The sequence below is a fragment of the Pongo abelii genome, chromosome 6 (assembly GCF_028885655.2).
Source record: "Pongo abelii isolate AG06213 chromosome 6, NHGRI_mPonAbe1-v2.0_pri, whole genome shotgun sequence".
Lineage (NCBI taxonomy): Eukaryota > Metazoa > Chordata > Mammalia > Primates > Hominidae > Pongo > Pongo abelii.
In genome coordinates, this window is record NC_071991.2 from 129,229,962 (window position 1) to 129,302,050 (window position 72,089).

A 72,089-nucleotide genomic window follows, 5' to 3' on the forward strand; every position below is an offset into this window, starting at 1 on the left:
GCACAACCCAAGAGTCCATGGAGAGAAGAATAAATAAATAAATAATGACATCTTCACCAAATGGAATATTTTACAGCACGGGAAATGGAAATTAGTAAACTAAATGTAGCAATATGGGTGAATCTTAGAATATAGTGAGTGGGAAAATGCAAGTTCTAGAAGGCTACACACATCAAACTTCAAAATTAAAACTAAGAAATAGGTGACATAGGCATACATATCTAGGTGATACAACTGAAAAATAAAGGAAAGAAAAGCAAAAGGTTTAGTGTAATGATTACCCTTGGCAGAGGTGGTGAGAGCCATGGTAGAGGGCCAGGATAGCACAGGAACATGCAGACATGCTGTTCATATTGTTCTAGATTTTGAGTTGGATGGTGCTATAGCTTGGATGTTCATCCCAACAAACCTCATGTTGAAATTTGATCCCAGTGTTGGAGGTGGGGCCTAATGGGAGGTGTTTTTGTTATAGGGGTGGATCCCTCATGAGTTGATTAATCTCCTCCTGGGGATGGGGTGAGTGAGCTCTTGCTCTATTAGTTCCCACGAGAGCTGGTTGTTAAAAAGAGCCTGGCACCTGCCCTCTCTCTCTCTCTCTTTTGCTTCCTCTCTTGCCATGTAATCCCTGTGCAAGCCAGCTTCCCTTTTCCTTCCCCTTCCACTATAAGTGGAAGTAGCCTGAGGCCCTCACCAGAAGCAGATGCTGGCTCCATGCTTCTTGTACAGCCTGCAGAACTGCAAGACAGATAAACCTCTTTTCTTTGTAAACTATCCAGTCTCAAACATTCCTTTATAGCAACACAAATGGACTAAAACAGATGGTGAAAAAAAATGAATGAATGCATGAATAAATGAATGAATTAATAAAAAAGTGGGCCATATGTGAAACAATGTTGGCATTGAGTCATAACTAGGATTATGATTAATCCAATGCTGAATACCTAAAATCCAAAATACAAATTTTTTCATTTAAAGAAAATTCTGGTGATGAGTGAATATTTAGCACTGGATCCCCAAGTAGAAGTTCTAGAAACACAATCAGTTTTTTTCTATGGGGGATAGGAATGCCTCTCTATAGCCCACTGTACTTAGAAATACTTTTGCCATACACTTTGCTGAGGAGAGGTGAATTCCAGTCCTGATGTAGGTATGCTGAAGAATGTGTATGTGTATATATACATATAGTATGTATGTCCTTGGAGCTGAATTTATAACTGGCACTGAACTATGATAAATAGTGCTTCTACAAACATTCTTACACATGTCTTTTAGTTTATGTATGTATACATTTACTTTGTCTATATATCTAGTAGTAAAATTGCTGGATCACAGAGTATAGAGTAGTAGTCCCTCCTTATCTGTGGAGGGTATGTTCCAAGACCCCCAGTGGATGCCTGAAACCATGGATAGAGCCAGCCCTATATATACTATATTTTTTCCTATACCTACATACCCGTGGTATAGTTTAATTTATAAATTAGTCACAGTAAGAGATTAACTACAACTAATGAAAAAAAAAACAATTATAACACTATACTGTAATAAAAGTTATCTAAATGTAGTCTTTCTTTCTCAAAATATCTTATTGTATTGTGCCATACTCACCTATTTTCAGACCTTGGCTGACCATGGGTAACTAAAATCGTGGAAAGTGAAACTGTGGAAAGCCAAACCCTTGGGTAAGGAGGGACTACAATGTGTACGTTCAACTTTGATAGATAATGCCAGTTTTCCAAAGTGGTCCTACCAATATATACTCTCACCAGCAAGTTTGAGAGTTCCAGTTTCTCCACATCCTCACCAACACTTAGTATTATCAGTCATTCTAATTTTTACCATTGTAAAAATTAGGTGTGAGGTCATATCTTACTATGGTATTATTTTATGTTTCTTTGAAGATTAATGAGGTTGAGCATTTTTTGTATATTTATTGGCCACTTAGATTTTTTCATGAAGTTTGAGTCTTTTTTATTTTCTATTGGATTATTTGTCTTATCCTTATTGAATTTTGATGTTCCTTTTAAATTATGCATATGAATCTTTTTGGAGAATATACATATATTTTAAGATTGTCTTGGCTATTTTTGGATCTTTGCATTTCCATTTAAATTTTAAAATAAATTTTTATTTTTATCTATTAATAAAAACCACCCAAATGCTTATGAACAGGAGAGTGGATGAATAAATTGAGGTAAAGTCACACAAAGGAATATTACATAGCAGAAAAATGAATGAAACTATGCAATGTAGCAATGTGAATGAATCTTAGCAAAATTTTATTAAGTCAGGGAAGAAAAGATTCAGAATATTACATGCAGCATAAGCCCTTTTTATAATGGTAAAAACAACTAAAATAAAAATGTTTACTTTTAAGGAATACATATAGATGAGTGAACACTATCTATATGTAAAGGAAGTAAGGGAACAACGGACTTGTGGTTGAGGATGGTGGCTGCCTTGGGTGGGGGAAACAGGAGGCTGGGCAGGAGAAGGGCCATGTAACGAGATGAAAGTTTTTGCCAAGGTCCCAGTCTTCAGGTTGGATGGCAGATTCACAGGTGCTTATCAGATAGTGAAAAGTAGATACACACATAAATGAATAAATGACCCATGAGAAGCCATGTTATGCATCAAGAATTCTGAATAACCTGATTCAGTGCCAGTGAAGTCCATTGAGAGGAAAAATCTGACCCTGAAAGATTGAAAGAGGACACTGCTGTCAACCCCCTTGTTGTGGGGCCCCCAGTTTCCCCTCATGACACCTCCTGGGCTGAACAGGGTTGCCAATGTCAAGATGCATATTACATATATTACATATTAGGAAAACTCAATTTCTTTTAATTAGTTTTTAGGAAAATGAATGAAAATATATGTTGTCTTTTTTATCTCCTATACCCCAATGCATCTTGTGTATTCTTGAGTATATGCATGCCAATTTAGAGACCTGTGCCCTAAGTGAATGACATTTTAGGTGGACTTAGTTTTAGACAGACCACCCTGTTGGCATGTGAAAGATGAACTGGAAGGAGCAGTAGTCAAGACAGAAAGAGCCTTTAGGAGGCTGTTGATATACTCTTGCTGAGGTAGGAAGTGGGACTCGACTCTGGAAGCGGGGCTCAGACAGCAGACCAAACTGAGGATTAGCTAAAACAGGGCTGAGGCAGAAGCAGCTTTCCATAAGACACACCCCCAGTGTGCCATGTAGGTTTACCATTGCCATGGCAACACCTAGATTTATTGCCCCTTTCCATGGCAACGACCCAGTGACCCAAATGTTACTACCCCTTCCCTAGAAATTTCTGCATAAACTGCCCCTTAATCTACATGTAATTAAATAGGTATAAATATGACTGCAAAACTGCCCTGAGATGCTACTCTCTGCCTAAGGGGTCACGCTGCTGTGCAGGAGCAGTCAAAACCACCACAACTGTAACACTGCTTCAGTAAAGCTGTTTTCGTCTACTGCAGCTTGCCCTTTAATTCTTTCCTGGGCAAAACCAAGAACCCTCCCTGTCTAAGCCCCATTAGGGGCTCACCTGCTCTGCATTACCACCAGGGTAGACAAGAGCTAAGGGGTGGCCGTGGGAAAGGGAACGAAATAAGGAATTTGGGAGGTATTGAAGAGAAGGAATTTATAGGACTCAATTTCTCTAATAGTAGGACATCCAGGAGCTAAAATAATTATGTATTTACTCTTCTCAGCTTGCGACTGCCATTTCTCTTAGAGTCAGAATCTCTCTTTGCTCCAAACTCTTGGGTCTCTCACCCTCCTACAGAGTGTTGATACTTTCATATAGGTCCCAGGGCAATTACTACTTTACATCTGATCTCACTCACTGATGGACTAATTGGCAGTGCCCTCCCTGCTGACAGCCTTTGGATGTTGAAGGCAAATTAAGCAGCCCTTGATGGGTAGTAATGCTGCTGAAATCTGGAGGCTGGTGGCGTGGGGGTGGGGTTTGCATTTCAGGAAAGTGTGCTACAGCTGCCTCTCAGATCTTTGAGCTTGATCCATTCTGCTTTCTCTGACAGCAGCCCATCAATCACTCACCTTAGATACTTTCACAGGCTGACATAATTGAAAGCTTCAGCTGGATTCTGTAGTGGACTTGGAGGAACCATGGTCCTAGAGGGTAATTTGGCAACAGGCAAGCCCACAGTTCTTAGAATTTCAGGGATAAAGACCACATCTTCGGCCAGGAAGACCAAAGGCTCAAAGGTCCCATGCTCCATCAGGGAACTCAAAGGCTTGCTTTGTTGGGACACCAAGACAATCACGGGCTGCCCCCTCTTTGAGCCTTCATTTACTTATCTGTAACATAGAGGTGCAGACTTGAAACAAGTCTTAAAATGTGGGCACAAATGCTATTGGTAGGAAAGCAAGTTATATTACTGCTGGGGCAATTTGTTACCACCACTTGGGAGTTATGCGACCCTAGATGAGCTATGCACTGCTGGGAGCCCTGGCCTCAAAGAGAGAAGACTATGTAAACAAGTATGTGTGACAATGTCTGTTATACAGCAGACCCTCTCAGAACATCAGTTTTCTTCTTCACTGTTTGGCTGCCAAATGGAACAGATGGGGGCCTGGACTGAATACGGGTGAGCTGCAGGATTACAGCCCAATTGCTGGCTTCTGCATGCCTCTGTGGGCCTCTAGAGTGGTTTCTTTCTGGCTGGACCACTCTTCCCTGGCCTGGCCTGAAGTGGGGAAAGAGGTGGCTAAGAAGGAGATTGAAGGATGTAAAGAAAGTTCTATACCTCTGAAGGCAGAAACTGTGGGCAAGTCACTTACTTCTCAAGCTTTAGTTTTCCCACATATAAAGTGAATTGTTCCTAGCTCATGGGCTGGGTGTGGAGGATGAAATGAGATCGTGTCCGTTAGGCTCCTGGAGCAGAGTATGTGATTCCCAAATGTCAGGTAACCTCCCTATCTACCTCTCCAGCCTTCCCCTTGGAATAGACTCTTGGGACACCCTGAATTTTTTTTTAAGTGGTGATTCTCTGAATGTGGTTCTGGGCACAGGGGCTCTGGGAAAATTCACCAAAACTCAATTCACAGAAAGTACACTCATCAATTTCATCTTGCCAAATGGTGATTTGGCTTCCAATCAATCAAACCTTGGCCAAGTTACTTTTGGCAAGTAAGCCTCCCTCCCAGAGGAATCCTCTAGGTGGATTGGGCTGATTGGAATGCAGGTTTAGTGAGATGCTCAGCTCAGGTGGCATGAAGGGCAGAAGCAGGGAGCAGCTTGCTTTCAGCATGATATTGCTGGACGCTGAGCCCTGTATTTTGTGGCTGATGCCAGAGCTGTCTTGTCCTTTTCCCGCTTCTCTTTTTGCTGCATTTGTGGTCATTAACACAAAGGAGTTCTTCACTGAGAGGAGGGAGGCTGCTGAAGTGGAAATGGAGCCAGGGTGGGGTGGAGCCGGGTGGAGGGCTGGCACACCAAGCCCAAGGAAAGAATCACTGCTTGATATTCTTGATGTTTCTTCCTCTTTGCGCAGACTTCTTGGGACTCTCTCTTCTTCTCCTTTAGCTTCTGTTTTCCTTGCAGAACATAAGATAAGGGGTCAGAAAGCAGGTAGAGTGAGAGGGCAAAGGGAAGGAGGCAGGAGACGATAGGATAGAAGCCCTGGTTCATGAAGACACATGAACCCTGAACTTCCATATGGATGAAGATTCTTTGATTGCAAGCAAAGGAAACAAACTGGTTAATTCTCCTAAAGGAAGCTCCCAGCATGGAAGGGAGAAATGGGATGGGGGACAGGCAAGAACCAAGGCTGCATCCAGGGGCCCAAAAGCAGCTACCACATAGTGGTGGCCAATTAGGATGAGCCTGGTCAAGATGCAGCTGCAGCTGATTGTTTTCAGTCTCTGTGCCTATGCTCAAGATTCAAATTCCAGAAAGGGGCATCCTATGGCATCACTTGCATTAGGCACCCTTTCATTGTCTGGAAAAGGGAGAGGTTCTAGTTACTTATCCCCTAGGCTGTACCCAATGGAGATGTAGTTCCAATGGAGGAAACTGAATTGCTGAAGAGAAGATAGAGGGTAATAAACCAGAAAATAATAAATCATGGCAAACAGGTATACAGTGTTGAGAATGTGCCAGACTCTGAGCTAAGAGCATTACATCTATTAACTCCTTTAATCAGCCTATGTAGGCAATGAGGATATTGTTATCCCATTAGACAGATAAGGAAACTGAGATCCAGAAAAGTTAAATAATTATCCTAGGTCATAGAGCTAGTAAGTAGTGGTGCTAGGTTTTGAGTCAAAGTCTCATTCCTAATGCCTGTGCAATACTGTCCACTTCACTACTGCCCACTTGAAAAGCAAGCTTGGGAAAATCAAGGACCTTAGTGGTCCTAAAGAAGGCTAGTTTGCTCAGGGTTTCCAAGAATAGAAGAAAACTAGAGATAGCTGGTCGTTCCATTTTTCAGGTCTCCCTAACTCCAAGGCCCCTCTACTGACTCCCATCTGAGTGAGCATGTCTGCTCCTGTGCTCAAGGGCAGGTGCCCCTGCTGAGGAGGCTGGGAGATGCTGGGGGAGGTAAACATGAGCTGCACTGAACAAGCAAAGGAAAGGAGAGGCGTTTCACAGATTTAAGATTTAACAAAAAGAGAATTAAATTGACATTTTATTGACTTGCAGTGGGAGTTGTTAAAGACAGATTACTGCAGCAAGGGTTGAGTTTGATTGAAAGGGCGGGAGAGGACTCAGCTTCCAAAAGCATCAAATTTGAAGGCCAGTAATACCCCAAGGGGCAAGGTGAGCACATAAATTTGAACTCATACAAGAATACTTTCCAGCACACGCACTCATATCACACATCACAAATAGCTCCCAGAGGCCAGGCCCAGAGACAACAGGTGAAATGAGGGGGTAAGAGCACAGTGTTCTAGATTTGACTCTTATCAACATACCGTCCCCACCCCAACCCGATGTATGGCCCCACTGGGAGCTTCAAAGATGGAATTTCTCATACTTTAATGGAGAAATAGGGTCTTGAGGAAACACCCTTTTGCTTCCAGGAAGAAAATGATCCCATTTCAAAGCTGTCTCTTCAGGGACTCCCTGCATGCTCAGTGGCTCGCAGAGATGCAGCACTTGCTTGGAGGCCAGCAGCAGTCTGCAAAGGCCTTCTCGGGAGAGCCTAGCCCCGTGCGATTTGTCTTGGTGTAGGGGTGGGTGTGGGCGACACCCAGGGAACCCGGGGAAGGAAGAACAGAGAGACATGTGGAGAGGGGGCAAAGGGCAGGGATGAGACCAGATTACAAGGAGCAGCCTGGCTTAGATTGCCCTTGGAGATAGCACCACTCTGGTCTCTTGTTTCACACAGGTGTTGAAATGAGGGTCTGGATTCTAGGGTGGCTGATGATGAGTCTCGTCTCAGGAAGCTTTTCCTCTGTGGGGGTGAGAGGTGACAAGCGTGCTAGCAGCCCTCGCTCTCGGCGCCTCCTCGGCCTCGGCGTCCACTCTGGCAGCGCTTGAGGAGCCCTTCAGCCCACCACTGCACTATGGAAGCCCCTTTCAGGGCTGGCCGAGGCCGGAGCCGGCTCCCTCTGCTTGTGGGGAGGTGTGGAGGGAGAGGCGCGGGCGGGAACCGGGACTGCGCGCGGCGCTCTCGGGCCAGCGTGAGTTCCGGGTGGGTGCGGGCTCGGCGGGCCCTGCACTCGGAGGGGCCGGCCGGCGTCGCCGGCCCCGGGCAGTGAGGGGGCTTAGCACCCGGGCCAGCAGCTGCGGAGGGTGCGCCGGGTCCCTCAGCAGTGCCGGCCGGCCTGCGCCTCGCTCGAATTATCGCCGGGCCTCAGCTGCCTCCCGCGGGGCAGGGCTCGGGATCTGCAGCCCGCCATGCCCCAGGCTCCCCGCCGCGCCTTGGGCTCCTGCGCGGCCAGAGCCTTCCCGACGAGCACCGCACCGTGCTCCGCGGCGCCCTGTCCCATCGACCGCCCAAGGGCTGAGAAGTGCAGGTGCACGGCACAGGACTGGCAGGCAGCTCCGCCCCAGCCCTGGTGCGGGATCCACCAGGCAAAGCCAGCTGGGCTCCTGAACTGGATGGGGACTTGGAGAACTTTTACGTCTAGCTGGAGGATTGTATATGCACCAATCAGCACTCTGTATCTAGCTAATCTGGTGGGGACTTGGAGAACCTTTATGTCTAGTTAAAGGATTGTAAATACAGCAATCAGCACTCTGTGTCTAGCTCAAGGTTTGTAAACACACCAATCAGTGCTCTGTGTCTAGTTAATCTAGTGGGAACTTGGAGAACTTCTACCTCTAGCTAGAGAGTTGTAAATGCACCAATCAGCACTCTGTGTCTAGCTCAAGGATTGTAAACGTACCAATCAGCAGCCTGTCAAAAACGGACCAATCAGCTCTCTGTAAAACGATCAGCTCTCTGTAAAATGGACCAATCAGCAGGATGTGGGTGGGGCCAGATAAAGGAATAAAAGCACAGAGGCAAGCTGCTTGCAGCTTCTTCCACACGGTGGAAGCTTTGTTTTTTCGTTCTTTGCGATAAATCTTGATGCTGCTCAGTCTTTGGGTCCACAGTGCCTTTATGAGCTGTAACATTCACTGCGAAGGTCTGTAGCTTTACTCCTGAGGCCAGCAAGACCATGAACCCACCGGGAGGAATGAACAACTCCAGACACATTGCCTTAACAGCTGTTAACACTCACTGCGAAGGTCTGCAGCTTCACTCTTGAAGCCAATGAGACCACGAACCCACCAGAAGAAAGAAACTTCGAACACGTCTGAACGTCAGAAGGAACAAACTCCGGACACACCATCTTTAGGAACTGTAACACTCACGGTGAGGGTCCGTGGCTTCATTCTTGAAGTCAGTGAGACCAAGAACCCACCAATTCTGGACATGGGCATTTCTGTGTATCCCTTGTGTGATACACTCCCTTCCCCTCCTGCTACACCTATGAAGGGCTGAGTCAGTGTTGGAACACCCCCTTGCTTCTACTCCTGCAGTGTTGAGAATGTGCTAGACTGTATGCTAAGTGAATTACATCTATTAACTCCTTTAATAGATGTAGCTCCTGCCATTGGTGTCACATCTCTGAGAATCATTCTGATGGCTCCCTTTCCCTCCTTAGCCCCGGCCCCCCAGGCAGCAGCTGCATCCTAATCACAGGCATCCATAGAAGAGCTATGACTCCAAATCTATAACCCTTCCCTCCCAGTTATCCTGTTGTCTTCCTGGGGGAGATCTGGTGCAGATAAGGGCATTAATTATGTCCTTATCTGCATTGTTAAAAGTGACTTCTCAGATTCCTCCCAGACATCTATTATAGTGTACTGTGGGGAGTGGCGGGGAGTGGCATTAAACATCCCTCGCACCTGTTCCTTTTCCTCCCTCTTTCCTACCAAGGGAACAGAGTTCTTCTCTTAGCTCTCAGGGCTTTTGCTGCACAGTGCCCTTTCCACCCCCTCTTGACTCCACTGTCCCAGGTTTTGCATCAACTGAGCACAAAGGAAAAAGGAGCCTCTGGCTTAGCAAAAAAGATTTGAAGGTGACCTTCACTGAGCCCTGAAAGAGACTACAATCTCTCTGCAATCAACAAGGCTGCCTCTTCTGGGTACTAAAATAGCAACTGTGGAGTAAACCTTCCCCCCCTTTCCCTCTTTTTCTCCAGGACAACACAAAGAAACTCTAGGGGTGAACTGGGAAATCACAGTATCTTTTAACAGCCTGAAAGCCTGAAAAGAAAGTTTCTGTGTGTGCATTTGCGGCTCATCAGTACAGAAAAGCTAATTATCTCAGTAGTGTTGCTGCCTCCTTGCATCCAGCAAACTCTGTCCTTGACATTATGATCTTGTTGGTCCTATCAACAACACTGAGTCATGGAGGGCCCAGCAATGGTGCACCCCATTTTAGATAGGAGAGAAACAAGGTCCATGGAAGGAAGGCTACCCAGGGATGGAGTGGTCAGAGTCAGAGATGAATGTCTGCATCCTGAGAGTTTTTTCACTAAATTTCCACAGGGAATGGAATGAGTTCTTTGGGCTTGATTGCTGGACCATGGACAGATTGATATATGGATTGTTATTTTACAGCAATCTTATCAGCCCTTGTTGGACCCTATTCTGTTCCTCTTCTGATGCCAGGCCCAGAGCTGTTGTGCAGTGACTATCATAGCATCCGGCAGGTAGTTGTCAAGGTAGGAACAGATGGAGTGGGGAAGGAGTGATGCCTGTTGCATTTGGGGAGGGGAGGGAAGACTGCAGTTGTCAGGGTTGGAGTTACTAGGGATTTGGAACGTGCATTTATATATGATGGCAAATGGGAAAGAAGAATCTGGCAAATGAGATGACACATATATGTCCTTTTGAAGAAATAAAGTAAGAGGTGAGCCCAGGAAGATAATGGCCTAGCATTGAGGTCATATGGAGGCCCCCTCAACCCAGAAGACCCTCTGCAGCAATAATGAGAACTGATGGGTAGCAGTGTTCAGGATCACGGAACAGAGAACAATGCGTGCATAACTTACCTATGTGGAAAAGCTGATGGAAAGAGACTATGATCAGGTTCTAGGAGCATAAACTGTTAAAATTAGAAGGAGACTTCGAAGTCATCCAGATGAGAAAACTGAACTCAGTGACATGCCCAAATGAACACTGCCACTAAGCAGCAGAATGGAACTAGAATTTAGTTCTAGTTCCCCCTCCCCAGATGCCATGTTCATCACTCCTTCCCCACTCCATCTGTTCCTACCTTGGTAACTAGGTTCCTTCCAATACAGGGCTCTGTTCGTCATCCCCGCTGATTAGGCTCAGGTCATTTGGCCAAATACAGGTTTCTCTGTGGTAAGAAATTAAGGCACCATTGTATTAAGAGCAGCTGAGTTTCCATTCTTCTGCTGCCTGGAGAGTGCACTCTTGAGGCTGGTAAAGCCCTAGCAGTATCCTGAAGACTGTATTTGTGCCAAACCCCTTCCAGTAGATCTAAAATATAGTGGTTCAGAAGGGATAATAGTGAGGTTAAATGGGATAACAGGATAGATCAGTGCGGGAAATGTGGATATCTATCCTTTAAAATTCCTTATAGATACTGACTTCCACCAACAGCCACAATAGAGTAACTGGGATCGGATTTATGCTCTCACTTTAAACAACTAAACCGTCGAAACAAAATGCATGAAACAATAGTTTACAGACATCAGACAGCAGATAGCGCGGGAGTATGAGCTCTAAGAAAAAGAAAACAAAAGAGGCGAGTCCTAGGATTGTACCAGCTTAATCCTGGAGGCAGTTTCTAAGCCACAGTGTGAGGTGAGGGTGAGGGGAGAAAAATGTGTCTTGGTAATCTTGTTCACTTGAGAAGACAGTATCAGAATTTGGGGAGAACAAGGTAACTTGAATTTGCAGGGCAGAGTAGCACAGAGGATGGAATGGACTTGCCCAGAGAGCGATCTCTAGCGATCTGCAGCGATGTCTTCTTGAAGCTTGGGCTGAGTACTGATAAGCACATACATGAAAGGAAACTCTCCACGGCGGGTGAAAACGCAGTAGAAAGCAGTAGACTAAACAATTGCTAGAGCTCACAGAAGGGTGGGAATAATTCATATTCCCACCAGCTAGAGTGGAAAGAGCTCCTAATAAATAAGGCATGGGGTGGAATCCTTAGAAGAGCATTCCTCAGTAGTAGAGCCAAAACAACCCTAGACTGATGATTGTTCTGGACCTGCCCTAATAAACTTTAAAAGCAAGGCTCAAAAATATTCAACGGACTTTGAGTAACTTAACTGTGTATGAGAGCAATATGCAACACATATGTAATTATAAGGCATTGGAAGAAGCAAGAAAATAAGATGAACAACTGAGGGAAAAATCAATTTGTAGAAATAGACTCCAACATTACAAAGATGATGGAATTAGCAGATAAAGATATTAAAAGAATTATAAAAATGATCTGTATATCCAAGAACATATGAACAGGAGAAGGAGAGAAATAGAAGATATAAAAAAAGGACAAGTGAAACTTTTAGAGTGAAAAACACAACAACCAAAATGAAAAAATACACTGGGTGGAATTGACAGTGGATAAGATGCTACAGAAGTAAATATCAGTGAACTTAAAGTAATAGCATAGGCTGGGCACGGTGGCTCACGCCTGTGATCCCAACACTTTGGGAGGCCGAGGTGGGCAGATCACCTGAGGTGGGCAGATCACCTGAGGTCAGGAGTTTGAGACCAGCCTGACCAACATGGTGAAACCCTGTCTCTACCAAAAATACAAAAATTAGCCAGGCGTGGTGGCGTGTGCCTGTAATCCCAGCTACCCAGAAGGGTGAAGCAGGAGAATCGCTGGAACCTGGGAGGCAGAGGTTGTAGTAAGCAGAGATCGCGCCACTGAACTCCAGCCTGGGCAACAGAGCAAGACTCCATCTCAAAAAAAAAAAGAAATACCATAAAAATAATTCAAAATTAGACACAGGAGAAAAAGACTTAAAAAAGAAACAGAATTGTGCGTGACTAGTGGTATAATATTGAGTGGCCTATTGCATGTAATTATAATTACAGAAGGAGAGGAGAAAAGGGTAGGACAGAAAAATATTTCCAGAAATAACTGCCAAAAATTTTCTAAATTTGATGAAAAATTTGAACCTGTAGATCCAACAATATCAACAAAACCAAAGTTGAAAAAGCATAAAAAAAAATTACATCAAGGCACATTGTAATCAAATTGCTAAAAGCCAGAGATAATCAGGAAATTGTAAAAGTAGCCAAAAACATGCTCTGTACAAAGGGGCAAAGATAAAATTATAGCAGACTTCTTGTCATAAACTAAGCAAACCAGAAGATAATGGAGCAACATTTTAAGTTATGATAGCAAAAAAAAAGCAATTCTCCACCTAGAATTCTATCCCTAGCAAAAATATATTTTATTTATTTATATATTTGTTTTCCCCAGATAAGAGCAAAAGACTTAATATTGCTCATTAGTTCTTTTTTTTTTTGAAACAGAGTCTCATTCTCATTAGTGTTAAAAATATCTTTTAAAATTAAGATGAAATGAAACTTCTTCTGACAAACAAAAGGTGAGTGAATATATCACAGCAGACCAGAACTGGAAAAATGAAAGTGAGTTCTTTAGGTAGAAGAAATATGAGAACAGATGAAAATTTAGATCTATGCAGAGGAATGAAGAGTTCTCCAAGTACTAAATATATGGATGGATATTAAAAAAAATTATTTCTCATTTTTAAATGCATGACTTAATAATTGTTTTACATAAAAATAATAGCAATGTAACTTATGGTTTATTGGGTGAAATAAATGTATGACAACAGCAAAAAGAGATAGTAGGAAGAAATAGAAATATACTACTGTAAGATTCTTACACTATATGGGAGAAGATATTATATTGTTGGAAGGCAGACTGGGATAACTTAACAGACCCCAGAGTAATCACTAAAAAAATGAAACAGAGTATAGCTAATATTGGAGATAAAATGGTGTTCTAAAAATACAGTAAGAAAAAAATGGAAAAACAAGAAAAAAAAGAACATACGAGATAAATAGAAAACAAATAATAAGGCCGGGCGCAGTGGCTCACGCCTGTAATCCCATCACTTTGGGAGGCCGAGGTGGGTGGATCACGAGGTCAGGAGATCGAGACCATACTGGCTAACATGGTGAAACCCGGTCTCTACTAAAAATACAAAAAATTAGTCGGGCATGGTGGCGGGAGCCTGTAGTCTCAGCTACTCTCAGGAGGCTGAGGCAGGAGAATGGCATGAACCCGGGAGGCGGAGCTTGCAGTGAGCCGAGATCGCACCACTGCACTCCAGCCTGGGTGACAGTGTGAGACGCCGTCTCAAAAAGAAAAAAAACAAAAAACAAAAAAAGAAAACAAATAACAAGATGGTAGATTTAAATTTAATCATACAAATAATTACATTAAATGTAAATGGTCTAAACATTTAAAATAAAAGAATTGTCAGATTGGATATAAAAAGGCAAAACCCACTACATATTACCTGTAAGAAACCCACTTCAAATACAAAGACAAAGATAGGCTAAAAGTAAAAGTATGGAAAAAATATGCTGTGCTAATGCTAAGACAAAGAAAGCTTATGTGGCTTTATTAATATGAGACAAATCAGACTTCAGGATGAGAAAAATTACCATAGATAAAGAAGAGCATTATATAATGGTAAAATGGGTCAATTCACCAAGAGGACATAAAATTCCTTAATGCACATATACCTAAACATAAAGGTTCAAAATAAACAAAGCAAAACTGATAGAACTGAAAGAAGCAATAGAAAAACCCAGAATTACAGTTGGGGACTTCAATAGTCCTCTCTCAAAAAATTTATAGAACAATTCTACAAAAAAAAAATCTGCAAGTATCTAGAGGTCATAAACACTATTAGCAAACTTGATCTCATTAATATTTATAAAACATTTTATCCAACAAGAGCAGACTGCATATTCTTTTCAAGTGCAAGAAATAATGTGCAAGGCCTTCACACTGAAAAATATAAAACATTGCTGAAAGAGATTAAGAAAGACTTAAATAAATGGAGATATGTGTTATGTTCATGGATCAGAATCCTTAAAACTGATTAATAAGACAAACACCATGATAAAAAACGGGCAAAGATTTAAACAGTCATGTCACCAAAGAAGATATATAAATAGCAAATAAGCACATGAAAAGATGATCAACATTATTACTCACTGGGGAAATGCAAATTAATGCTGAAGTGAGCTACCACTATCACTAACATTTAAAAAACTGATGATTTTGTTTTGATGAAGATGTGCAGCAACGTGAACTGTCATACCTTGCCGCTGAGAATGCAGCAGCACTCAGCACAGTGCAGCAAAGCACTCAGCACAGCCACTTTGGGAAGCAGTTTGGCAGTTTCTTTCTTTCTTTTTTTAAATTTTTTGAGATGGAGTCTCGCTTTGTCACCCAGGCTGGAGTGCAGTGGCACGAACTCAGCTCACTGCAACCTCCGCCTCCGGGTTCAAGCAATTCTCCTGCCTCAGCCTCCCGAGTAGGTGGGATTACAGGTACATGCCTGGCTAACTTTTTTTATTTTTAGTAGAGACGGGGTTTCACCATGTTGGCTAGGCTGGTCTCAAACTCCTGACCTCAAGTGATCCGTTCGCCTCAGCCTCCCAAAGTGCTGTGATAACAGGTGTGAGTCATCGAGCCCAACGGCAGTTTTTAAAAAGTTAAATACGGTTTTACCATTCCACCCAGAAATCCCACTCCTAGGTATTTACCTGAGAGGAATGAAAACCTTAGGTCAGCCCAAAGACATACTCAAATGCTCATAGCAATTGTATTCTTATTGGATCCAAGTTGGAAATAACCCTCATGTCTAATGACAAGTAAATGGATAAACAAACTGTGGCAAATGAACATAATGGAATACTATTCAGCAGTGAAAAGAAATGAGCTACTGGCATAAGCAACATGAAGAATCTCAAAAACGTGATGCCAAGTGAAGGACGCCAGGCACAAAAGACTCCATAGCTAATTATTTCATTTATGTGACCTTCTGAAAAAGCCAAAACTATGGCAGCAGAAAGCACAACAGTGGTTGCCAGAGAGGGAGGAGGAGACGATTGGCTGAAAAGAAGCACAAGGAATAGAAATACTATGTGTCATGACTGTGGTGGTGTTTACATACCCATGTATATTTGTCAAAATGTACTGAGTTATATGCTAAAATTTGATGAAATTGATTGTATGTAAATTACATCTCACTAAAGGTGTAATTTATCTGTAACAGCATCTGAACCAGGAGCCTCCTCTGCTTGGTTTAGATGCTAAGTCTTACGTGGCCTTCTACATATGGTCGCTCCCAGCTCTCCACTTCTCGTGTTGTAGAAAACTATTGATATCTGCAGGGCAGTCCTTGGGGGTGGAGGGCTGAAGTGGAACATGCAGAAGTCTGGAAGGGTTGTGTCTGTCTGCATGAGAAGGATGGTCAAACACTCAAAACCCCTCTATGCCGCTTCTTCTGGAAGGACAGCTAGTGTGTTTAGGAAAAAGAGCAGTTCTGTGTCTCTCCTGAAACTACATATCAAAGGGACCAAGAGGTGGGAAGTATGACAAGGATGCTTGAAGCAACTCTGACAGTGGCATCTGAGCTTTGGGAATACCAGCTATGGTGTCTTCCCTGCTGAAATGTTCACAGGAAGCAGGGTTGGGAGGCCTCTGACATAGCCTGTCGTTATTGTTTTCAGACATCGGCGGTAGGGGGCTTTTGAAAGGCCAAATTTTATATGCAGGGGCCTGTAATTGGAGGCTGCAGTCCTTTGACAGTTTGTTGTAAGGTCCAAATCCCGTAGCTTGTGTTATGGGATTGCATTGTGTCCCCATTGATAAGTGGAAGTCCTAACCCCCAGCACTTGAGACTGGCACCTTATTTGGAAATAGAGCCCTTGCAGATGGGTTCGTTAAGATGAAGTCATGCTAGAGTCAGGTGAGAACACCATACGAAGATTGGAGCTCGGCTTCCACAGGCCAATACTCTGCGAGAAGCTAGGAGAGAGGCCTGGAATAGATAGTGTTTTGACCTCTAGTGTTGGTCAAAGCAGGCTTCAGGAGACTGCCACAGAATGGGTGGCTTCCCTGACCTCCCCATATTCCTAGATATCCTTGTATCTCTTCCTTGGAATCTGAGAAGCCGAGTTCACAAAAGAGCTCACCTTCCCATGAGAATCTAATGCTGCTGCTGATCTGACAGGAGGCGGAGCTTGGGAGGTAATGCTTGCTCACCTGCCCTCCACTTACCTCCTGCTGTACAGCCCGGTTCTTACCTGTCTGCGGCCTGGGGGTGGGGGAACTTTGCTCTAAAGCCTCCAGTTGACAGTAGCCCCAGGCTCCCTTTGCAAGGTTGCTGCCCACCCTTCCCATGCAGGAGCTCTTTGTTTCAGCAGCACTGTTGCTCAGGAAATCATTTGTGGAACAGCCTTTTAGATGGTTGCTTACTGGTCAGGCTTCCCAGATTGCAAGGAGGAGATACAAGGATATCTGGGAACACGGGGAGGTTGGGGAATCCACCCATTCTGTGGCAGTCTCCTGGAGCCTACTTTGACCTACACTAGGACGTACAGAGACTCTGCAAAAGACCCTAGATTTGGCCCCCTCGGGACACATCCTGAGCTTAAGGGATTTTTCTCCATGATATTAATAGTTGCCAAAAGTGGAAGTGTGACCCGCCAGTGACTTTCACTTAGGGTGACACTCATCTTCTGATCCCAGTAAATAAATTAGTATTCATAAAACACTTAGAACTGCATGGGCACCCGGAAAGCACTATGTGAGTATTACCTCCTGACCTGGCTAAGGGATGTCTTCCTTTGGGTTCCAGGTTTTAGACAATTGCTTTTCATTCACACACTGGGCTCTGATCCAATTCTTAAGTTTAGCATCTCCTCTTTAACAAGCATCTGCTACAAATGTTAGCAAAAGAGAAAGAAAGAAAGAAAAAGCTCATTTGGATCTCTTTTCTTAATCAGAAACTGTGACTGTGGCCAGAAGTGAGGGCTTAATGGATTCGCCAATATACCCACTAAAAAGGAGTAAATATATGAAAGAAACTCTGGATAGATGGATGGGTGGATTGATGGATGTGTAGGTGGGTGGATGGGTGGGTGGGTGGATGGATAGAAGAATTTGCCTTGACTCAGGTAAGAAGGTAAAGTGAAGGGTGAATTGCCCACAAGGTATAGGCATGTCTGGGGAGAGGAAATTTTGGAGGATTTAGTTGTATGCTTGTGTGTCCTTTGGCTCTCCTCAAATAGGGACTCCATGATAGATTGAGATTTTATAGGTTTAATATTCCCTCCCAACTTCGTGTACTTTACTTCTGTATAAAAGGAGCTATAAATCTCTCCAGGCAGAACGTGCCTCAGCCCTGCCTTTCTACCTTCTCACTGAGATCTTACTTGGAAATACAGCTGAACACTCAGTGATGAATCATAGCATCTGTGGAACAGTCCAGATAAGGAACAATTTGCATTTTCATGTGATAATTCACTACTCTTGCCATTTTCAAATTACTTTAGAGCTACATTAATTCTATTGCCATATACTGCCACTGTGCACCCAAGTCACCAGGAGATGGGGATTCAAGTGGCAGGTTTGTCTGGCTTTACAGGAGTGGGAAGGGCTCCCCCCCAACCACCCAGTAACACAAGGCATAGGGAAATGGAGCTGCCCCACAGAGAGCCCATCTCCTAGCAGCTCCCCCGGGAAAGGTTGCAACTTCAAAACTATCTTGCATTTTCATTCTCCATGTCTGTATGTCAGCTGCTTAAAAATAAACTAAGCATACATCACTCTTCCTCCATTCCCCCACCTCACACTGCAGAGGAGACCTTTTCAGGTAGCTCTTCCTCCCTCTCTGTTTCAGGAAGTATATGTGTCGGAAGACGTTGCAAGCGACAACACCACATGGCTCCCGTGAAAGGGGTCTTTATGGGAGAAGGGTCTTCTTGGCTGGATGGAGCTCCCCAGCTCTGCAGAGGAATCTACTGTCTAATGCTCATCTTCATTCTTCCCAGTGGCCATAGCTACTTCAAAGAGGCCCAATGTGGCCATGGGGACTAATCTACCATCCAGCCACAGGGCACTCTGGCAGAGGACAATGTCGAATAAAGACAAAATTAATCCCGATCTCTCCAAGTGGGCTTCTCTACTGTAATACCTCCAGACAAAGAAATTTCACGGTGTGATGCTATCCCCCTCCTTCACAATCCAGGAAGTTTTTCATACTCATCAGTAATACTTCTTGCTACAGTGCAAATCCATTTCCTTGCCCAGAAGCAGAGAAGAGTCATTCTTGCACTCTCGAATCTACACATCCCTGCATTCCTTAAACAAATTCTCAGAATGCTATCAAATAAATTAATGAAGAGCCTTTTAAAAATGAGAAGAATTTCTGCTTCTCTCTCCTAATTTGCATCTGTCCATTTTCCGAGGTTCCATTCTATTAAACTTTAATTTCCTCTCCTCTCATCCCCAGTCCTTTAGGAAGTCTTAGGTTGGAATTTTACTTCACACAGTCAGAATCTCTCGGGCTCCAGTGGATTACATTTATGGACAGGCAGGATGTATTTTGTCCCTGAAGCAAGTTTTAGATTGCCCAGCCGACTTCTTAGGGAAAACAGGTCTAAAGCAGAGGGTGCGAATGTGGACGATGGGGAAGCAGCTTTAAGTTCTATTTATTCTGGATATATTACTCTTTCATGCCCAGTTTGCAGCAGTTGTGTGTGTGCTTTTTAAAATGTTGTTTCATTGTGGTAAGAACACTTAACATGAGATCTACCTTCTTCACACATTTTTAAGTGTACAATACAGTGTTGTTGACGATAGGTGCATTGTCGTACAGCAGATCTCTAGAGCTTATTCATTTTGCTCAATTGAAATGTTATGCCTCTTATTAGTAACTCCCCATTTCTTCCTCCCCACCCCCATCAATCTCAGGCCCTGGCAACCATCACTGCATTCTTTGATTCTGTGAATTTGACTATTTTAGATACTTCATGTAAGTGGAGGGACACATCATTTGTGTACTTTCTGCGACTGGCTTATTTCATGTAGCATAATGTCCTTAAGGTTCACCCATATTGCATGCTGCAGTTGCATATTGCAGAGTTTCCTTCTTTTTAAAGGCGAAATAGTATTTCATTCTTGTGAATATCACAGTTTCTTTATCCATTTATCCGTAGATGGACATTTAGGCTGTTTCCACAACTTGATTATTGAGAATAATGCTATAATGAGCATGAGAGTGCTAACATCTCTTTGAAAAATTTTTTTTTTTTTTTTTTTTTTTTTGAGACAGAGTCTCGCTTTGTCACCCAGGCTGGAGTGCAATAACGCAATCTTGCCTCATTGCGACCTCCACCTCCTGGGTTCAAGCAATTCTCCTGCCTCAGCCTCCCAAGTAGCTGGGACTACAGGCATGTGCCACCATATCCAGCTAATTTTTATATTTTTAGTAGAGACTGTGTTTCACCATGTTGGTGAGGCTGGTCTCGAACTCATGACCTCGTGATTGGCGCACCTCGGCCTCCCAAAGTGCTGGGATTACAGGCATGAGCCACCCCACCCGGCTGAGATTTTGATTTTAATTCTTTTTGATAGATAATCAGAAGTGGGATTGCTAAGCCATATGGTTGTTTATTTTTGATTTCGTGAGGAACCCCCGTACTGTTCTTCATAGTGGTTGCACCATTTTGCATTCCCACCAATAGTGTGCAAGGGTTTCAAATTCTCTTACATTTTCACTAGCACTGTGTATTTTTTTATCTTTATTTTCAGACAATAGCCATTCTGATAAATGTGAGGAGATAGATGTCTCGTAGTTTTGATTTGCATTTCCCTGGTCATTGGTAAAGTTGAGTATTTTTCATGTATCTGTTGACCATTTGTATGTTTTTTTTGGAGAAACGTCTATCCAAGTCCTTAGCCTTTTAAAAATTGTTTTGTTAGTTTTTTTGAGTGATTGAGTTGTAGGAGTTCCTAATATATTTTGGAGATTAACCCTGTATCAGAGATATGGTTTGCAAATATTTTTTCCCATTTTGTGGGTTGCCTTTTTACTGTGTTGATTGTTGCATTTCTATACATTAGCAATGAACTATCTGAAAAGGAAATTAGGAAAACAATTCTACCTACAGTAGCTCCAAAAGGAATAAAATACTTAGGTATAAATTTTTTTTGCGACAGAGTCTCACTCTGTCACGCAGGCTGGAGTGCAGTGGTGAGATCTTGGCTCACCACGACCTCTGCCTCCTGGGTTCAAGCAATTCTCCTGTCTCAGCCCCCCGCCCCCCCTAAGTAGCTGGGATTACAGGTGCACACTACCACTCTCAGCTACCTTTTTGTATTTTTAGTGGAGACGGGGTTTCACCGTGTTAGCCAGGCTGGTCTCAAACAGGAGGTCTCAAACATCTGCCCTCCTTGGCCTCCCAAAATGCTGGGATTATAGGCATGAGCCACCACACCCAGCCTTAGGTATAAATTTAATTAAAGAGATGAAAGGCTTGTCTACTGAAAACTCTAAAATAGTGAGAAAGAGGTTAAAGAAGACACAACAAAGAAAGACCTATGTTCATGGATTGAAAGATTTAATATTGTTAAAATGTTTCTACTGCACAAATCAATCTACAGATTCAATGCTAATACCTATAAAAAATTCCAATAAATTTTTTACAGAAATAGAGGCAAAATTCTACAATTCACGTAAAACCACAAAAGACCATGAATAGCCAAACTAATCTTGAGAAAGGAGAACAAAGCTGAAGGCATCATACTTCCTGATTTCAAAATATATTACAAAGCTGCAGTAATAAAAACAGTATTGTACTTGCATAAGGACAGACTTATAGACCAATGGAACAGAGCAGAGAGCCCAGAAATAAATCCATGTATATATGGTCAACTGATTTTCCACAAGGGTGCCAAGGTCATACAAAGGAGAAAGGATAGTCTCTTGAATAAATGGTATTGGGAAAACAGGATATCCATATACAAAGGAATGAAATTGGACCCTTATCTTACACCATACATAAATATCAACTCAAAATGGATTAAAGACTTGAATATGAAACCTGAAACCCTAAAACTCCTAGAACACATACAGGAAAGCTTTGTGACGTAGGTCTTGGCAATGATAATATAGAAATGACACCAAAAGCTCAGGCAACAAAAACAAAATAAGCAGGTGGGACCACATCGAATTTAAAAGCTCTGTAGAGCAAAGAAAGCAGAAGTTGTGTTTTGAATGGTTTTCTTCTTTCTGTGAAATCTCCCAGTTTCTGTACTTGTGAACTGAGGGGCAGGTGGTTGGGGGCTGTGGCAGTCAATCCCACTCTTCTACTTTTATTTTTAAAATGCCATAGGAGAAAAGCATGGGAATAAAGAATGCTTTTAGTTCCTTGGAAAGGGGCACCAGAAAAGAAATGTATTAGATTGAACCATATAAAATTGTCATTTTTTAGGTAAAAAATGGTTGCATAGCACCAATTTCATATGGGTCAACCTAGTACAGTCAAACTTCTTTAATTCAGACTAATTTGTGGAAGCTTGGCCTGAATTAGTGAAAATTTTGAATTATGAAATCTTTTAAAAGAGATACATTGTCATTACATTCAAGTATTGACAGTGACAGGAATCAGGTCAACAAAGAAAGGCTTTCTACAGTCCCATGAGGGAATGAATGGTTAATAAAGACAATTTGTAATGAGCCTACAAATATGTTGGGTAAAGGATGCTTTACACCAACATAGGGTGTATGTACTTGAGAATGCTTAATCAGTTTATTCTTTTGAGTAGCTTTAAATAGTTGCCTTTTGATTTGCATATATGATTAGTTTGCTTGACAAATCCTTCTTTCAAAGAAAGCAACTGTGTGGTTGAAGTTTACTTGTCTGAACTATTCTTATTCCAAAATAGTGGATTCCAAACTAATGATGCTTGACTGCTCTATTCCTGACCTTAAGGTTGGACATTAAGTTAATGAAAATCAGTGGAGAGCAACTCTCACAATTATCCTGGAAGAGGAAAATATACTTGATGGAAATATATGTGACTTGAAAAATGAGGCTGGTTTTCTTCTATGTCTTGTATGCTGATTCTGGAGGCAGTTTCAGAAGCAAAGTTCAAACAATGTTTTGGGTAATAGCAGCAAACTTGGAATAAGCCCATAACATCCCACAGAAATGTTTCAAAGAGCAACCCTGATGTGAATGTACAAATTCCATCCATTATGGTTTAAAACCATTATTTCGGAAAGATATTTATTCATATAAAACATTTAAAAAGTTTCCCTAAATAATAGTAATTTGTCCATTATATTTAAGTTTATTTACAAGTGATTTGATCAATTTTCTGCTTACTTGAAACTCTAGGGAATGCATGGGTGGGAGGAGAGGAGGCAACGTTTGGTGACCAGCAGAAACAGAGATTGATAGACTCTTTGATAGAATTGGAATTAGGCATAATTCTTCAGGAGTGCACCTGGAATGCATGGCAAAGTTTATCCTCACAGGCTTCCCTCCCTGGCTGGTATGTCCTTCTGATCAGAGATGGGGAATCTAGAGCAAAACACTACTCTTCTCTCAATGTAACTTGGTGCCAAATCTCATCCTACTGCTTCCTTTCCCTTCTTCGCTTGCTTTGAAATGTCAAATAGGACTTAAAGGCTGGATAAATCTGATGAGGCTATTACAAGAAATGGACTCAGTTTTCAGTTGTGTGTCTCCACTAAAGTGGATATGAAATAAAAAAGGAACCAGATAAGATAAAAGAGATTATTTAAAAACAACAAACAAACAACAAACTGACCAATGATGGAACTGTTTTCTATCTTCATTGCAGTTACACAAGTCTGTGCATTTGTCAAAATGCATAAACCTATGCATCAAAAAGAGTAGTTGGACTGTACGTAAATTAGAAACAACTAAGTAAACATGAAATAAGGCCAGGCCTTTCCTTGGTAACCTATCAAGCAGGCACCCTGGTGGTGGGTCTTCTGGGTTCCTCTCACAGCTCTGTCATTGCCTGGCACTCATCACCCATCTCTGGCTGCTAAGTTCGTGCCCACCAGGTCTGCAGTTTCTGTACTTGTGAACTGAGGGGCAGGTGGTTGGGGGCTGTGGCAGTCAATCCCACTCTTCTACTTTTATCTTTAAAATACCATAGGAGGAAAGCATGGAAATAAAGAATGCTTTTAGTTCCTTGGAAAGGGGCACCAGAAAAGAAATGTATTAGATTGAACCATATAAAACTGTCATTTTTTAGGTAAAAAATGGTCGAATAGCACCAATTTCATATGGGTCAACCTAGTACAATCAAACTCCTTTAATTCAGACTAATTTATGGAAGCTTGGTCTGAATTTGTGAAAATTTTGAATTATGAAATCTTTTAAAAGAGTTACATTGTCATCACATTCAAGTATTGACAGTGACAGGAAACAGGTCAACAAAGAAAGGCTTTCTACAGTCCTATGAAGGAATGACTGGTTAATAAAGACAATTTGTAATGAGCCTACAAATATGTTGGGTAATTGGGTATTTGTGCCTACAAATATGATGGACGGCCCTCTGCCTTGTCCCTGTCACTGAATGTGATGTCCCTGAAGATGAGGCCGCATGCCCAGCACAGTATCCTACACATGGCAGAAGCTGCACAAAGCTGTTGTGAGATTTGAACCTCAATCTTGCATGCTGCCATTTTAAGTCAGAACACTCTGATTCTGTCCTTGGCAGAGATTCATTTGTTTATTCAGGCAACCCTTAATGAACACCTACTATATGTCAAGAATGGTCCTAGGAATCAGGGATATAAAAACAAGATGCAGCCCCTGCACTGGAGCTGCTCTGGTGGGAGAGCCAGAAGTGTAAACAGAGAATTAAAGCACAATGTAATTAGTGTTAATGGAGGAGTGGGCAGAGCGCTTTGGAGGCACGGAGGAGGAATGACTCCCTCAGCCTCACTCATATCCCCCTAGCTGCTCCAAGATGCTTCATGTCACAGTGGCGCCTGAAGCAAGAGGCTTTGCCCAAGGAGAAAACAATGCTGTGTCAGTTCAGTGTGCCAACACACATATGCCCACACACACAAGCACAGGTACACACACATGCACACACAAGCACACACACATGCACACAAACATGCGCACACACACATGCACAGGTGCACACACAGTTGCACACACACAAACATGCACACACACATGCACAGATGCACACACACACACACACGCCCTTGAAGGCCTCCTTCCCTCCTGTGGAATGGATTACGCCAGCCCTGCCCCATCCTCCTCTCTGGACCACAACTGAAACAGCCCAGGCACTGCTTGATTCAGTAAATGCCCCTGGATAGTTGGTAGTGGTTGTGGGTGAATTCCTGCATCTCACTACGATCCTTCCCAGAGCCTTTTCCTCACAGGCTTCAGGCAGGGTAGGCTGCCTGACAGTCACCATGGCAACAGGACTCTCTTTATGCCTTGTACATGTGTAGGGGGCTTCCTTGCTGGAGTGGGAGCCCCTGACCAGTGCCCCAGCCAAGCCTCAGACTCTGGGTCCACCTTCCTGGTCGTTCCAAGGTCGTTGTCTTCTGCTAGGTATCAACCATGTACGAGGAGCAGGTGGAGCTCTCCTTGTCCAGGCCTGACACCCAGGCTTACTGTGGAATTAATGAGCTGTGGACAGTAGCTGCTCAAAAGGAAGGTGACAGATGAGTTCCTGAACATCCAGGTTGTCAACAGCCAAAGACAAGATGGCCACCTGGGAGAGGAGCTGGGAGCCATTTCTGGACAAATTCAAGTATGTTGATTGCAGGGTAACCAGGATGACACAGACCGAAGTGAGGTGGGAACCAAGAAAGTAGGGATGCACAGGCTGGAGAAGAAAAGTGTCATAGGGAACACATGTGGACTCAATGTACATTGTATAGGAAAGGGGGTAGATGCAGTCTGTGGGGCTGCTTTAGCATCAATGACACCAATGATTGGAAGAGAAAAGGCCACCATAATTTCTTCCTCTTCCTCATGTTTTGGTAAAGTTTCCTAAGCACCTAAGCCTTTCAAAGGTGAAAGGGGCTGCCTTTGAGGAGGTGAGCTCCTTGTCTACAAAGATAATCAAGTGGCAGCCACATGGCCACTGGGTGGGCATCTGAGTATGGGTTGGGGCTTCTAGTGTCTCATCCAAACCTGACTGGCCCCACCGCTGTCCTGTGAGTAGCTGTGACATGTATCCCATGGTGCTCTCACCTGTAAAATGAGGAACTGAGCTAGGCGTGTCTCAGAACCCGTCTGCTTTATAGCCCTGTGTTCAGACCTCATTTTCTAAACCTGATCCTAATGACAGAGGCTTAACTTTATAGGTTGAAGGCACTTCCTATTTTTCTGAGCACTTTCACATCCATTATCTTGATATTTCTTCCCCATTACTCTGTGAAGTAAATAGAACAGATCAGATTTCCGTGGCAGAGGAGTTGAAGGGGATTTTCCCAAGGTTCCTAGTGAGTTAGCAGTGGAGCCAACATGGATGCCAGGTCTTGGGACGGCCAGTCCAGCACATTGTCTGCTTGTGCCTGCTTTTGCCCAGGGCAGGTTTGCTGGCTTTTCCACCACGGGCAGATGATGCCACAGAGAGGGGTTATCAGTACCATGCAACATGCAGTGCAGCAGAAACAACAGCTAAGTAAAGTAAGCAGAGTTTCCAGAAATAAAAAAATATATATTTCTATATCTGATTGTCAGTTGTTCTCAACTTTGGACTTTTCTACTAGGTAAACTTTGAGAAACTAAAATGAAGTTGCTAACAATATGTGATGTGAATACATGAGTTCTGTAAAAGTGACTTGTGCAAATGGATCTGAGTGAGATGTATGTTGAATAATAAAAATGTGTAATAAATCTTAACTGGTCTTCCTTAAAACTCTTAGTGGGAGTGTGGAGATGGGAGGGGTTGGCCAATGGGTCTGCTTAGCATTGCCTCCAAGCTGCAAATTCAACAGGCAGAATGTTCCTTGGGAAATTGAAACATCAAATGCTGAATAAGATCTCACTGCTCTGATTCTTTATTCAGGCCCCTGGGGAATAATGTGTCCCATATGACGACTCAATAAGCTCTAACATCTTCTCCATGTGCTACAGGAAAGCCCCCTTCTCTGTCTTAAAATCACCATGTCTCCTTCTTTTATTAAGTTCAGTGGGAACAATGAATGCAAATTTGAAACCATACAGTATATACGTATATGACGGACCCTTCAGTGGATTACAACTTTCCGTAGGGAAAAGTCTAAAGCATTCAGTATTGGTTTTATCCTTGCCTCCAAGTGAATCGTGATGATAACTAGACTCAGAGCACCTTACTGTTTCTCTCCAGGGGTTGAGATGACCTTTTGTCTTCATCATCAACTCTTAGTGACGTGGGAAGGAGAGAAGGAGAGAAAGGCTTTTCTGTTCCACTTAGGCCTGCTTCTTGCTCACCTGTATGATGTGGAAGGGATGGAGGGTCAAGGGTGGAAGTAAGGGAAACTGATGATGGAAGGATAAGGCTAAAGGTTCATCATGCTGATGTCCCATCTCACCTTTTCAAGAGGCCAGAGGACTTTAGACTGGGTCCTTTTGCTATAAACAGGTCGATCTGTGGTCAAGCTGGACTTAAGGGCAACCTCTGTGGTGCCGATGGTGAGGCACAGGAATCTGGGAACGCTGAGTCACATATGTAAGGTATTCAAGGTACCATGAAGTTCTAGGCATTTCTTAGAAACCCTGACCATGGCATTTGACACTTATTCACATTGGATGTTGGAAATGTTGGGCTGGGTGGCAGATGGTGTGTTGCTGGGGAGAGAGAGGCTGTGCTGGTTTGTTGGGCCATCTTGTTGGCATAAGCAAAGCCCAATATTCTCCGTTTTTGCTCTGCTCATTGAATTTCTGGCTCCTTTTCCTAGATGCTGAAGTTGATCTACATCAGGATAGTCTGGTCTTAACATTGTTGCAGCAGCCCTTGCAGGTGATCTTTCAGGGTCTGCTTGCTCACTTCTAGGGTCTCAGGCTTTGTGGGCTACCTGGGACATTTTGGACAGAGCCAGTGTTGGAAAGTTCCATCCTTATGTGGGGCTGAACTACACTTCCTTCCATTGCCCACTGTTGGTTTTATTTTGTAATCTGGAGCTATATAAGATAGGTCTAATGTCTCCCATGAGCCACCCCCTCACGTACTTGAAGACAGATGCTCCTCTCACCTGATTTCACTTCTCATGACATGGTTTTCAGATCCTTCACTACCCTTGCCATGCTTTCCTGGGTGCACATGAGTCTTTCTTTGCTGTGTTTGCACTATGGTGACACATGTAGACTCAGAACTACACAGGAAGAGGCTTCTTGTCCTTGGAAGGGCTTCTTGTCCTAGGCAGGAGCTCCAAGCCCTGAGAGGAACACGCCCTTTCTTTCAACCCATGCTCCAGGATAGACAGCTCTGCTCTGCCAGCCTTCCTCACATGGAAGAGGAGGAGGCAGAAGCTTCTCAGGGTGTACTCCTGAGAGCAGAGCCCCTGCGAGGGCCAGACATGAGACCGGAAGTCGGGACATTGCTCTTGTGATGACAGACCCAATGCCCACGTGATGGAGACGTCTATCTTCCCAATTCTTGTGGCCTGAATCCTTCCTGAAATTAATGCAGGGCTCCAGAAGGGCATGGAGTCCACCAGTCTCCCCCTCAATTCCCTCTTCCATGCAGGATATTTTAGATGGCTGGCATGACTGTGATGACCTCAGCATCGAGGTGTGATGCTGACTCACTCAGCATCTCTAAGCAGACTGAGCTCATTGCAAGCATGGCCAGATAATGTGGGCTGAAGGAGACTGAAGCCTTTTGCTGGGCATCACAGTGATAGCTTCTTAAATGGTGTTGTTGAAACAATCTCATTCATGACGAGCTGTAAGTACAGCAAAACATCGTTCTTTTTGCAGAACTATTTCAGAGTATGTTGCTGAAGTCGATCACCCGTGAATACTTTAGTTTATGTATCCTATCAACAAAGACATGCTCTTATGTGATTGGAGGACAACCATCAAAGGCAGGAAAGGAACTGATTGAATCCTCAGCCCCCATTTAAGTTGTGCCAGTTGCCCCAGGAAAAATCTTTATGGCAAAAGGATCCAGTCCAAGACCCCACACTGTATTTACTTGTCTCGTCTCTATAGTGTCCTTCCATTTGGAATAGTTCCCCAGTCTTTACTTAATGCTTGGGATCTGGATGCTATTGAAGACTACAGGCCAACTGTTTTGATGCATGCCCCTCACTTTGGCTTTGTAGGACGTTTCCTCATGATTAATTTCAGACCATGCATCTTTGGCAAGAGTTTCACAGAAACTTCTCATCGCATCCTATCAGGCGGCACACGATTCTGTTTTGTCTGGGAATGAGGGATGCTGACTTTGATCACTTGCTTGCGGTCGTGTCTGCCAGGCATCTCCACCATTAAGCTCTCTTTTCCTCTTTGTAAGTAATCATGTGTGGAGATATTTGTAGACCAGCCTTGTTCACTTATCTATTTTTATCGGTATGAGCTCAGGGTTTTATATCTTGTTCAATGGATTGCAACCTATGATCTTCATTATTTATTTATTTTTGCTCTGTTTGCCTCCGAGTTGGCCAGTAGGAGTCCCTCCAGGCTGGCTTCTGTGTGCTTTTCTCATCTTCCCTTCACACTTTGAGCACGTCCTTACTTCTGGCACAACGAGACATTCCAGGCTCATCTCGTACTTTCCTGCACCAGCCTGGAGAGTCCTCGTTCCTTGCAGAGAAGAATACTGTTTAGAAATCCAGATCCAGAAGGTTAGGTGTGCTCACTGGTGTTGGAGTGTCCCTCAGGCCCTCTTGGGGGACAGAGTGAAGAAATATATACATGTATGTTTACATATAGGTATGTGTACATATAAAGTTGCATTCATATTTACATATTTATTTATCTATTTATTAAAAATCCCAAGTTCACATATATACTATAAATTCTAACACCTCAGTATTCACTTTAGGTTTTGTTTTTCCTTTTTATATTTGTGACTCCCCTCTCTGCCAGCAGGAATCCTGGCTCTAGTCATCTTGAACATATTTCCTTAATTGATAAATCTCCCTAAGTGTAACCAATCTTCCATTGCTGCCATCACTCCTTCCTGGCATGGATGCCCTCCTCATGCAATTTTGTCTCTAGCCTGCGCTGGGCTGTCCTCTGCCTTAAGGCAGAAGCCCTCCCAACTCCTTAGGTCTCCACACTCCATGCTCATTGTCTCATGCTGCCCAAGCTCCTCATCCCCGTGGAGCCTCACACACCATGCCGGGTTTAGCCCTGGCCACCCTCTCATGCCTCTGTCACAGCCTCAGCCTCGATATACTGTTGGTCTCCAACACCTCCGTGGGCCACTGCATCTCCCCTCTGCTCTGGCACAGGTGCCTGCTCTTCTAGGTCTCCCTAATGGTTTGTGGATTGAATAGTTTAAGCAGGGAAGGAACAGGAAGGAAGGAAAGAAGGAAGGAAGGAAGGAAGAAGGAAGGGGAAGAGGAAGAGAAAGGAGAAGAAAGAGGAGGAGGAGGAGGAAAAAGAGGAAGAAGGAGGAGGAGGAGGAGAAGGAGGAGGGGGAAGAGGAGGAGGAAAAGAAGAAGAGGAAGAGGAAGAGGAAGAAGAGGAAGAAGAAGAAGGAGAAGAAGAGGAAGAAGAAGAGGAAGAGGAAGAAGAAGAAGAGGAAGAGGAAGAGGAAGAGGGAGAGGAAGAGGAATAATAATAATAATAATAATAATAATAATAATAATAATAATAATAATAATAATAGAGAGTGCTTCTTGGATCCTGAACTGCAGAGGGTGGGTCCTTCCTCCTCTGCTCCACTGAAGAGGTAAGGACTGTCGCCTGGCAAATGGTGGGATGTGCAAAGGCCCCGTTAGCCAGGCAACCTGTATGTTGGCACATTAGGGTAAAATGCAGTGGGGATGGAGGCTGCCTTTGGGTAAAATGTAGATTATCCCATTCTGAGGCACATTAACGAAGTACTAATTGTGCTTTCTGAATGCAATTTGGTGCCAGTTGCAGGAATAACTCTGGCACCTGCTTGGACTTTAGACTTGCAGATTAACTCACATGGAAAGAGTAGAAAAACAGGGAATAATTTGTTCTCTAATAAGCCACTTGGAAGCCAACTCATTTCTACAGTTGGTGTCAGAAAAGTGCAGCTCAGTGATTGGAACAGGAAACTGTGTATCTGGTACGTAGAGTTCTGTGCTGTATCTGCCAGGACTTGCTGAGCAACTCACCTCACTTTGCCTCTACTGGCCTCAAGTTACCTTCGCACTATTAGGGATAAGAATACTTTTATTCAGTTTGGACAAACTGGATCTGAAGAACCCAGTTTTGCATCTGTCACTTATAGTCACATGGACAGCTCTAATAAATACGCCCAGAAGGCAGGAAAGCAGGAAGTGAGTGTCTGCATTTATGAGCAGTTCTCAGGGATGTAATTCTCAAAGTTGGGCCCCTGTACCAGAAACATTGTCATCACCTTGGATGTTGTTGGAGATGTAAATCCACAGGCCCCACCCAAACCTACTGCACCAGAAAGTGGGGGTGGGGTCTAGTAATCTGTGGCTTAACACACCCTCTAGGTGATCTGATGCACGATGAAGTTTGAGAAGCACTGACTGTTCTAGGAAGTGTGGATCTGTCAAGCAGTGTTTACTGAGTATTAAGTTACTTAACAAATGGTTACTGGGGTCAAACTATGTGCCTTACAATGTGCTAGGCACTATGGGTTGAATAATTAATGAGACAGCCCTCACAGAGCTTATTGTTTAATAAGTGATGCATTAAGCAAGCAAACAGGTGTAATGCTGGGAATGAAAAAGCAGGTGCTTGGAGGGCCAACAGTGCAAGGTGCTTGTTTAGGTAGGGCAGTCAGGGAAGGTCACTCAGAGGAAGTGGCATTTATGCCTCAGCCATGCTGTCAGGAAAGCCAGGGAACATTGGCTGGAGGGAGGTGCAATGTAGGGGCGTTTGTGCCAGATAAAGATGGGACTTGAAGCTCAAAACCACAGGAGCCTCTCCCCATCCTTCTTTGCCTTTTCTGAGACAATCCTGGAGGAGGGGCGGTGGCTCCCTGGCACAGGAACTCTGTTTATCATCTAGCCGAGTGGAGATAGCATCATCATCATTTTCCAGGGGCCAGATATTTGCAATATTAAAAAAGAAATCATGTGATTTGCTGACAGCACGTAATGGGTAATTCAACGGGCCTTATTATTCCTATACATCATATCTGGCTTATGACAGGCAGCGAGCTGTCTGGCATAGACGGAGAGCACACATGCCCTCAGGTTGGAATTTTTCCTTCCTGAGTGACAACTGACAGCTAAGATCCTGTTTGGATGGGTGGCCTCGAATCTTCATTAGGGGCCACTTGGTGCTAAGAGATGCAGTTAAGGGGCCCTTTGAAGGTAGGGACTGACTCATGGCTGATCGACCGAAGGTCTCCTACTGAGAGAGCAGCCAGAGATAGCACTCCCACACCTGCTGACTGTTGACCCGGAGCGGGCAGGGCATGAGGTGTGCTTCTCCTCCTACTGGAGTTGGTCAGAGGCTCTATTTTATAGTTTTGAGATGAGGGCATATCTTCATCACTGAGCAATATTTCTCATTCTGTGTGTGTGTGTGCATGTGTGTGCATGTGTGCATTTTTTATCCACTTGGGCAGCATTCTTCACCATTCTTGGACAGGCATTTGCTTCCTCAGAGCAGCATCTGGCAGATAAGAAGACAACTGTGGAATGAATGGATGGATGCATGGATGGATGGGGAACTGTCCTGAAAGTCAAGGAGCGCAGGTCTTCAGAGCAGGAGCAGAGTTCACATCCCAGAGAGGACAGCGCCCTTGGGCACTTGTCTTGTGCTTGGTTGGGACTGCCCCATTATATTTGGAGACCTACACTGGGGGTTTCTCGGCTCTTGGAAGGGTGACCTCAATGGCTAGGTGGCATATGCCTAGCACTGAGCCTAGCACACATTAGGTATCCAAAAAGCTGCTGTTGCATGACTGCATTCAATCATTATTTTTCAGGACAGGGATTATTATTTGTAACATATCAACCTTCCTGGGCTCTCCCTGGCTAGTGTAGACTGGGATGTAGGACAAGGCAAAGCCCAGAGTAGGATTCTCACCTCCTGTTTACACCTCCAAGGAATATCACAGACAGTGTTGTGGAGAAAGAGACCCCAGAAAGAGAAAGGATGCAGGAGCATGAATCTTTCCTGGATTGGCCCAGGGCTTTTCTGTCATTCGCCTGTGCATCTTGTGAACTGTTTTTACTCCTTGGAAAGCAAATATTGCCTTGTCTGTTTGCCTATATCTGGTCTTAGGACACTGCCCAGCTAATCACTTTGAGGCAGTGAGGGGCTGGAACAATTGCCCCTCTTGATCACATGATTGGGAAACTCTGAATATGCCTGCCTTTCCTCTTAGTTCTTCGTCATCCTGAAAGAGGCTAGGAAGGCCCATCTGTATAAGGCGGTAGGTAATTGGCATGAGATGAAATAAGACTGCACAGCATTATTTACAATAGCTGAAAAGCAGAAGCAACCCAAGTGTCCAGTGATGCACTGATGGGGGAATGAGTAAACAAAATGTGGTAAGTACACATGTGGAATTGTTATCCAGACTTTACAAAGAAGGAAACAGTGACACATGCTACAACATGGATGAACCTTGAAGACATGCTAGAAAAAATAAACTAGTCACAAAAGGGCAAACACTGTTATGATTCCACTTATATGAGATATCTAGAACGGGAAAAATAATGAAGACAGAAAGTAGAAAAGAAGTTACCAGGGACCAGGGGGAGGGGAGAATGGGGAGTTGTTGTTTAGTGAGTGTGTCATTTCCATTTGGGAAGATGAAAAAGTTCTGGAGATGGATGGTGGTGATGGTTGCAGAACAATGGGAATGCACTTAATGCCACTGAACTGTATACTTAAAAATGGTTACAATGGTACATTTTATGCTATATCTATTTAATCACAACTTTTGAAAAAGTCTGCAGAGGAGAGACTTGGTGATATAGTTTGGCTGTGTCCCCACCCAAATCTCATCTTGAATTGTAGCTCCCTTAGTCCCCACACGTCGTGGGAAAGACCTGGAGGGAGGTATTTGAATCATGGGGTAGGCCTTTCCTTTCCCATGCTGTTCTTGTGATAGTGAATAAGTCTTACGAGATCCAAAGGTTTTATAAAGGGCAGTTCCCCTGTACATGCTCTCATGCCTGCCTCCATGTAAGACGTGACTTTCCTTCTCCTTTGCCTTCCGCCATGATTCTGAGGCCTCCCCAGCCATGTGGAACTGTGGGTCCATTAAACCTCTTTCATTTATAAATTACCAGTCTCAGGTATGTCTTTATTAGCAGTGTGAGAACAGGCTAATACACTTGGTGTCGCAAGTTGTGCCTTCTGGATGCAGATGCTAGGATGGAGTTTGGTCTGTGAGATGTTGTTAGGGATCAATACCTCTGAAAGGAAGGGGAGGAAGTAGGACTGAGAAGAGGCAGAAGCTGAATTTAGTCTGTCATGCAGGCCCTCAAAAGCCTTGGAAGCTTTGGAGTGTGAATTTCCCATCAGGACAAAATGACCAGGCCTCTGATGCCTGTGCCTCTCTCAGACCCCTGATGTGACTCAGTTGAAGCTGACCTTGAAGGAGCTGTCAGTTGTGGGGTGGGGAGGGGAGGGTCTCTACTGACCACAGAAATGGGGAATCTCAGTGGCACTTTTCTGTCTACCACAGTGGGGAGATAGCAGGTTGAAGAGTCCTATGCAGAATGGTTAAGCTGTTGATGACTTCATTTAACAGGTTGGTGCCTCTGATACCCTGTTGTGGGGTGAAGTCACTTGCACATCCAGTGAGCAAGTCTAGAACCATCTTCTTCCAACTCTCAGCCCATGCCCCTTGCAGCTTTCCTTGCCAGTCAGTGCTCAGATCCCACACTTGGCTCAGTCTCTCAGCTGTGGGGTAATCAAACCACACTACCTCGTGGAATTTCCAGGAAGATAAAGTCAGGTAGTTTAGCTTTATGCAAATACAATACTCTGAATGACTCAAAAGGAAAAACAGGATTATTCCCAGGTCAAATGGGGAACTGGTAATACAGCAGTAATAATAATTCAGAAATCAATGGATTTGAGTGCTAATTCAACAGGTGCTTCACTAGGAGTGTTTGAGCAGATCATGATTTTTATACTTTATGCCCCATGCATCTGATTCGCCACACATTTGCTGAGCACCTATTAAGTGCATAGCACTCTGTGGCATACAGAGAGGGAGATAGGAGGGTACCAGCCCTGGAGTATGTTCCTTCCCCTGCAGAGGCAGAACAAGCTAACAGCTGCACCAGGCAGCATCTGAGCAAGATGAGGGCAAAGGTGCTGGGCCCTGCATCAGCCTGAGCCCTCTGAAAAGCACTGCTTCCCCATGTTCCACTCAAGGGCCATGAACTGTCTATTGAGCAAACTTTTAATGAAAAATAACAGTTTAACCAAAAAGTCAATATCAATTTCTCTGCCCCAAGTCACAAAGATTTTCGATCCTTCAAACTCCATCTGAGCATTCCAGAAGCTCAACCTGCAAGGCCAGCTCTCTCCTCTGCAGACTCATTTCTATCCCACAGCAAGTTGTCACCATCTGTAAACAGGACCTTCCCAGACCCTCCCATAGAATAACAAAAAGGGACTGTGTGTGTTTCCTAGGGTGAAACTGGGTGGCCTAAAACAGCAGAATTGTGTTGTCTCACAATTTTGGAGGCCAGAAGTCTGAAATCATGGTGTTGGCAGGGCCAGGCTCTGGGTTGCTGCTAATCCTTGCTGTTTCAGCAGCTGCATGACTCCAATCGTGCCTTCATCTTCACATGGAGTTCTCCTTGTGTCCCTGTATCTTCACATGACCGTTGATATGGTTTAGCTGTGTCCCCACCCAAATCTCATTTTGAATTCTAGCTTCCATAATCCCCATGTGTTGTGGGAGGGACATGGTGAGAAGTAATTGAATCATGGGGGCAGGGTTTTCCCATGCTGTTCTCGTGATAGTGAATAAGTCTCATGAGATCTGGTGGTTTTATCAAGGAGAGTTCCCCTGCATATGCCCTCTTGCCTGCTGCCATGTAAGACATCGTTTTGCTCCTCCTTGCCTTCTAACATGATTGCGAGGTCTCCCCAGCCATGCAGAACTGTGAGTCAATTACATCTCTTCCCTTTATAAATTACCCAGTCTTGGATATGTCTTTATTAGCAGCATGAGAATGGACTAATAGAATTGTATTAGCACACTCCAGTATGACCTATCTTAATTAGTTACACCTGCAATGACCCTATTTCCAAATAAATTCACATTCGGTTGTACAGGGGATTGGGACTTCAATGTATCTTTTTTAGGTAAGATATGATTCAAACCAAAACAGGAACCCAGAAAATATATTAGCTTTCTTGTAGACACAGGCCAAAAGTAGTTGGGTGTGTCTGACATGGGGGTGTTTTTCTGTGACAGTGTGTGTAAGGTACATCATAGTTCTAAGTTGATGGAACACCAGAATCTGCAGACTTTGCCGACGTTCACATTGAACTACTATTTACATTTTTATTTTCAAGCCAGTTATTTAAGTACAATTGGCCCTTGAACAATACAGGGTTTAGGGGTGCTGAACACCCCCACATAGTTGAATATCCAAGAATAACTTTCACTTCCCTAAAACCTTAACTACTAAAAGTCTACTGTGGACTGGAAACCTTACAAGTGACATAAACAGTTGATTAACACGTTTTGTATGTTATATGTACTTTATACTGTATTTTTACAATAAAGTAAGCTAGAGGAAAGATATTGTGATTAAGAAAACCTTAAGGAAGAGAAAATATATTTACTATTCATCATCATAACATTTGTATCCTTGTTATCTTCACGTAGAGGAATGGGAGGGGTTGGTCTTGCTGTCTTGGGGTGGCAGAGTTGAAAGAAAATTCACGTCTAGGCGGTCTTGTGCAGTTCAAACCCGTGTTGTTCAAGCTCCACTGTAAAAGCATATGCCTTGTTGATGGCCTCAAGCATAGTTGGGACATTCTTGCCTTTCAGACTAGGATGCTAAATGTAGCAAACACTTTGTTGAGGGAAGGCCATAATTAAAGAAACACTGTCCCAAGAACTGAGCTGGGAAAAGGAGCAGATTTAATGGGTTTGTTCCTTTTGACCTGCTGTGCGTATTTGCTGGCATTTTGTTTTTAGTAGCATAAATGCTTACCTACCTCAGCTTGTGATTATGTCTGTATATTAGTCTGTTTTCACGCTGCTGATAAAGACATACCTGAGACCGGGAAATTAACAAAAGAAAGAAGTTTAATGGACTCACAGTTCCACATGGCTGGGGAGGCCTCACAATCATGGCAGATGGCAAAAGGCACCTCTCACGTGGTGGCAGACAAGAGAAGAGAACCTGTGCAGAGGAACTCCCCTTTATAAAACCATCAGATAGCGTGAGACTCATTCGCTGTCACAAGAACAGCACGGGAAAGACCCAGCCCCATGATTCAGTTACCTCCTACTGGGTGCCTCTCATGATACATGGGAATTGTAGGAGTTATAATTCAAGATGAGATTTGGGTGGGGACACAGCCAAACCATATAAGTGTGTGTGTGCATGTTGTGTGTATGTTAGGGTGTTGGTATTATTCATTTCCATTTCTACTTGTTGTTGGTGTGTGAGGTGTGAGGGGGCACATAGGGAAGATACCAGGCACTTGAAAGCTCTCTCCAAAACAATGAATGTCAAAAACTACATGGAGGCTGGCAGGCATTCTGTCCCTCGGTGAAGGACACACTCAATGGTGACCGAGCAGAGTGGTGCTGACTGTACCCCCTGGCCATACCCCTGACCCTGGAGTGAGCAGATCTCTAACCTGGCTGCTGCTTCTTTCTGGGACACTCCTTCCCTGTTCCCAGGAGATGCCCTGGCTCAAGGGCACTTTCCAGAGTGGAACTTTCTGCTGCTTCCTAAAATTCTTCCTGGCCTAGTTGCTAAGCAATGCTGGTGCTCACCAGAGGGGCTGCTCCTGCTCTGGGCATGGGTTCACCATTCCATCTGCAATTTAAATTCCCTGACAGGCAGAGGCAGCCGAGCTGTTCACTGGAGACTGCAAAAACTTATATTGAAATACAGGGAATATCCAATGCCTCGAGCCCTTCATAAATTTTCCTTTGATAGTAACTGGAAAAGAGATGAGAAAAGAGGGAGTGAGAAGGCACCAGAGAGGGGAAAGCATTGCAATTTAGACCCACACACTGGTTTTACCTTTGATCAGTGTTCTCCATTCCCCCTTTGCCCCAATGTGTGCTCACTGTCAATCCTCTCTCCGGACTTTCTGGCTGTCTCCATTCATCTCCCTTATCCCACCTTGTTAGTGAGCTTCTGAGCATCTCTTTTGCTTTTCCCATGGCTGTCTGGACATGAAGGCGCAGGGACAAAGCCACTGACTGGTTAACAGGACCACACAGGTTCCATTGTGGCTAAGTCCCCAAGGGCCCCTCTCCTGGGGCAGCCTGCAGCCCTCCAGGGCCTGGCAATGAGAAGCTCCCTTGGCAATGCTCGGAGATACAGCTGTCTTGACAATGGCTGGACAGCCTGCTGGGGCCCCAGCTGAAATTCTTGGGGGCACCCAGGCTCCTTGGAGCCCAGCAGAGCCCCAGGGGAAGCTGTGCCCTCAGCCCCCTGCAGCTGATTTGTAGTGAAGGAGGCGTGGAGTTGGGCTGCACCATCTCTTCAATTTCCTAGCTCAGATCCACGAGGCATCAGAATCAGGCACTGCCAAGGAGCTTGCAGAATCTGCCTCGCTGGAGATTGGATTCTGAGATTAGTTCTCTCCTTCAATCTTTCACCTCTCCCATTTCACTCTTTGGGTCCTGTCCTTTTAGTCTCAGTGTCCTCCCACTTAAAAAAATCCTCTTTCATTTATTTTTCTCCCTACTCCTCAAACACCACTCTTAAATCATTGGGCATTCCAGGTTCTGCCAAGGAGACGGACTGACAGCTGGGCTCAGGGCCTTGCAGTCTAAGGCAGACAACTGTGACCAAAACTGGCTCATGGAGACACTGGCAATTCCCACTGACACGCCACCCTTGGGCCCCGCCTGGTGGCCTGTGGACAATAGAAACTGGCTTTAAGGAGCCTTCAGCCTTCAACTGGGTTATTTGTGCCTAGTGTGCTGTAAGATTAGGGCTGACAGACAAAAGTACAAAGATCTTGAGTGTTGAGGGAAGTTAAGAAGAAATGAAGCCATTTTACACTTACTAGGGGGGCTATAATCAAGAAACAGAAGATAACAAGTGTTACTGAAGACGTGGAGAAATTGGAACTGCCATACAATGCTGGTGGGAATACAAAATGGTGCAACCTCTGTGAATAGTTTGGCAGCTCTTCAAAAATATAAACACAACAGACGTTCTTCGCCCCGAGTCGTCGGGGTTTCCTTCTTCAACAGTGCTTGGACAGAACCCGGCGCTCGTCCCCCACCCCGGCCGGCCGCCCATAGCCAGCCCTCCGTCACCTCTTCACCGCGCCCTGCCCTCGGACTGCCCCAAGGCCCCCGCCGCCGCCGCGCCGCCTCTCCTTAGTCGCCGCCATGACGACCACGTCCACCTCGCAGGTGCGCCAGAACTACCACCAGGACTCAGAGGCCGCCATCAACCGCCAGATCAACCTGGAGCTCTACGCCTCCTACGTTTACCTGTCCATGTCTTACTACTTTGACCGCGATGATGTGGCTTTGAAGAACTTTGCCAAATACTTTCTTCACCAGTCTCATGAGGAGAGGGAACATGCTGAGAAACTGATGAAGCTGCAGAACCAACGAGGTGGCCGAATCTTCCTTCAGCATATCAAGAAACCAGACTGTGATGACTGGGAGAGCGGGCTGAATGCGATGGAGTGTGCATTACATTTGGAAAAAAATGTGAATCAGTCACTACTGGAACTGCACAAACTGGCCACTGACAAAAATGACCCTTATTTGTGTGACTTCATTGAGACACATTACCTGAATGAGCAGGTGAAAGCCATCAAAGAATTGGGTGACCACGTGACCAATTTGCGCAAGATGGGAGCGCCGGAATCTGGCTTGGCAGAATATCTCTTTGACAAGCACACCCTGGGAGACAGTGATAATGAAAGCTAAGCCTCAGGCTAATTTCCCCATAGCCGTGGGGTGACTTCCCTGGTCACCAAGGCAGTGCATGCATGTTGGGGTTTCCTTTACCTTTTCTATAAGTTGTACCAAAACATCCACTTAAGTTCTTTGATTTGTACCATTCCTTCAAATAAAGAAATTTGGTACCCCCCCCCAAAAAAAAATATATATATAAACACAAAATTACCATAGGATCTGGCAATCCTACTGCTAGGTAGATCCTGAAAAAAAATTGAAGGCAGGGATATTTGCACAGCAATGTTCATAGCAGCATTATTCACAATAGCCAAAAGGTAGAAGCAACCCATGTATCCATTGATGGATGAATGAATAAGTAAACTGTGGTATATCCATACAATGAAATATTATTTAGTCATCAAAAGAAAGGAAATTTTTATATATGCTACAGCATGGATAGACTTTTTGAAAACATTGTACTAGGCAAAATACGCCAGACACAGAAGGACAAATACTGCATATTCCATTTATATGAGAGACCTAAAATAGTGAAATTCATAGAGACAAAGTAGATTAGAGGTTATCTGGGGATGGGTACAGAGTTTGCACTGCGGACAATGAGACAGTGGTGATGGTTATGCAATATTGTGAATGCACTTAATGTCACCAAATATAAAAAATAAGTTATGCATATTTTGCCATAATAACAAAAAAGAGTGGCATGAGGCTGCCAATGTGGTGACGGGGAGCTGGGAGGAACTCCTCCTGTGATAAGAGGGAGGGTGGGGAGGGCAGGAGCAGCCATCAGAATGTCAGTGCTGAAAGGCACCAGCCTTGCTAGTGGGGAGGGCAAAGGGACACCGCATGCGGAGACGAGGCTGAGAAATAGGACTGAACACTGAGCGTGAGTGTGAGTCTGTGCCACATGTGATGTCAGGAGAGGGCGTGAGTTATGCAGGTTGCCAGGTAGAAGTGAGTAGGGTCCTCAGAGAGCCTGGACTCCTACTCTTAATCTGCAGATAACAAAACCAAGACCCAGAGATTTTCCCAGGGTTTGGAAGGAAAAGAAAAAGGAGGATGAGTGTTTGGTCATCCCATGGGGGGTTTGATTTCAGCCAAATGACATTCCTCCCAGGCCCTTCCCAATATTAGTTTCAAATGAAGTTCTGGGGAGGAGCTGATGGGGGGCAATGGAGATGACCTAAAAGGCAGTGCTGGCCTGGAGGGTGTATTGATTAGGGTCTGCAAGTATTTTTGTCCAGCCTTCTCCTGCCACCTCCCTGGTTTCCATCTCCTGCCACCACCCTAGTCCTTCCAGGGCATCAATCACCCCCTCACCTCTGTTCCAAATGGAGCCTTGGAGACCTGCAGCTGTGGCATGCTCTGTCCCTGTGGACGGGAGAGCAGGGGGAGAAATAGGCTGGAGCTTCTCACCTGAACAGCTTGACACCAAGAATGAGGAGCTCAGTCCAGATATGAGGGTTTGGAGAAAGCTTGCTGGAGGGCAGGCGGTATTCTCAGAGCTGCAGGTGGAGGACGTGACTCTCAGCATCCATAATGCCCCTGGAGCTGGAATTGTGACTGGATTCTCTCTCACGGTGTCCAGTGGTTTGTCTTTGTCTCTCTCCTCCTCATACTTGCCTTCTTTCTCCACCTGCTCCTGTCTCTCCAGTCCTCCCTACAGGAAGTCCCAGGCAGCGGTTTCTGAGGCAGGCGGCCATGGATGGATTCCAGCCATATTCGAAGCCACTAGCCCTGTTTTCTCAGGTGAGCCAGACGTGCGCTCTTCCACCATTTGATCTTTATGCTGCTCATGCATCTTGTTACAAATAGCTCAACCTTTCCCGTGTTGACTGCAGCGCTGGGACATTACAGTAATGTGCCCATTCAAATCAAGTGGATGCAAAGATCGCTACAGCAGCTTTTAGCCACGGAACATTTAGCCTTCAATAATAGCATTTCAGGTCCTTCAGGGACATTCCTCTGCTGATGCACCTGGGATTCCTTTTTCCTCTTTCCCACCACAACCCCCAGAACTAAGGAGGGGCAAACATGACTTTTGTTGATGAGGAAACAGAAATTCAAGTAAGGGAACATCATGCAGAAAATAAGAGGGTTAGGCCTGATAGGACCACGATGATCATGATAATAATAACAACAATAATTTTGTGCACTACTATGCTGCTTACTGGGTGAAGGAGTTTACTTGCATTGGGGTAGGTTTTATACTCCCGATTTCTGGATGAGGTCAGTGAGGCTGAGGGGGGCAGTAGCTGTCCTAGGCACAAGGAGAATGCCACCTTATAGTTTGTTCACCAGTTCTTCCCAAAGCCTATGCTTGTGATCTGACAAGGAAAGCAACTCAAGGCTGTCTCCACGGACATTCTAAAATCAGAGAGAAGCTTCCTTTCCCTGCCACCTCCAAGGCCCCATGCTAGGACCCTCCGGCTGGTGCTGTCCAGGGACCTCTTCCCTGGTCTCTCCTGCCTTCCTCGAGCAGTATTCCCCTCACCCCCAACCTGCTCCAGCCTCAGCCAGTATCCTTGGTGGATTTTCACTGAATATGTTGCCTCCACCACCAACAGCATTTTTATTTGCACATCCTTGGGGATGCCTTGCCTGGAGGAAGGAGTCCGTGGGATTGTCCAGAGGTAAGAGGGAAACACTGCATAGTGGGAGTCCCAGCAGGGGCGAGGAGCAGGGGAGATGGCCGGAGGCTCTGTCTCCAGCCTCCTCTTACCACTGCCCATTTCCAGGGAAAGACAACCCAGCCAGAGCAGGGCAGTGGCAGCACTGCTTGCTAATGCTGTAGCATACCTGGTACCTCAATGAATTTTCCAGGACATGAGAGGCCCATGTAATAAATAGGTCAGGAAACCGAGCCACAGAGAGGACATGGGACTTAGCACAGGGGAAAAGAGTGGTTGAAATGGAACCAGATTCCAGGAGGCCTCATTCCCAGTCCTGTACTCTTCCCGCGGAGACACCATGCTTTGAACCAGTCTCAAAGTTGCCAAAGTGAACATTTTAAAACTTTTCCCAGGGCTCAAGAGATGGCCGAGTAAAATCTCCAGACACTGCGGCTCCCACAGGCTCCTCATTGGGCCATTCACTTCGTGGGCACAGTTTGGTGGTTGGGGTGAGAGGAGCTTCGTGGAGAGGACAAAGGATGGGGAAGGAGCCTAAATCCCAAATCCAAGGATTTTGTCCTAAATCCCAAATGCAAGGATCCCCTTCCTTTCCTCACAGAGTTCAGGTAGCCGCTCTTCCTTCTCCTCCCAGGTTCTATTCCCTCCTGTCTGAGTCCTCAGAGCACCCCAGAAAGGGGAGGGCCTCTGGATGCTTTTGCGGCGGCGGGCTTTTCTAAGCCGGTTTCTCTGGAGGGTGCGGACGTCTGCGGGTTCCAAGCTCGGGCTCTGAGCCGGGGCAGGCTCGCGCTTCCTTGTTCTAGCAGCAGAGGGCGCGCCTGTCATTGGAGAAGGAACCGCGCGGCCGCAGCCCCTTCCTCGCCGACCGCGTCAACTCCTGGCTGCCTGGGGACGGGCGGGGGAAGCCCGGAGCAGTGGCTTTGCGGAGGGCGACCCACGTGGACGAAAGAGCTCGGCACACCGTGTGTCCCCAAGCCCGCTTCCTCCGTGCGCCTCTGTCATCTGCTCCATCTCCGGGAAGCAAAGGGACTTGGAGTGTGGCACAAAGAGCAGGGATGCAGCGGCCGGGTCACTTGGATGGTGTCCTCACCTGAGGCCAGGCCACACCTAGGCCTCCCCACACGCTGTTCCTATAGGAGTGTCACCAGGACTCACTCCAAAAAGGAATAGATGGCGAGGGTTTGTAAATGGGACAGCACTCTGGGAGTGCAAAGCCTGAGACCGCTCCGGGTGGCCTTGGCCAGTCCTGGAGCCTCTATGTGCCCAGTTTCTGTGTAACGCAAATACACTGAATGAGGAGATGGTCCCTATAACCCCTCCCAGGGCCAGCATCTGGGATCTCATGCTTACATCATCTTGTCCTTCCTTTCCATGAATTCTGCCCGTCGGACAGAGTCCACTGACGTGCACCTGCCAGAGCTGGGCGGGGAGGGGCCAAAGTTGTCCTCTGTGAAGTCACACGAGAGGCCCGAGAGCAGCGGGATCGGTCCTCCTGTGTCTCGTCTGGCGTTCTTCCTGCTCACCGGAAACAGAATCCCTACCAAGTTTCCATCCTAGAGACAGTCGATGTGACTCATTTCATCCCCTGGTGGTCTTGGTTGGCCGCACTCATTGGGTGCAGCACCTCAGATGTGGGAGGCAGGGGTCGGTGGAGGGGAAGCACTTCCTCCACCAGGGGCCCGGTTGTGGGAAAGGCTGGGAAAACACACGCTCTGGCGCAGGCTCTTCTGTGACCTACCTTGGGCACATGGGAGAAATCCTTCAGCATCCCTGAACCTTAGCCAGTCCATGAAACGAGAGGCTGGAGATGGTGTCCACATCCCTTCGCTGTTTTGATGTCTGCACTTGGTGAATCCTGGTCAAGCACACTTAACCTTTCCCTCTCTGGGGAAGGGAAACGAAGGAGGAGGAGGCGGGGGGGAAAGAGAGACCATTTAGGAGGAGAGCAGAAGTCAGAGGGGAGAAAGGTGGATGGGAGGATGCAGTGGGTGGATTTGCACCTGCTCAGAGGTGGGCAGCTGAGCTTTGAGGAATGTGCTTCCCTGCACTGCATGGCGTGAGATGCTCTGTGTAGGGGATGGGCGGGAAGCGGCGGTTCTGGTGAATTAGGAGAATATATCTTGGTAGAAATCCAAGTGTGCTCTCGGTCCATCCATCTAGACAGGATATAACCTCTTAGGACATTCAGAAACTGAAAATAGAGCATGTATGGCTCTTGAAGCAAGGCTGTGTGTGTGTGTGTGTGTGTGTGTGTATGTGTATGTATACGATGTGCAAATGCACATGCAATAGAAATACAAGCACCATGCAGATTGCATAGGTAGGCATCATCAATAAACATTTATTCGGCACGTACACTCAGAAACTCACGCACATTTACAAGCCCAACATATCCTGCTATACACATGTACAAAAAGGATCACATTGACCCCTAAGGCAAAGAACCGTTTGCTTGAAGAAGCTTCTCTTACAAGATATTAATAAAATACGCAGGCACATTTTAACTTTAAAAACTCTGGAGGAGGAAAGAAGGAGGGTGAAGAGATAGGGCTGGAGGGAGGAATGGGTAAGGCAGGCCTAATCACAAAGTACTTAGCCCATGGGTCTGGGCCTCTCTGTAAGCACCATATTTCACGATACCTTCAACCTGATTTTCCAACTCATTGAAAACACTTGCCAGCTGCTGCTGAGTGACTCCATTTACCGTTTACATGAGCTCACTCTAACAGGGCCCCTGGAAGGTAGTCCCTAAGGAGAGCTATGGGTGGAAATGGAGTTGGAGGCCCTAGATCTTGGAATTTTGACTGGGTAATGGGAGAAGGCAGAGCGGGGTCATCACCCAGGAGGGAGAAGGTGGGGCAGGCCAGGAGGGATGGTGAGAGTTTTTGGTAACTTCCATGGGCACATCTTGGATAGGAATTCTTTGTGGTGGGTAGTGTAAACTTTTTTCCACCTCCATCACCCCACATGCCCAATCAAATGTACAGACATGTGACATGACATTCAGGGATATCATGGTACCTCACAGGATGGCTCCCAGGAGGTGGTCCTCTTGCAGATATGTTAGCTATCTGCCTCTGCATTGATGAGCAGAGTGTTCCCTTGCAAGACCCCATCTGTTGTAAACACCATCCCCATGGGTCTGCCATGATTCCCTCTGTTCTCTCCTCTCAATCACTGTAATGTGGGTCCCTAATGCTGCAGGTGCTCCTCTCCCATTTTCCCCTCCTGTCCTTTTTTTCTGTCCTCCTCTGCCTGTGACAGAATCTTCTGGAAGAAAGAGAAGGCTCTCCTATTAGCACATTTGTATGAATAGATGGGTTTGACAGGGTGCTGGCATGCTGAAATGATAGATAATACTCCCGGGAGGAACTGAGACACTGAGCAGCTAAGTTGTGATTAGAAAGCACGGGAGAATTTCCAGGAAGGTGAAGGCTGGCTGTTCCTGGTGAGGCATCTGGGGACCTCGTCAGCCACAGGTCAGACACTGACCCCTTCGGCTGGTTAATTCGGTCCATTCCCATCGTAGCCCGTAATCAGTCCACAGTCTGGGATCAAAGTTTAGCAAGTCCTCCATATTTTTCCCACAGAGACAGCGGACCTGAGGACCCCACTATTAGAGACCCCTCAATCTAGGCCTTCAACTCCAAAGCCAGACCCAGATCTGTATGGGCTGAGAGAAAATCTTCAGGGAAACCTTTTGCCTTTGTAGCCATGCCAGTCACAACCCCAGGCTGTGGGGCTGGGCTTCTCCGTCTGATTATGTGGGGATCTCATCATCAGAACTCATCTATATTACCCAGATTAGGTGACTCTGGATTAGCCAGGTGGCGTGGAGGAGGCCTGCTCTTTCCCCGCTCCCTCTGGGGCATCTGCTTTCAAGGTTTGATCTGCTGTCAGCCCCTCCTCTTTGCTCCTAAGCTCCCAAGCTCCCCAACTTCACTTAATCAGCTTCCTCTGCTGCCTCTCATTTCCAGCAGGGTGTGGTTGTGCTGGGAAAGAGACTTGGCCAGCAGCCTCACAGTGATTCAGAAGACGCTAAGTGAGGACCTCTGTGTCCCTGCTCCAAGGACCCTTAGATGACCCATCCCAGGACACTCAATCCTGCCTGCAGATGCTAGGCTCTGAGGAGATGCCTGCTATAGCACCAGCACATTCTGCAGACATGTTTTGAAATGTGTTAATAAATAACTGGAGAACAGTATCTATACAATTACCTAGATTTGCCTGAACTTTACAGGGCAACTAAACAAACAGACATACTATACGTTCGCAGAAAGGCCACGGTACAGAAGACAAACCGAGGCTTGGTCACCCCGAGGATCAGCAGCCGGATCTTTTTCTGAAACAAATTTCCTGCTAGAGAGTCCCTGATCTCTGTGATGCAGTATTTCCCTAGTTTTTACTTCTACTTCAACGAGGCACCTCAATGTCAGTTTCCTTTGGGAAAAGAAAATCAAATGTCCCCACAGATTTGTGCTCAATTGTGAAGGAAAATTTCAGCATTGATTGTCTGTCTGGACTCTTGTAGGGAGGAGGCCAGTGGGCCTAGTAAGACCCTTAGCACACCTGGGCTGTCTAGCCTTAAGGAAACCAGACCTGCCAGGAAAGCAGAAAAGCTATGAAGAGATTTTTCTCTGCCTTCCTCGGGGGACAGTCTTCCAGAGCAACAATGCACCATGTATTTACAGAAAACTTATTATGTTCAAGGTGCTGGGAGAAGCTAGTTGCAGATACTTAGAGCAGTAAGGTTTTAAGTTAGACATTAGTAAGGACTTCCAGCTATTGGTATTGATATAGTAGGACCCAAGCTTACTTCACAGCTTGCAGCATCAGGGAAGGATGAGATCATTCTTGAGAACATTTTGAATAAAGGCTTAGAGGGACTGAATATTGAACGATCCTGTTAACATTTCTCCTGGTCCACGTCCTGCTTTCCAGGATGATACTGATGTATGATTTTTACTTAAAGCCCTCCCCCATCCCCACAGACACACCTGGAGCCTGGCAGGCCTTGGCATCAGTGGCTGTTGTCATGGTGGGGAGAGCTGAGGTGACCCCTGTGACTGCCCTGGGCACAAGGACCATGATTCTGTGAATCCTCCCTAAGCCTGCTGGCGGGGCCCCTTTGCTGCCACCGCAAGTCAGGTTTCCCAGCTCAAGTAAATTCTGGAGGGGATTGACCTAATTTCCAGAGTCTAAAGGGTGACAAAAAGCCCCAGTCAAAACTCCTGTAAGTGGGTGATAAACAGTCTCTATTAGAAAAAATAAATAACATCTCCAAAGGAGAGCAGGCTTCCTAAGACCCCCTTGCCTTTCAGAGAGACAGCTGTCTCCTGGGAGGGGGACTCCCTGAGCCTCCCACCTCAGCTGCTCCAGAGGAAAGGTCTGCCTTGCTGTCTCCCTGCAGTGCTAGCTGCTCACAATTTTCACGGACCACCACAGCCTCCTGATGGACCCCACAGCAGGAAGAGGCTGTGGGAGAGGTCTCCACCCTGCAGGGTGGGGCTGACAGTGATGCTTGGCCTTTAGAGTTGAAATGTATTGGTTCTCTGCCTTGGGAGGAACAATCACTCCCTCTCTCTCTGTCTCTCTCTATTTCTGTCTCTGTCTCTCTCTCAAACACACATACACATACACTGAGACAGCTATCGTCATACTAAATTTACATATTATGGAAACCGAGGCCCAGAGAGGTTAAATAACTTGCGTGGTTTTGTCCAGCTATTAAGTGGGCAAAGCTAGAATTAGAATTGAAGCCCAGTGACAGCTTTCAAATCAAGTTCTTTCCCCTACTCTGGAGCTGCAGCAACTTTAATAAGCATAAGAAGTACTTTGGGATCTTGTTCAAATGCAAGTTCTGCAGGTCTAGGGTGGGGTGGAGATTCTGCATTTGCAGTAAGTTCCCAAGTAGCAGGGTGTGTTACAAACACCTCAAAGCTGCAGACCCTGGGGAAAAGTGCCCATAGAATGGGAGGTGGGAATCATTCTGGAAAATGGGAAGACAAAAATACCGAGACAAGCTTAGGTCTCCAAGGAGGCAGGGAGATCAGGAGTGGGAGGAAAGGGCAGTCTGTCTCTCTTTCTTTAGAAGACTTCGTGGTTTGAACTTTGCCTCAGTGAGATTTCCTGATATGGGTACAACTTGTGCTGATCTCAGTGGGCATCTGGAGCCAGAGATGACCAGGAATAGGGGCAGACAACATCTGCCAAGTTCCATTCCTGGTTCAAACTTCTAACTTGCCAGCTTGTTCATTCATCTAATGACTCAGACCTGATGGCAGACTGAATTTTCCAAAAATGACTGCAACAATATCTTCCTTCCCACATGTTATTCTTACAGTGGGACTTTCCATCTAGAGGTAGGACCTGTATTTCTTCCCCATGAATCTGAGTGGATGTGCAGTTATAGCTGAAATGATGCTATGGGACTTCAGAGGCTAGGTCATAAAAGGCAATACATTAGGCCAAGCATGGTGGCTCACGCCTGTAATCCCAACACTTTGGGAGGCTGAGGCGGGTGGGTCACCTGAGGTTGGGAGTTCAAGACCAGCCTGACCAACATGGAGAAACCCCGTCTCTACTAAAGACAGAGAATTAGTGGCACATGCCTGTAATCCCAGCCACTCAGGAGGCTGAGACAGGAGAATCACTTGAACCTGGGAGGCGGAAGTTGCTGTGAGCTGAGATCACACCATTGCACTCCAGCCTGGGCAACAAGAGCAAAACTCTGTCTCAATAGATAAATAAATAAATGGCAATACATTTTCCACTTGGCTCTGTTGGGACACTTGTTCTTGGAATCCAGCCACCACGTTGTGAGGAACCCCAAGCAGTCACATGGAGAGGCCATGTGGAGGTGTTGTGGCCAATAGCCCCAGGTGATGCCCCAGCCAACAGCCAGGTGTGTCAGTGAACAGGTCTTTAGATGATTCCAGAACGTAGTCACTGAGTCATCCCAGCCTTTGACTCTTCCAGCTGAGCCCTCAGACATTGTGGAGCAGAGAGAAGAAATTCTTGCCTTGTCCTGTGATATGGTTTGGCTCTGTGTCCCCACTCAAATCGCATCTCTAATTGTAATCTCCACGTGTTAAAGGAGGGACCTGGTGGGAGGTGATTGGATCATGGGGGTGGTTTCCCCCATGCTGTTCTCATAATAGTGAGTGAGTTCTCACGAGATCTGATGGTTTTATAAGTGTTTGGCAGTTCCTCCTTCACTCTCTCCTTTTCTTGCTGCCTTGTGAAGAAAGTACTTGCTTCTCCTTCACCTTCTGCTGTGATTGTAAGTTTACTGAGGCCTTCCCAGCCATGCAGAGCTGTGATTAATTACACTTCTTTCCTTCATAGATTACCCAGTCTTGGATATTTTTTACAGCAGTGTGAAAACAGACTAATACACCTTGTTTGAATTCTTGACCAGCAGAATCCTTGAGCATAAAAAAGTGTTGTTTAAAAGGCTGATGCATGGCCGGGCAAGGTGGCTCCTGCCTGTAATCCCAGCACTTTAGGAGGTCGAGGAGGGCAAATCACCTGAGGTCAGGACTTCGAGACCACCTGGCCAACATAGAGAAACCCCATCTCTACTAAAAATACAAAAATCAACCAGGTGGCAGGCACCTGCAATCGCAGTTACTTGGGAGGCCAAGGAAGGAGAATCGCTTGAACACAGGAGGTGGAGGTTGCAGTGAGCCAAGATCATGACACTTCACTCCAGCCTGGGTGACAGAGCGAGACTCTGCCTCCAAAAGAAAAAAAAAAGCCAATGCATTTGTGGTGGTGTATGACACAGCAACAGCAACCCACGCTAGCCCCAAAGCAGGGACTGCCTGAGGCGGTGTGGGTGACAGGGCTCAGGAGGGATTTATAAACAGGTTGGAAAGTGGGTTAACTCCTGTGTTCATGTGCACTTTACACATTCAAAGATGCTTTTCCATACTATGGATGCCTCAACAATTCTCATTTTACAGATGGGAAAACCCTGTTTTCAGATGATTTTCATGCTGAGGCTTATGAAGGTTAAGTCCTTGTCAAAGGTCACGCAGGGGCTGAGGTTGCATCAGGATGACTCCCAGGTCTGACTCCAGAACCAAACCTCTTTCCATTAAAGCTGTGCTGCCTCAGTTCCTGGCCTCGCTCAGCCCTTGGCAAATAAAACGTCACTCACTGCCTGGTGCAAAACCACGGATGGCTGGAGCCCTCCCCTCGACATGATGAGTTTGAATTTTGTGCCTTTAGTACCTATCATGCAAGAAGAAAAATCTCGAGCGTTGTTTAATAAACAGAATCAGAGGAAAGCTATAAAATAGGGCAGGTGTTATTTATCAAATGTAGGAAATAATTTAATCAGGAAAAATCAATCCTGGGGTGACTATTTTCCAAGAGGGTGAGGATTAGTGTGAGGACTGAGCTCATCGGTGCGCCAGGATTTGAGAGGGGCTGCAGATGGGGAGCAGGTGTTGGGGTATTTGAGCCTAGTTGGTATCAGGTATTTTTCCCATTTTCTTTGTATCTGCAGAATCTCTCCACGGACTCTGTGACTCAGCACTTGTGGCTCCCAGGCTGCGGCCTTCATTACCTCCGAGTAAGGTGGCAGACTGGTGACCCCCAGCTCTCTCAGGCACATTGTTCCTGCTGTGATTTCAAAGATGACTGTCAGGTGCTTGTGGACAAAGTGTCCCTGTCCAGTTTGCCTCTGGCCACAGCTCCCAGCCCTTCACGTATCCCATCCCTGGCTCCTGATAATGTTTGAATCCTGATGCCATGATATGACCCCACCTTCTTCCTAGCACAGGAGTCTTTGAGCAGAGCTGGTCGGAACCCACGCCACAGAAGCAGCCATGGGAGGGTGCAGGGCCTGTGCTCTGGGGAGAGGAGTTTTATTCAGACTCCCTCTCTGGCGGGAATGCACCTCTCAAATTCCTGGGAGGATGGGACCGTAGTAGTCACCCTTCCCCAGAGTCTCATGTGGGGAATGTTCCCTTTCCTGGCATCCTATCTCTGGGTTTCTGGTTAGAAGGGATACTTCTGTCTCCCCCAAACTCTTCTGCGTCATGCCTTCTCGCCAGCAACTGGACATGATGGGATGGTCATTTATATGTGTCAGCTTGGTAAGGCTGCAATGTTAGACACTAACCATGGTGTTTTGTAGATGTGGTTAACATCTACTGTCAGCTCACTTCAACTGATGGAGATTGTCCTCTGTCATGTGGTGGGGCCTGATCCAATTGGTTGAAGGCTTTAAGAGCAAAAACTAAAATTTTTCCAGGAAAGAAATAATTCTCCCTCAAGACTGCAGCATGAATTCCTGCCTGAGTTTCCAGCCTGCCCTGCAGATTTCATATTGCCAACTCTAAAATCACATAAACCAATTCTTCAAAATAAATAAAAAGTAAATATTTTTACACACACACACACACACACACACACACACACACACACACACCTCCTGCTTGTTCTGTTTCTCTGGGGAGCCCTGGCTGATACAGACAAACCCCTGAGCATAACATTTTTATTCTCCTTAGCAACTCTGACCCAGGAATGGCAGGTGTGATGACATTGGTGGTGGAGGTGGGTAGAAGGTTGAGGCTGACATGCAAACACACATGCACACACATACATTTTTTGAGCCTGTGTCATGTGGACATTATCTGCTGCACGTAGTAAAGAGGGAGGGTCTGCTGGGAACAGCACTGGACTGGAGAGCCAAAGGCCAGAGCTCAGGCCTTGGTTCATGACATTTACTGTTCTTCTGTAAAATTGGGGGGAATTCCAAGAATGATCAGGGAAACCAAATAAAATATAAAAGTTACAGCATTTTGTAAAGCACTATGCAAATGTCATTTGGTATCTCTTAATTTTTTACAATGCAGATTCATTCCACAAATGATCTAAGTTAATTATTTTTGAGAGAGAATCTGACCAATGGGTGGAAATGGACTTGGCTGTCTTCCCTCTGAGTGACAGTTCAGCACTGTCAAATGAGAAGAGAAAAAACTGGGGGCCATTTGTCTGAACCAAAGGAAACTGTCAACAGACTTTAAAAGAGTTTTATGAAGGATGTAAATATGAGGTTATTGAACTTGCTAGAAGGTGGTATTGGGGAAGGAAAGATTCCCACTGGAAGGGGCTTTGACAGGTATTTGGGCCGTGGGATGTTTGAGAGAGAAGGGGCAGATCTAGCCCCTGTGGTCCTCCTGTTCCCCATCATTTCTTTGCCTTCCTTATCTTGATGTTTCAGAGCCAACCCCAGACAGCAACATCTCTGCATCCTCAGCAGAGGGTGGGAGCTGTAGGCATTTGGCAGGGCTGAGGCTTGTCCTGGGAAGGAGAAAGAGGGCCCACACAGCCAGCTAGAATGCTTAGAGGATTCTCTGCAAAGTGCCCTGTGCCCCCACTCCATATACACGCCCTAGGACCCTAGGGTCGATTTTTAACTCCTCTGTTGCCTGTCTCTTAGACTAGCCTATGAATTTTATGTGGTCAGAGGCCATCATGACCTGTATCCTGGCACATAATGTTTAATGAATAAATAAATGAAGTCCCAATGATGCTCAAGCTGCAGGTCATCATTCATTACAGTCATACTCCTGTGTGCACTGCATCAGGAGCCCTGTGGGAAAGTGATAGAGGAAGGAAGGGGAAAGGGAGGGGAGGGAAAAAGTAGGGGAGATAATTAACTAAAGAAAGAAGGAAAATAATTTTTATCCTCCAGGGATTTACAACTTCCACTTGAAGAGGTCAAATATACTCACACAATGCTAACAGTTTGCTCCTATAAAACATAATGAGTTTCATCCCACAGCATCTCACTGTAAGAGAATTAGCAGCCAGCCCGCGTGCAAGCAAAAGGCAGTCTCTTGAGAAACAAACCTGGAGGTGCCAGGGCAGAGGAGACCAAGTCCATCCTGGATGGGGTAAGGCTGGGTTAATGAGGACTAAACCTAGAGGGAGTGCAATTGGAAAGGGCATCTGAGTGGGGTGTTGGCCATTCTCTGAGCTCAGAGTACACAGGCAAGCTGGGAAAAAGCCCTCTGAATCCAGCCAAGACTGATGTCTCAGATCCTGCCCATCTCAAGCTGTCAGGGACCTTCTCCCTTACAGCACATTCAGACGGCACAGTCTTGCATTAATTTAGAGCTAATTGTCAGGTAATGAATTCGATTTGGCTCACCATATTGAAATCCCTTCTGCTCCCAGCTGAACACCAGTAAATCATTTGCATCACAAATCTTCTCTTTGCTGGATGCTCAGCTTGCCCAAGCTGTTGTTCAGACCCTTCCTGCCTCCCCACATTCTCTGGTCTTTGAAAGCAGCTGAAAATCGTATCTCCTTGTTAGAGCCACAAAGCTGAGACTCACGCAAGAAAACTGAGTTGGGGTAAGTGTCTTTGAAGAGCCTAGAACAATGGTTCTCCAAGTTTGGTGCCCTGAACCAGCAGCATCAGTATCCTGCTAACTCATTACAAATGCACATTTTCAGGGCCCACCCCAAGCTAATGGAATCAGAAACTCTGGGGTTGGGGCCCAGCAGTCTGTGTTTGAAAAGACTCTCCAGGTGTTGCTGATGCACACTCAAATTTGAGAACCACTAGTGATATGGGTTGGCTTTGTCTCCCCACCCAAATCTCATCTTGTAGCTCTTATAACTCCCACGTGTTATGGGAGGGACCTGGTGGGAGATGATTGAATCATGGGGGCAGGTCTTTTCAGTGCTGTTCTCGTGATAGTAAATGGGTCTCACGAGATCTGATGGGTTTAAAAACGGGAGCGTCTCTATACGAGCTCTTTTTGCCTGCTGCCATCCACATAAGAGGTGGCTTGTTCTTCCTTGCCTTCTGCCATAACTGTGAGGCCTCCCCAGCCATGTGGAACTGTAAGTCCAGTACACCGTTTTCTTTTGTAAATTGACCAGTCATGGATATATCTTTATCAGCAGTGTGAAAACAGACTAATACAACTAAGTCTCTTAAAACATCCACTAGATCCACCAGAATGTTGGTGATTCTTCTCCATTCACTTTAACTCCTTGCAAGACCAGCTTCTCTTTCAGGTTTCTGGATTTTCTTAGGGGTTCTGAATTTATTTATTTTCTACCTCTGAATTAGCTAGAATTAGGTTCAGTTTGGGGGAAAAAGACAGCTATAAGTGACTTAAACAAGTCAGAAGTTCATATCTCTAATGTAAAGAAGTTGGTAGTAGGCCATCCAAAACTAGTGTTATTTTGATGAGAGCACGCTATGTTGCAGCTCTGCCAGCCTTAACATGCTGCCTCATGGCCCAGGATGTCTGCTCATGGTCCAGCCATCACATCTGCATTCCAGCAGAAAAAAAAAAGAAAGGAAGGGAGAAGGGCATGCTTATTTCTTTACAGAAACTTCCTGGGAGTTGCACACAGCACTTTCATCTTAAATCTCATTGGCCAAAACTTAGTCATTTAGCCATACCTGGCTGCAAGGGAGGCTGAGAAATATAGTTCTTACTCTGGGTATTCATGTACCCAGTGGGGAAAAATCAGGAAATCTATTTTTGAGGAAAAAAGGGAGACCATATATTAGCATAGACAACTAGCCACAAACAGTGATCTGTGCTACAATTTCTGAGACGTATTTCTGCTTCAAAGTCTTCAAGCAAAGCTCCCCATGTTCTTTACATTCTTCAACGCGGGCTTCACAACACATTTATTTCAGGAAGCCTTTTTCGATCACTCTGAGCACTGCTTTTCCTGACAGCCCCCACGCCTGTAGCCCACTACATTCAATTGCCACTGCCTGCTGATCCATCTAATTTCCATGGAGTCGTGATCCACCGTCAGACAGTAAGAGCCTAGGAGCACTTGTGTGGGCGGCTTTGCAGCTGGTATTTGTGGAGCTGTGGGGAGTCTGTTAGCTCCTCCAAGGCCTGTCTCCTCACCTGTAAAAGGAGGGGACCGTAGGTGGTCCCTGAGTGCCTCCCATCTCTAACATGCCATACTGCTCTTTTTTCGATTCCTTCCCAATGTTGTTGATGGTCCTTGGGGTGGGGAGGCAGTGGGGCCTGACCAGCTAATGAGCAGAAGAACTCAGGGAGCACTGATGATTCACGAAGGCATGGATTGCAAAGGCAGGAAGTATGGCTCAGGGCTTGATTTGGATGATGGCTTTAGGGAAACCGGTTCTGGAAGTGAGAAATGTGATTTGTATTCAAATTAGGGGAATCCATGGAGAATCCTATAAGGTTGGTGCTGATAGGGAGATCATTTATCTGAAATTGCCACTCCTTGCCTCAAACTCCTTCCCGTCTAGGCCTATTTTAGCCATAAAAACTTAAGACTTTAAAAAACAAACCAGCCTGAGGTCCACAGAGAAGAAAGGTAATTTACCTAAAGTCTTACAAGCAAACAGTGAAATGACAGAATTGATGCCTCCCTGAATATGACCTAAGAGTCACTAAAAGGTCGTCATCAGTCCACGGCCCTCCCCTTACTCCTAAATGATCCTGGCTGGAAGAGTGACTCCACCGGAATTTTCCTGCAGTCGGAGAGAAACTGAAACCCCAGCTCTTCCACTGACTTGTTGTGTGAGGTCTTGAATGAGACGCTTGATCTCCAGAAACTGCAGTTTTCTTATCTGTTAAATAGGGGCAATAACCACTTTGATGATTCTTAGGAGGATTAGACATATTTACATCAAGTCCCTGACACTTCTGCAGGTGTGCCTTAAATTTTGTTTCCTTTCTGGAGATTCTTAGGCATTATAGTCCACTGAAGAGTTTTCTCATCAGATAAATTAGAGGTAGACCTCCATATAGTTAAGTATCTGCTTAGCTGAGAAACTGCTAACTGCTCTCAGGACAAATTCAACTAACAATAACACTGAGCTCCAAGATAAGCCTGGGTCCCCAAACCTAAGGTCTGTGGTCAGAGCAGGGAAGGGCAAAGGATCCAATAATGATGGACACTTCTTATGTCCTGCATGTAGGACATGCTTTATCCAGCTTAATCATCCCTGCTAGCAGTTTATCATCCCATTAAGGTTAGGGTTAGAGACTGGATTAGGATCAGGGTTAGGTTTGTTAAAATTATTTTACAAATGAGGTTATAGAGGCCCAGAGATGTAAGTAACCTGGCCAAATACATCAGGGGAGATGAGAATCATGAACCCAGTGGGCTGGAGAAAGGTGAGTTTTGATTTGATTTGGGTCAGGGAGAAAGGGAGAGGGGGTTCCCTCGGCCATCACCTCCTTGGGAAGACCAGGCTTTGCAAGCTTTGTGGAGTGAGCTGGGTATCTCCCTGGCATCCACCTCTACCTGAGCACTGACCACTCTGCATCACTGTTGGCTGATGGGGTCCCTGTCTCCCTCCTCAGGACAGGGCACACCCATCATCCCGCTTAATCATCACATCATTCAGATATCTGTTTGTTACCCAGCCTTCCCCATCCCTGTGCCTGAAGCCCAGAAGGACTTTTAAAATTGACTTTAATAAATTATTTTGCAATATGTTGTATTATTATTTTAATTTTAATTATTTTGCAGTATTTTGTATTACAATATTATTGTAATAATATTACAATAATTTATTACAATTATAATTATTACAATTATATAATTTATTACAATTATAATTATATATACAATTATACAATTAATGTACTATAAATACAATGTACAATTATACAATTAATATACAATTATAATTACAATAATTACTATAACAATTGATTTATCAGCCAGTTGCAAGCTGGGTAGTGGGGTCAGAGTAGACATGCTTCCCTCTCCTCTTGGAATTAATAGTCTCATTGGTGAGACAGGATTAACCCAGGGAATAAGGACCTGTAATCTGACTCTGCTAAATGGCATGGCCTAGACTGGAAGCCCAGAGGTTTCAAAACAGATCCTTAACAGCTGCAGCTGTTAGATGGATCTTGATCCCTGGAGACTGTTTGGGTTTGGTCAGGAAACAGGGAGGAGCAGGAGTGATGGTGGACAGCGGGAGCAGCTGGCTGGAATGAGTGGCTGGTGAACAGCAAGGAGAGGCTTGCGGGGGGAGAATGCAAAGGCTTAAAAGACATGAGAGGATTTTGACGCTGAGAGCAGTAGGGAGCCATAGAAGGCGTTCAGGCAGAGAGATTCAGGATCCAGCAGTACTGCAGACATATGAGTCCTGGAAAGTGGTGGGCAGAGAAGACCAGGAGGAGAGAGCCTGGAGTCAGGCAGAATAACCAGAAGGCCAAAGGAGTGGCCTCCCTGTTGCTTTTCTCCACATTTGCTCTGTCTCAGACCTTTTTCAAGGGGCTAGTCGCTTGGACACAGCCCATACGTGGACTCTAGGAACTTCTTTCATTTGTTCATTCACTTATTCTTTCAAAATATTGATTTTGATACTTATTATGTTCCAGTCCCTGTGGGACTGCAGACAGGAACGAGGCAAGACTCCTGCCCCCAAAGACCTCTGCAGCTGAGGACAGACACAACATACATACACACAGCTACCTAATAACTTCTTTCATCGATGCTATGCCATTTAAATTAATTATTTCGTTATGTGCATAAGCTCTAGTTCTCTGCCCCCACCTGCACCCTTATCTCCTCACTGCCACTGATTTACCCTTTTTTCCATGGGTCTCACTCATGAACATCAAGCACTGTGCTATGGTAGGCAAAGGAGCTATGAGACACAGGGAGTGGTCTATGATGGACTGCGAGATGGAATTCCTTCTACTGATGTCCCCTGGCCTGCCAGGGCTTGTCCACTCCCACCACTTGGCACTTTCTGCACACTGTGGGCCCTGGGGGCAGAGACTCTGCTGAAGATTCTCTTGAGATCTCTGTCCCCTAATGTTTAACACCAATCCGTAGTGTTTCCAGGCCTCGGGAGCTGGAGCCCACTGACTCCTTAACCTCCTGGTCCTCCTCTATTTCTCCTTCAGGCTTTGTTCCTCAGATCAAGGGAAAGAGTCGAAGGCACAGAGTAAGATGCTCAGGACCGCCTGAGCTCGGTCACTGGCTACCAGCACACCCACTTAGCAGCTCTTCCCTGTGGTTGAGGCTCTCCAGAGTAGCCAGCATTAAAGCCTCCCAGTCTTTACCTTGTTAAAAATCAGGCCATCAGTTACTTGTCAGAAATCACTTCTAATATAATTCAGTGGTCTGTGTGGGGACAGGCAAAGTCACCAGGAATGACTGAGCATGTCCTGTAGACCAGGCTGCGTACACCCATCATCTGCTCGATCATCACACCATTCAGATATCTGTCCGTTATCCAGCCCAGAGGAAAGTGGGAATCAGGGTTAGGAGTAGGCTTATTTTACTCATTTCGCGTAACTGAGGCAACGGTGGCTCAAGTTCACTGTCCCAAGTTTACATAAATCCTGGCACTGTGGGATTTGAACCAGGTCTGCCTGAGCTCATGCACTTTGCAGTGTTGCTGCTCTGCCGGCTGAGGGTCCTCACGAGGCTGCAGAAATGCAGTCTCTAGCCTGGAAATGCTTCCCCAAGTCTCCCAGTGTTACCAGCTTTGGCTGTGTTACCACTGCCTCTGAGCACTGCTTTCTATGTGTGGCCCACCCGTCAGGCACTTACTATGAAAGCCTGAACTGATGATGTGCTGGGACACTCTCTTCTTTACATAGTAATGGAAAATATTGCAGTGCAAACATGGACCTCTGCAGGGCCACAGAGGAGGCTCATTTAAGTTGGCATCAATTTTGCTAACCTCCTGCTGAAATATTTGCCAATCGAGCCAAGGTTTTGAACTGCCTGGGGTCCAGGAACACCTCTTCTATTGAACACCGTCCTTGAATGAGATCAAGTTTCCAGAGTTTGCAGAGGCTCCATTACGTGGTTTTGGCTCCCTCGACTTTGAGATCAAACAAGGCGATTTTGCATGCACATCGTGCTTTGCTTGCTTGGTTGCCCCTCTATTCTGGTTTCAAGTTGAAAAGTTGTGAGCATAGTTGAGGTTTGGCAAGCCAGAAATGCAATGCCCTGGAGTCCAGGCACCTGGAGCTGTGTCTTCACTGGCTCTCTCAGATGTTATTTACAAAGTACATTGTCTCGGTTGTTTCTCGCGACTACCATGTGAGATGAGCCAGGCTGGGATTATTCTCTCTAGTTTATAGATGGGTCAGTGGTAGTTCAGTGAGGCACCTGATTTGCCAAGGTCATTTACAGACCCTGGCCCTGCCTGTGCTCTGTCCTTGTCCCCTCCTCAGCCTCCCACAACCCCTACTATGCACAGGAGTCAGTCTCTGCACAATCAAACAACTTTTGTTAATGGAATTATGAACATCGTGCTTATTGGATGTGGCAGAGACAAGATCTTGCAGTGGACAATGGCTGAGTTCCCTTGCTCTGCCCACCACCACCTCTGAGCTCATCTCACATAGGCCTTCAGACCGCAGAGCTCTCATGCTGCCCACTGGCCAGTAAACCTGCCCTCAGGGTACCCCTGCCTGGGCCACTGAGCATCCGTCCCTCCACTCAGACCTCCCTCTCTCCCTACTTCCCCTTAGGAAATCTCACCAACCCTATTTCTCCATCCTCTCAGGTTCTGCTGATGACCAGAAAAAATAATCTAAGAATTAGAAGTTAGTTAATGCCACCTTGGGGGGCATGGGTTGATGGTGGATTGATGGGCAATGATTCACTAGCCTAGTTCTAAACATTTCTACCCACACTCCAATGAGTTTTTCATACCCCGACCTCTCTGCCTTTTCTCTCCATCTTGAGTACCCTCTCGTTAAAACTGGCCATGTTTCTAACCGTCTCTGCATTAGGACATCTTTAGAATGCTTTAAAGGGACGCCTGACACCATGGCTGAAAAGCAAAGGGCCAGAGAAGTGAGCAGATGTGTTCAGACCTTCGGGCTGGTTGTCATTCCCACTAGCCTCAGGCAGGTGATGGTATGTGGCTGTTAGAGCATGGACTCTAGATCCAAAACACCTGGGTTTGAAACTGGGCTCTGCCACCTGCTAATTCTGTGATCTTGGTCAAGTTATTTAACCTTCCTGTAGCTGATGGGTAAATTAGAGAAACTCTAATCCTTACCTCAAAGGGTTATTGTGAGGGTTGAATAAATTAATGTATGTAAAGCCCTTAGGTCAGTGCCAAGCATATTATAAATGCTCAAAATGTCCTAAAAATGGGAGCCATTATAATTCTTATGTAGCTAGCTATTTGTTGCCATTTTTGGCCATCTTAACAATACGTAATGTATCCAGTACTACTTAGTTTCAAAGGTGCTAACATACACTTACCTCACTTCTTCAGCACAGGTGAAGGTTATGGGATACCTATGATGGTTAATTTTAGGTGTCAACTTGATTGGGCTATACAGTGCCCAGATATTTGGTTAAACATTACTTGGGTGTGTCTGTAAGGATGTTTCTAGATGAGAGTAACATTTAAGTTTATAGACTGAGAAAAGCTGATTGTCCTTCCCAATGTGGGTGGGCCTCATATACATATTTGAAGGCTACAGTAGAACAAAATGCTAAGAGAAAATTCACTCTCTACCTGACTTCTTTGAGCTGGGACATTGGTCCTTCCCTGTCTTTGGACTAGGACTTGGACTGGAACTTAAGACCATTGACTTTCTTGGTTCTTGGGCCTTTGAATTCAGACTGGAACTATACCATTAGCTCTTCTGGGTCTCAGCTTACAAACTGTAGATCTTGGGACTTCTCAGCCTCCATAACTGCAGAATCCATTCCTTATACTACATATGTATTCTGGGTTCTCCAAAGAAGTAGAGTACATTTATATCCTATTCTTTGGAGAACCCAGATTAATATAATATCCAAGGTCACAAAGCCAGTGAGGTCGCATAACCTGGTCTTAGACTTGGTTCCAAGTTGTTATTTTTTTTTTGACAGGGGCCTGCTCTGTTGCCCAGGCTAGGGTGCAGTGGTATGATCACAGCTCACTGCAGCCTCGACCTCTTGAGGCTCAAGTGATCCTCCTATAGGTGTGTACCTCCATGCCAGGCTTATTTATTTCTATTTTTACTTTTGTAGAGACAAGTTCTCACTGTGTTGCTCAGGCTGGTCTTGAACTCCTGATTTCAAGTGAACCTTCTGCCTCAGCCTCCCAAAGTTCTGAGATTGCAGGCATGAGTCACTGTGCCTAGCCCCACGTTCTTTTTTCTTTTTTTTTTTTCAATCTTTATATTACTCAATACCACCTTTTGTAAAATGAGGGGGAAAAACTGTGAGTGACTTAGTACAACCAATCCTAATTACTGGGGGAAGAAAAACACTGCTGAAGAGCTCTCATTTTGAGGACAGCATGGTTGAAAAAAATGATTACAGATGAAATCCAGAGCCCATCCCAAAGCCAGCTGCAATTCTTTGCCAGCCGCTGGAGTTCAAAGAGGGAGACTTAAGGAAAGTTTTGAGGAGAATTACTTAATTTAGAGCATTGGAAACCCAATAATTATTTGCTTAAAAATAGAATTTGCTGAAACAACTTTCAGCTTCTTATTCTTCTCACTGCATAATAAAGTAATTAGTAATTTGTGTCACTCTGGTAATTTTTCTTCTGATAATCACCAGCAGTGACACTATTGCCATGCTGGGGTTCCAATATACATCCATGCATGCATGCACACACACACGTACACTTACTACTTCACTCATATCTGATCCCTGGAGGAAGGTGGATACCATAGTGTTTATTGTTTTGTTGTGGCTGCTTGAATGAAAAGTTCTGTGACCCCTTCTAATTTATCCATACCCATATGTATAACACTGTGGGTGTGGTTGTGGTAAGAGGTAAAAATAAGGGCAATGAACTCTCAGAACGTCTCCAAATATCATACAGAAGCTATTATAAGAATGCCGAATACCTATATACTTCCAACTAAAAATCAAGCTTTATCTGACAAAAGGATTTGTGCTGAAGTGTGGGTTGCATTGTTTAATAGGATGTGGATCTTACAAAGACATAAAAAGTAAATCACATTTATTTATACGTTTGTTAGACTGAAGTGAATGAAGCTGTGTAAAAATGTGGACAGTGCAAGAAAATCCAGAGTGTAATTACATGGTTTTAATACCTATTAATTGCTAGATTTATAAACAGCTATTCTATACTAAGCAAATACTCCATTTGAAACAAAACAGTAATAGTAGAAATTTCATTCCTAAGTTTATCTGAGTGAATTTATACGGAGCTTCAGGTAACTATGTGAAACTAGAGAAAGGAAGTTAAAAAGATTGTTTCTTTTTCCTGTTTGTCATATAATAGTCTATTATAGTCAAATTACTATATAGCAATAAATATTGTTATTGCTAACATTGATCAAATGTCCACCCTGGCACTGTGCTAAGACATTTACCTGCATTATATCCTTTAATACTCGTATCAATTCCATAAGTTAGGTATTAATATTATTTCCATTTTATGGACGAGGAATGTGGCAGATACTCTGCTGCTTACTCAATAGCTGCTCTTCTCTTTTTTTCTTACTAATAAAACCCGGATTTTATTTAGGGTGGCAATATGTTGTGCTAAAAGTCTTTAGCCTTCCTTGAAGCCAGGAGTGGCCTTGGGACTGCATTCTGGCCAATGAGGTACAAGCAGGGGTGTTGTGTGGACCATCCAAGAAGGTTCAGCAAATGTGTGCGACTCAGCTGGGAGGTACATCCCCCTCCCGTCATCTCTTGCTTTGTGCTTCCTGCAGATGTGATGGCTGACATGGCGCTCTTTCCGGTAGTCACTGGCTTGGCAGTTCAAACCCATTCTCCAGCTGAGGATGACCAGAAAAGCGAGACAAAATAATGTTTTAAAAGCATATTTGAAAGTATTAGAGAAAATAGAAGTCAATCAAGAATTACTGGGCCAAGCTCCGTGAGAAGAGGGAAACCCATCAGGGAGAGCTTGGATCTTTCAGCCAGTTTTCTCCTAAGAGCGCCTTCCAATGCCAGAAGATGCAGCAGAGGTACTAAGATGCTGAGCAGGACTTTCAGCAGACTTAGGGGGACCAGGAGCCTCTCAGGGATGGGGCCCCTGATAAAACTCCATGATTTGGGTAAAGGCTGTGAATGGACACATCACTGGAGTAAAAGTGAACCAGGTAGCCTGTCCCTTGAAAGTATTGAAGATTGGCTTTAAATCACCTAACCACTATTGGATTATAGTGATCTGGGATTGACAGTTTCTCTCCCTCCTGACTGAAGCAAATGCAAATTAGTCTCTGAAAAGACAGCGCTATGAGAAGCCTCAAATTATCTCTTCAGCTTTTGAAGATAAAGATACAGGTCTCAATCAAACAAATTGGGGGTAAAGATGGAGAAACTTCTTCTGAAATGGTGGGGTAAGAACCTCCAAAAATTCTGTAACAGATTTTGAGGAAGAGGACATAAAATAGAAAATTACAAACCATTCTCATTATGTATAAAAACACAAAATTTCTAAATGCTAAAAATTTTAACAGTGTATGAGAAGGTCAACTCATGATGATTTTATTGGGTTATTTCAGGGATGTAAGAATCATTTAATATTATGAAATATATCAGTAAATCTAAAGTGAAAATCCACATGATCTCAGTGAATGGCTAAAAGTCATTTCAGAAAAAATTATGTACCAATTCTAAATAAATGTATTAAACTGAAACTAGAAGTTTTCTTTAAATGGTAAAGAATATTTGAAACAATAATATATCATTATTTAATGGGGAAACACCTTTAAATATATTTTCATTAAAATTAGGAATAAGATAAAATGCCATTTCTCATTATGCTATTAATATTGTCTTGAATAGTCTAGCCAATGCAAAAAGATAAGGAACAGAAATAAGAAGGGCTACTGGAAAGGAGATCAGAAGTCTCACTATTTGCTGTTAATATGATTATCTACTCAGAAAGCCTAACAGAATCAATTAAAAACTATTAGAATTAATAAGAATTTAGAAAGCTGGCCAAACATGTATAGATATATAAAACAATTGCTTACCCAATTACACATTGTTAATCAGTTCAAGTGTATAGCAGGGGAAAGAGCTCCTCCTCAAGCAATTACAAAGTATAAAATGCTAAAAATAATTCAATCGTGAATATTATAAATTTCTCCCAATGAGCATAAAAGAAGATCAGGGTAGAAGACATCTGGACCACAAGACCAAATAGTTTAGACAGGCCACTTCATCCCAGGTTCATTTATAGGTTTAATTGAACTCCAATACAAATTTCAGTGGAAATTTCATTCACATTCAAAAACTATCTGTAAAAATAATAGATGACAATTGTCAACAGTATTTTTAAAGAGTATTGATGGGAATATTTTTCTTTCAAAGAGTAAAGCACTTTTAAGTGAACTGGATCTAAATAAGGGTTTCTCTGGAAATTAATTTGGCCATTTATATGAGGCAGTTTTAACTATTACCTAGTAATTCTGCTTTTAATAATTAACCTAATAAAAAATTTTCAGAGGTACAGATAAAGTTTTTTGTAGAGGAATATTCATCATAAAGGTGTTCGTAATATTGTTTCTAAGGTTTCCACAAACTGAAATTCATTAAATCAATGATGACACATTTTTAATTAGAATACTATTCAGCCACTGCAGTTATGAAGACTCTTTAATAATGTAAGTAGCATACTGTATTCTCCAAAGAAGGCTGTGACATCTCTTCCATTCCGCGTGCTCTTCTGTAGTGTGACCCTGCTGCTTGCCTTCAAGGGCTGGAATCCATTTCTCCATCTCATTGAATGTGGCTGGGCTCCAATCCACAGAATCATAAACAAAATAAATTATTGTCTTAAACCATGAAGTTTTGATGTAGTTTGTTACACAGCAATAGACAAGTGGGAAAATATATAAAGATGTTTTAGAAACATTAAATGAAAAACATGTTACAAAACAATAAGTGCTATGTAATTCAGTTGGGACAAATGTGTACATATACAGAGAACAAACATTAGAAGGATTGATGCCAAAATGTAGCACTGGTTATTTTTGGATGGCAGGATTACTATGCTTCTCATTTTCTTGTAGCTTGCCTTCTTTCTCTAATTTCTACAAAGACTGTGTATTGTTTTATGTTAAGAAAAGTACAAAATCATGTTTTAAGGATATTTTGATGACTGATAGATGCTACAATACAGCATTACTTAAAAAGAACAAGATACAAACAGCATCTATGAGGGACTTTCCTATTCCGTAGGTTTTGTGTTTCTAAGAGGAGAACTTTGGCACGCAAACCCATACAGCTTTTCTTTTCATTTTGTCTCACCCACTTCTCTGCAAAAGAGAGGGAATAATGTTCTTGGCTGGTGAGATATTGGGATTGGACTCCTGCTGCTCCTCATCCCTCTTTTTGGGGGAGTTTAAGTGTGTACTGGCTGGTCCCCAGTGAACAGGTCTGTCTGCTGGGGAGAGGTCTATGACACAGGTGGGAAGTGCTGTGCTCCTGCCTCCATGCCTGAGCTCACAGGTGGATCCAGGCCTGCCTTCTGCTCTGCCCCTCCTCTGGGGAATCAAAGGATACATCAATCATCTCACTTGCAGCTGGCTGGTAAATTGTCTGCCTTCAGAACCCCATTCTCAGGACTGAAGTAGGAATGGAATGACAATGAGAAAACTTATTTGGCCACAAATCCCAGCCATGTTCACAAAGCTTTTCCTGCAAGCATTAAGGCTGATATTTCCATCAGTATCTGAAGTCTATATTAATCAGTAGATTGAAATAGTTCAAACAGGGGGAATTCAAACAATTCAAACTGGGGGAACAACAGTGATTGATAAATATCTTCAAAACGTAGCAGTATCTGTCAATCCATTTTCATTTGACATATTTAAAAGAATACATGTATAGACAAATATAAATTATATCACAAGACTTATGGGAAAAAATACATCAATATCAACAGAAATATCTCTCTGGATGCTGGGATTGTGTCCATTTATTTATACTCTTTGTAATATATGAGCATGGATTACCTTTATAATCAGCAGAGAAATCATTTTTAAAAAGTGGGCCAACCACAGTGGCTCATGCCTGTAATCCCAGCACTTTGGGAGGCTGAGGCATGAGAATCACTTGAACCTAGGAGACAGAGGTTACAGTGAGCTGAGACTGCACCACTGCGCTCCAGCCTGGGCCACAGAGCAAGAGACTGTCTCAAATAAATAAATAAATAAATAAACATTGGTGGCTCACGCCTGTAATCCCAGAACTTTGGGAGGCTGAGGTGGATCATTTGAGCCCAGGAGTTCAAGACCAGCCTAGGCAACAGAGGGAGACCTCATCTCTTAAAAAAAAAAAAAAAAAATTTTTTTTAAATAGCTGGATGTGGTAGTATGCCCCCATAATCCAGCTACAAGGGAAGCTGAGGTGAGAGGATCACTTGGGCCCAGGAGGCCAAGGCTGCAGTGAGCTCTGATCACACCACTGCACTCCAGCCTAGGTGACAATGAGGCCCTGTCTCAAAAAAAAAAAAAAAAAAAAAAGTTGCTGAGATTGCTTTATAATCACAATCACAGATCTGGGCTCTATAGCTGGCTATTGCCTGTACTACTTCAGGGCCAACAGAAGCTTTGCTTCCTGACATCCCTTCTTGGGGGAATATCAATTTTCCAAAATAAAATCCTGTGATAATCAGAAAAGGCATGGAGATCTGGGCCTTTTCTAGTTTTAAGAAACATTTAAAAATATCATGTAAGCCATGTGGATGATTTGGAGAACATTTGTGTTGACTGTGTTAGTCAGGGACTGGTCAGGAAAACAAACATAATTCACAAATAATTTAATATAAGGATTTATTTAAGTTGGTATAGGAGAACTGAAGAAGCAAAGAGGAAACACTGAGGTGGCATGGAGATATAACTGCAGGAAACAACTGCCATTCCCAAGGCTGAGGAACAGAGAAAAGAGGTAGAAGCTCAGAAGAGGGGACCTGCACAGCCGGGCTGACAGGAGCATATTTGATAGTAAAATGTAAAATAGGAAGTAATGAGTTTTAGGTATTTACTATCTTTGTTGGTTTTTAAAAATATTTTGTATTTTGAAATAATCATAGGCTAAGAGTCACAAAAACAGTACCCCTGTACCCATCATCCAGCTTCCCCCAATCGTAATATCTGTACAAGACCAAAACTAGAAAATAGGTTGGCACAATCCAAATACTTTGATTACAGACTTGGAATTGACCAGTTTTTTGGATGTATTCATGTCTTTATGTCTTTGTGTATAATTCTATGACATCACATTTGTAGAACCACAACAACAATATAGATGGGAACCTGTCCCATCACCACAAAGGAACTTCCTCATGCTTCTTTACAGTCACACCCTCCCACTCCTTCTCTAGTCACTAGCAAACGTTGTCTCTTCCCTCTCTCTATAATATTTTTAAATAGAATTTGTTTAATTGTGTTATAGGTTGTGTTCTCCCAAAAGGTATGTTGGAGTCCTCACCCCCAGTACCTCAGAATATGAGCTGATTTGGAGATAGCATCTTCACTATAATAGTGATCAAGTCACAATGTGGTCATTAGGAGCCTACTGCAATACAACTGGTGTCTTTATGAAAAGGAGAAATTTGGAGACAGACACACTAACACACACAGGGAAAATGTCATTGGAACACAAGGCGTAGCTCAGGGTGATGCTTCTACAGCCAAGGAATGCCAAAGATTTCCAAGAAGCCACCAGAAGCAAGGGGAGAGTCATGGAACAGATTCTGTCTCAGCCTCAGGAGTAACCAACCCTGCCAATGAGTTGATCTTAGACTTCTGGCCTTTAGAACTGTAAGACAATACATTTCTGGTGTTTAAGTCACCCAATCTGTGGTACTTCGTTGCAGCAACCCTAACAGAACAATAAAATAAGTATATATAATTAATTGTAAATTATAACTGCTTAAAATTAGCTCATAAAATTCCTGAAATTCTGTTGAACTGGTACACGCTTGCTGTAATCTACCATTGCAAGGGTCATGATGAGGCGAGTTCTATGAGCATGGGAAGAACTGGAAACTAGAATGAGCTGCCCCTTGCAGAATGGAGAACCCTGGCTGGGGGTGACACTGACAGGAACAGGAAGTGCACAGGAAGAATCAAGTCATACTTTCTCCTCTAGCTGCCCAGCCTCTCTCCAGCACTTCATATTCCTGGGCTAACAGGGATCCAGTTGGCAAAGTACAAAGTTGGTTTCCAGAGATCTGAGAAGAGAATAAAAGCGTAGGTGTGAAGCTGAGAGACAGTATCTTAATATCCAAACACACTGGGTTTTTAGATAACTCTTCTAGGGACCTTTCAGTCTCTTTTTTCAGGTATCATTGGGTTTCCTTTGGACCACAAAGCTGTTTAGCCAGGGAAGCAGGTATTTCTGGCTACTTATATTTTGTGACTTATTTTGAGAGTTTTCTTTTTTTTTTATAAAGCATAACGTTATAATAAAAGTGTGCTGCATATCACTTGTGCTCTATTCCCAAGAGTGGATTGACTGTATTCTCTGAAGAAGATTTCTTGATTTGATAATAAAAAGTCTGGAAAAGTAGGATTTGGTATATGAAAATTTAATTTACAAAAACAACTTTTCAGGAACATATATGTTCTTTAAATACAGCAAGTTTCCCTTGTGATGTCTGGAAATCCACCACACTTCTTCAAAGGAAAAGCAACTTCTTAAAGAGGCTTTGAGTGCCAGGGAAGGATTAATTCACTCAATCATATGCTGACTCCCTGTGTGGGTTAATTCTCTCCTTGCTAAGTAGCTTGAGATGAGTGAAATTGCTCTTCCCAGCTCCCAGAACCAGCCCAATATCTTTCCTGGAACCTCTGATCATAGCACAGTCCCCTAGCACATTCACACTGATGATCCAAACTGCTACTGCAGCATCTGTTCTTATGACTTCTGGACTCACCAGTGAGTGGAATTCTAACCTGTGGGAGGCATTTCTGCAGGAGGTTGTCTTTCTTACTGCCTACAGACCATTTCGTTACCTTCTTGGCTATCTTACTTCTAGCTTGTCCCTTAAAAACAAGTGAAAATGGAATTCTCCCCCCACCCCACATTGTAAATGGAATACGCACATTGTAGAAATTTTCAAAGATAAAAACTGTTGTGGAAAACAAAATGTAATTTGAGGTCATGTGGTTTAAGTTTAAAGGAAAAGGAATCAAATGCATGTGTTTGCTTAAAAGATGATGCAAGTTTGTTTTTTTTTTCTTTTCATAGAAATGTATATTGGGGAAAGTAAGCAAAATTTGATTTTAATAGTCCTTTTCTTCCCTGCCTGGGTCCCTGAGAAAGCCTAAAATTACCTGGATGGTACCCCACTGGGGTTCTTCACAGTCCTGCCAAGCAAACTTCCCTCTCCTTCATCTGTTCTATGGGTGTCCTGCTCTTTGTCAGTTCAATTTTGAATGGTAGCCTAGTCTGAGAAGAATGATCCAGGTAGCCATCAGGCATAGCAAGAACACTTAGAGGAAGTGGAATGCCTCATTGGAATGTTCGTGAGCTAGGGCCTAGCAGGGCCGGTAGGCAGTAGATAAATTACTGCACTGGGTAGCAAATACTACGCAGCCTATTTGGAGAAAGAAAGTGGATGGGAGCTCATTGGAAGAAGAGACTGGGAGTGTCCCTTCCCTTTCAGGGATTCCAACTCCTGTTTTCTGCCTTCCTCATGGTGGTCCTGGACCACAGTACCTGGCTCCTGCTTTCCCTGCCCCCACCTGTCTTCTCCACTCCCACCTGTGTGGCAGGCACATTAACATTTCAATCGCTTATCCATCCCCCACCCCTGTGACCTGCCCTTCCTATGTTGATCTTTTCCCCTGTCAAGCTTGGGTTGAGATGTGGCTTTAGAGGAAACTGAATAACTGCCATAATTTTAGTGAGGGCAGGAGATGCTCATTGAAATCTGAGTGTTTTGATCTGGAAATCACTCCTGTTGTGTTCTTCAGCAAGGATTGAGAGATGGTATAATAGTTAAAGCACAGACTTTGTCTTCAGACCTGGATCCCAGTCTCAGCCCCATCAGTTACTTGCTGAGTAACCTTGAGCAAGTTCTAACCTCCCCAGGCATCAATTTCCTCCTGTGTAAAATATGGGTAAAAATACTGTTTTTGGAGTGTTTTCACTGTAAAAGAATAAAAGCAATAATACATGTGGTGCCTACAGTGGTATCCCCACATCTTAGTGATCACTCTGAAAATGGTAAGAAGTATTTAGGATCTGATCTCAGGGAAGGAATGGATGTTGGTAAATATTCACACCCTGGGATAGGAGGTGGGAGTTGGGGCCAGGTGCCCCAGGGCATGCATTCTGAGAAGCTAGGCTTCTTATAAAGAATTTTGAGTCATGACTGGCTGAGTTTTGAGTTGCTGACTTGTTACATGTACACATCAACTCTGTTTCTGAGATCTGGAGTGAGATAGGGGCATTTTTTAAAACTTATACCCAGGCCTGAGATGTATCACTGTAAGGAAGCTGGAAAGGAGTAAAAAAGGGATTGTAGCGGGTCGATACCAGAGAGAGAGAGAGCAAGCAAACATTTAAAAAGCCAATGAGGTTATAAGAAGCAGCAAAAGCATGTGACCTTCCAAGGTCAACGGCCTGTGGGGTGTGGGTCAGGCATTACTGTTTGAATTCCTAACTGGCTCTGTGACCCAGGAACATCATGGCTTCACTTTCCTTGTCTGTGAGATAGGGATGATACTGTCTCTCAGGATGATTGTCAAGATGAGAGGAGAGAATCATTGTGAACATGCTTTGATAAATAAAAGACCTATAGAAAAGAGTTTTGTATTATTGTCAAAGATGGGACCAGAATGAATAGCCCCTTTCCTAATTTTACACATAATATAGGTCTTTGGGTTTCTTTGCTGAGAAGCTACTGTTATCATCCATAAATGCAGATGCATTTTCAGTGTGAAGTTGAACTCACAAGTAACCTTAAGGGTTGGGGAGAAGATCAATGACAGGAAGATGTGAGAAGTGGGAGAGGGCTTAATGTCATGTATTAAATACTCTGTAATTTATGAAATATTTGTATTTTAGCAAATGCTTATTTAGCACCTACTTTGTGGCAGGCTCTGTACTCGATGGTAAAAGAGAGTCATAGTCCCTGCCCTGGAGATTAACCAGTAAGGAGTCATAGTATCAAATGATGTCCTCATTCCACTTCAACCACTCATTCCCACAAACATAGGCTACACATCAGCATCACTTAAACCTGCCCCACCTTCAAAACTCCTATTGTTCAAAGTCATTTTAAAGATTTGATTGCCAAGCTTATGTGGAGCCCTAATACTGCCCAGCAATTCCCTGCACATCCCTGGCCTACTTGCTCCCCTCCTCTCAAATGACCATTCTGTGCTTCCTCCCTTCTCAATCTTCCAACATCCCACCCCTACTCTCTGTTGATGAGTTTTCTTCTTGTTTTATTGAGAAAATTAGCACAATCTGCAAAGAATGTTCAAAAGCTCCAACCAGCACCCTGGCCTAATCTACCCACAGCCCTGCCTTCTTCCTGGCCACTACAGATGAGCAGGTCCTGGTTCAGCCTTAGACCAACCCTTCCACGGAGGCCTTGACCCCATCCCTTCTCTCCTACTCAGGGGCACTGTTACAGTGGTTTTCACCATAGTCTCCTGGATTAATGATTTTTATTTCCTCTATTAATTTTATTTCTGCATTATGCTTACCATGCTGACAGCATTCATACATGTTGCTATTTCTTCCATTTGATAACCCTAATCTACTCTTGGCCCCATTCTCCCCTCC

The 72,089-nt window shown here is 44.4% G+C and overlaps 1 protein-coding gene and 1 long non-coding RNA gene across 2 annotated transcripts; both read left to right on the forward strand.

Moving 5' to 3' along the window:
• Positions 1 to 8,473: 8,473 nt before the first annotated feature.
• Positions 8,474 to 46,580, forward strand: LOC134761725 (uncharacterized). Its single transcript, XR_010140791.1, has 6 exons — positions 8,474 to 8,823; positions 22,911 to 23,067; positions 25,128 to 25,329; positions 26,113 to 26,213; positions 28,835 to 29,020; positions 46,358 to 46,580. It is a non-coding gene; the product is annotated as an uncharacterized LOC134761725 (long non-coding RNA).
• LOC100435152 (ferritin heavy chain) lies at positions 39,167 to 39,923 on the forward strand. Its single transcript, XM_054559820.2, has 2 exons — positions 39,167 to 39,666; positions 39,786 to 39,923. The coding sequence occupies exons 1-2, from the start codon at positions 39,211 to 39,213 to the stop codon at positions 39,852 to 39,854; spliced, it is 525 nt and encodes a 174-aa protein (XP_054415795.1). The 5' UTR covers positions 39,167 to 39,210; the 3' UTR covers positions 39,855 to 39,923.
• Positions 46,581 to 72,089: the final 25,509 nt, after the last annotated feature.

Bases quoted from the DNA above. Each gene is read 5' to 3' on its own strand.
- LOC100435152 (XM_054559820.2), top strand. From the start codon at position 39,211: ATGACGACCACGTCCACCTCGCAGGTGCGCCAGAACTACCACCAGGAC. The intron at 39,667-39,785 runs GTGACCAATTTG...ATTTCCCCATAG, and splicing joins TCAAAGAATTGGGTGACCAC to CCGTGGGGTGACTTCCCTGG.